The sequence below is a fragment of the Lygodium microphyllum genome, chromosome 27 (assembly GCF_053477565.2).
Source record: "Lygodium microphyllum isolate KBCC chromosome 27, Lygodium_microphyllum_v1.1.10, whole genome shotgun sequence".
Classification (NCBI taxonomy): Eukaryota; Viridiplantae; Streptophyta; class Polypodiopsida; order Schizaeales; family Lygodiaceae; genus Lygodium; species Lygodium microphyllum.
Window position 1 is genome coordinate 124,331,456 of NC_141161.1, and position 62,739 is coordinate 124,394,194.

Below are 62,739 nucleotides of genomic sequence, written 5' to 3' on the forward strand. Positions count from 1 at the left end.
TTAATAAGGCTTCTGGAAAGGCAGAAACAGGAGTTGTTGGAGGTTCTATCTAGAAACCATAGCTCTGGTCCTATGGGGTATTGATAACATCAAAACTTATGGGGAATCCCTTGCCCAAGTCATCTGGCTTAGAGTGGAGCCTAAACTTGATGTAGACATGTAGAAATAGCTAGATCAATAGCCTTGACTACCTAAAATAGGCACCAAAAGCTTGTCCTCTGACCATTGAAAGTATGCCTTGTTTACTTAGCCTCCCACCCTGTCCCTTCTACAGCCTAAGCTTCCATGAATAGTCTAACAAGTCTGGATAGGAGAGGTTGAACTTGCATAAAGAAAACCCATTTCACTTACAACCTTCAATCTCCAAGATAGCTGCAGATCGAGCTATCAAAACAAAAACCAGAACAGGAGCAATTTATGAAAGTTCAAGCAGAACCGCTAAGCAAGCTTTGGAAGAAAGGATAGAAGCATTGCAAGCCTTGATGGAAGGTATTCAAGAGCTATTGCTACCCTAAAAAATTTTCTAACTACCCAATCTAGGGTTTTTGAGGATGAAGAAAAGCCCAATGAAATTGAAGATAGAGCTCAAATCTCCATCACATAAATTAGAGTTTGTTAAACACTCCATAAAATGGTGCTTGATCTCCTCTAAATCATGAATGGAAGGTCCTCCAAAAACTCTCAGATGTTAATAGGTGAAGATGAAGGAGCAAAATGAAGTAGAAGATGTGGTCTGCCATGAAACTTGGAAGAGGTTTGGGAAAGTTGAAGAAGAAGAAGAAGACTCTTTGAAAAGTTATTGTGTCTAAGTCTTCCCTAACTTCAATGAAGTCTCTTTCTTCAAAATACTTGTCATCATTTACCTATAACTTAAGTAACGACTTGTTATTTTGACCATCCATCACCATATTTGTCCCTTCCGACTTCAAAGATATCAAATTTGTCTTCTTCCAACTGTAGGTGTCCTGCAAGTCACTACCAATCATTGTCCATGTCTTTATTGGCAGTACCTGTCTAAAATAGGTTTTTATGTTGAAAATTGAGATTGGATATGAAGAAAAAGAGGAGAAAATGGATCATAGACTATGCTCATGAAGGGATATAAGAGGAGAGAGAATACTACAAGAAAGAGACAAGAAGGGTGCAAGAGGAGAGAGAAATTTTAGATGAGGAGAGAGAAATACTAGAAATGCAGAGAGAATGACATGAAAGAAAGAGAGAGATGGTTGGAAGCCATGAAAGGATAGGAGGAGCTAGAGAGAGAAGAAGGACAAAATTGTATTATTGTGTAAAAATGATGTCATGTACATATGTCCTTTGACCTTTTATATGCCCCTAATCTAGCTCTTTACAATCACAGTACCACTTGAAAGAGAAAATCCCACTTACATGACTTATCCTAGGTAACACCAAGTTGACCACAACTTTGCAAGGCATCATAGTCACAATTTCCCTTTGATATATAATTTCAATGCAGAAAGGCCAAAAGATAGCCTAAGGCTTTGAGAGAAGGACTTGATCCCTTCCTTCAAAATATGGGTAGAAGATTTTTGTTCTTGCACCCAGACCATACTTTCATTACAACGCGCAATTATTTAATATTTCTTCTTCAACTACTCAGCTCTTATGGATCTCTTCTTTCTCTTGTGTCTATCTTATTGTGTGAGAGAGAGAAAGAGGGATTGAGAGAGGGAGAGTGTGAGTGAGAGTGAGGGACTAGCTTGGAGAAGTTCTTGCTTCTCTACTCTTTTTCTTCTTCTCTTCGCACGACGAGCATAGCAGGTGGAGCACGAGGATGGAGCTCGCTTGAGTGCGTTTCTTGGATTGTGGAGCTATTGGTAGATTTGTGCAACTAGACTACAATGAATGGATGAGCCGATAACCTCATTACATTCGATTAGAGAGTGCACATTGGCTATGTGAGAGGTAGCCATAGTTCAGTTTCTTGAAACGCTTGAATCAATAAGCGGTCCATAGGCCCGATGGTGTTGCTCACGAGAGCAACGACAAAGATCTTGTCAAAAATCAACCTAAGGTATACTATCAAATTAGGATCAAGGAGGAACACATCCCAAAGATTGCCTTCAACACAATGTATGGACATTATGAATTCACTATCATGTCTTTTTGGTTGACTAGTACCCCGACCACTTTTAACAAGTTGGTGTAAGATATTTGTAGACCCTAACTTGATGAGTTTATTTTAGTCTTCTTTGATGATATCTTAACTTCAAAGAATAAGAAGACCATGAGGCATATCTCTGAATTGTGTTAAAAACCTTAAAAATACACAAGATCTATGTGAAAAAGAGCACGTGCATGTTCTTTAAATGGCAGATAGAATATCTTAAATTAATAGTATTCAGGAAGGGGATTGCAATGGATCCATCCAAACTCGGCTAAGAAATTCAGAAGCTTCCTAGGCTTAACTGAATGGAATATGGTGTAAGAACTATGCCTTGATAGCCACACCTCTTACCAATCTACTTAAGAAGAAAGTTTATATTGTGTGGACTCTAATTGAGCAATCCAGTTTTGAGAAACTAAAGCAAAGCCTTATTACAGCTCCTATCTTGAAGCTTCCAAACTTACAATAAGAATTTGAGGTTGTGAGGGATGCAAACTCTCTCACACTAGGTTGTGTACTTATGCAAGAGGGGCATCTCATTGCCTATTCCTTATGGAAGTTGAAGAGTCATGAAAGAAACTATGCTACTCGTGACTTGGACTTGTTAGTCATCATCCATGCCCTCAAGCTATGGAGGCATTAGCTGCTTGGCAATAAATTTTCCTTAGTAACAAATCCAAAAAGTCTCAAATGGATCTTTATCCAAGCAAGATCTAAATATGAGACAATGAAGATGGATTCAAGTCTTATAGGAATATGGCTTTGAAATAAATATCGTCCAAACAAAGAGAATGTAGTTGTGGATGCTTTAAGCCACAAGGCGGCCCTTAATATTCTCATTATAAAAGAAACCTTAAGAGTAGAATTGTTAGATGCTATAGTATCAATGCTAAGTAATCCCATCATTCAAATGATAAAGGAAGAAGTTGCAAAGGACCCTAAGTATCAATATCTAAATAAGAAAGCGCAATTATAGGATCAAGATTCTAAATCACAACTGAAGTATTGAGACTTCTCTATTACAAAGAGCTTGTGTACTTTAAGAAAAGATTATGCATTCCTTTTAGCCATGATCTAAAGAAGAAAATACTCTAGGAAGCTCATGATTTTCCATTTTTCAAACAAGTCAACGATAACAAGTAGTAACTCCAGGAAGCTCATGAAATATATCATCAAGAATACTATTAAAAAGAGGAACCAAATGGATATTAATATCCTATTGCCAACTAAGTAAATCTCATACTTTTCAAGATAATACTGATAAATACTTCCAGAGAATAGATTTTTAATGGTCTTAGATAACTATTTGCTTTACCACAATTTGCTAGAAGAGACTCGCATAAATTCCTCTAAAGAAGAAGCATATTTTGATTTTGCTAACTTGATTAATTCAATATGCTCTTATATTAGTAATAAGGCATCATACAACCATTAAGAAGAATTTCTGATCCTGCAGGACTACTACAGATCAATACTTGAGGCAGTTCATAAAACTACCAACCACCAGTATCTACAACCCTATATTATAGTCAATCACAATACTTGTTATTAGATTATTATTTTATTTTTATTTCCCATGTTTAGGACAATTCAAATAAAAATAGTTTTATAGTGTATAATATTTGCTATTAGCATAGTTTTGAATTTGCCTTAAATATCCACATCACAAGCACTAATTATACCTAAGCATTTTAATCAAGGGAGCCTACATAACACCAATGATGGCTTATTCAATATCACATGTCATTGCTGCTACTAATCATTTTCTTTCCATTACAATTTCCTCATTCCATCAGTAACAACAATTATCCTTGTTTATTTCAAGATTGTTACTAAGATCAAGGTGAGAATGGTGCCAAGTTAAGTCAGTAACATTGTTAATCTTTAGAAAAACCAATCTCTTGTAATAAATTTTGATTTTTGACATACCATGGAGAAAGTAAAATTTCCAAGTATACATAACATATATTATTAACAACCTTACTATGTACCAACTCCATCAATAGGAGATTTAGCCATCATCACTGCACCCTAAGTATTATCAGAATCTGCAATACTAGTTTCATTATACAAAAATTCAATTACCGTCATCCAAATGTCTCTATCAGGAACCTCAATTTCAATTCATTATATCTTCTCACTCTTAAAAAGATAAGCTACTAGATTCATAAGTTATCTACTTCTGATATATCAAATGAGGTTCTTACTTGCATCAATAATAAAACCCAAACTAGTAGAAATACCTCTTATCATTACTTCATCAAGTTAACATTGAAACATTACCAACTTCCTTTCATGTACATTCATGGTAAGACTCAACAAAAACTAATGCAATAACCTTGTAAAGATTACTGTTGCTATTTAGGTCCCAATTAAACCAACTAATTGTTAACTACTGCTGAACACTAGAGATGGTTTAAACACATACTAATAATCATACACAGCCAGACTTGTATCTAGTAGAATTACCTATCAAGTTAATCTTATTACACACTACCCTTAAAATTCCTATTTACATTCATGGTACATAAGAACTAATTCCTTATCCTCCTAATGCATACTCCTACTATTTAGATCATCATTTTATGAATTTTTAATCCCTATGTTCTAGTAATTCATGGTAGATACATGCCTCAATGCTACTTCATGGCTTGATGAAGTACTACTCATAATATGGGAAAATGTACATAATGCTTTGGTTATAGTTGTAATCTCTTTGTGATTGAGTACATCAGAGAAAGATCTAAAGGTCACTTTTACCCCATAACTAATTCATTCCTACAACAGTTTTTCTTAAGCAAGTGCATGCATCAAAATTCAACACTATCAATCTTAAAACTGAAGCTGAGAACCCTACAAAGAGTGACTAGTATGCAAAAATATGTACTCTACTTCAAGAAAGTATTAATATTTTCAATAAACACTATATTAGGGAATTTGGGAATTTTCATATACTTTGGGAATTTATAGGATGGTCAATATTTGGTCACATGGTCAAATTGTTACCCCCTTCCTTGAAAGTGAAACTTTTTCTAGGTACTATATAGATGATAGTACCAAGTACATCTTCAAAAAAGGGATTAAGATTTAGCCACGTGGTCAAATCATTATTTCTAATTTGAGAGTGGAAATTGGGAGATTCCTAAATTCTCTAATATAGTGTTAATACCTACTATCCATATTTATTACACAGATTGATCCATGATAAGTTAATTGTACTCATGGGTTCATCCTAGAGGATTTGCCATAGCTTCTAGTACTAAAATACTCATTTCATGATGTCCCATAATAACTCAACCATATATTGCATCTATTCTAGTCATGCTAATTTCAAAAAACCATTTCATGGTAGTATAGAATTGAAATGGCTAGGTAGAGGCTTAGTACACCTAATTTTATCAATTATGGACAGTATACTATAGAATAACCAGTTTACCAATATTTTATCAATGTATTGTTATTACACCAGAGCCTTCACCTATTTGCCAATAGAAACTTGATAGATATGGAAACCATGTACAATTAAAGCAAACACTTTGTGCAGTAGCTAGGGAGTCAATAGGATAGGGCAAATTACATGTAGTAATATATCGGAGCTATTTAATAATTTCCAACATAAATTATCACTATAAATTTGTTGGGGGTAAAGGCGCCTCCGCCGTGCCGCCCCGTGTATTACTACACTGACAGTACCCGCCACTCCACACTGCAGGTGGCGGGCGCCCGTCACATCACTTTATTCTTTATTCTTTTAGTGACAGTTTAAATAAAGGAAGGCCCGGTCACACATTGTGACTGTTGGAGTTCCCATTTCTTGTCTCTCTCTTTCTTGCTCTTGCTCTCCAGCCATAGCTCGCGTGCAAGCTTCGATCCTTCTCACCTTTCAACTGGTATCAGAGCTTGGCATTCTCTTGCTCGATCTCGACTCGATGCTTCCCGACCTTCGCATCGACTCGCTTCACGCATTGGGTCTCCATCCCGGTAGCCATAGCCGACCTCTTGAGCTCCCGACTCTCCCCGGCTTCCCGAGCTCCATCCCGGCCTTCTTGAGCTTCATCAGGGCCTTGCCCTTGAGGTTTTGCTTCAGCATTTGCAGGCATTTGAGTGTATTCTCAGTTTGAAACAGGGCAGGAACAAAGGGCAGCCACTCTTCTTGAGCTCCATAGCTCATATCTTCCTCCCCTTTGCATTGGGCCTTCATGGCTTGGTATGTGCCTACCTTGGGCCATCATTGAGTCCCCCCACACTCAACATTCAGCCACGTGATTAAAGCAGCACTCCAGGCCTCAACACGCTGAATATGGCGCCCATTTTCAAACTTTGACCTCCACGTTTTACAGCTGAATGCTTTGTTGCTCATGGAGCACTCATCATTGGCCTATTTGGAGGGCATTTGAGCCATTTTTGGATGTCATTTTGATGCTTTGGCTTGACATTGAGGTTGGGAGCTGATCATTCTTAGTTTTGAAATTGTCATTTACTGCATAACAGTGCTAGAAATAGGGCAGCACCCCTGACACTGACATTTGTTGCTTATGCCTCATTCCATTGGAGCTATTTGATGCACGTATGCGGTCTACTTCCTACCCGGATGTATTGGGGATGTATGCATTTGGTTTGACCATGATTTTGGCTTAAATTCGGGGCTGAAATCTACTGTTTAGAACAGTAAATACATGCTGGAATAACAGTGGGCTGAAGGTACTTTACATGCTTTGGCACTTACCTACCGATACCGGATGTATGCTTTGAGCTTTGGCATGATGTCTCTGACATTTGGGGACGACTTGGAGCGATTTTGGCTTGAATACGGGGCTGAAATCTACTGTTTAGAACAGTAGATACATGCTGGAATAACAGTGGGCTAAAGGTACTTTACATGCTTTGGCACTTACCTACCGATACCGGATGTATGCTTTGAGCTTTGGCATGATGTCTCTGACATTTGGGGACGACTTGGAGCATATGTATGAGATTATGGGATGCTTTTGAGCTTCGCATTAGCTCCGTCTTCACTAGCATTTGGACCGACTTGGCATGCCCCTGGACCGCCTATGCCTCATGTCTCTGCTTGACAGTTAGGCTTTTGCATTACATGCTTTGGTTCGTGACATATGCCATTTGGTTCGTGTATGCCATACCGACATTTGGAGCTTGGATTTGGATGTATTTGAGCATTCCCGGCTTACTTGATCACTGAAGTTGGTTGCTATTTGGATGTCATTGAGTTGACCGAGAGCTTATTTGGGCTTATGTATTGCTTCATGGTTAATACGACCGGTGCTTCATGTATGTCATGCTCTCTTGGATGCGCTTGATGCATTGACAGGGTCACTTATCACTGGTGCTTTCTCTTGGGTTGTTTGAGCTTCTGAGCTTGCTTTGTACGCCTTTTGTGCCAGTGGGAGCATTTTACATGCTTGCTTGACCTTTGACAGTTGCATGCTATTGGAGCACTTACATGTATTTGGAGCAGTTTATGTCTTGAGCAGCTACATACGCATTGAGACTTTGGGATCATACTCCGATCTTTATGGATATGCATTGATGTACTCTTGGTTCACAGGATGCTTATGAGCTGAGTCTCATATTTGGATCTTTCTCTTTGAGCAGATACCTATTTGTGTCAGGTTTTGGCAATTACAGGAACACTTTGCCTAGAGTGTCTGGGGGTGTGCCTTTCACTGGCAGATGTTATTTTGACATGCTTCGATGTTGAGATCATGTTCTTTTCACTGTCATTGGCCTTGCTTATGTCCGTTTCATGCCGGCTTTGGACCTAGCATTGTTTGCTTGACATTGGATCCTATTTTGGGACAGTTTGCTCTCTAGACTGCATACCTGCAATTTATTACAGCAAGCAGTTATTGGTGGACTGAGGTGTACTTTTCATGCTGAAATATCCTGATTTGGTGTACCGCACCTAGTACTAAGTGGGCAGCAACTTTTGGCACACTTTGCTCGCCCTTTGGACCCCGTTTTGGTCATTTTTTGGGCAGTTTCTGCAGTAAAACAGCAAGCAGTTTTGGACTGTTTGGGCATTTCCAGCCTGCATAATGGCTTCATCTTCGCATGATAGTGCCATCTTTAACATTACAAAGTTGGATGGTACCAACTACTCTTACTGGAAGAGTCAAATATGGCAGGTTTTGGTGCAGAAATCTCAGATTAAGCCACTTCGGTTGAGTGGGGAGCAGCTTGAAACTATGGACAATGACGACTGGCTTGAACTTGATGAGCTATGCAAGTCTACGATTGTATTGTCTCTCACTGAACAGGTACATTATAATGAATTTGAGGAAGCACAGAGTGCATGGGATCTATGGAATAAGATCAAGAATCTTTATGATAAGAAAAGTCCGGCCAGTCAGATGTACTGGTTGAAGCAGCTTATGGATCTGCGCATGAAGGATAATGCGACTATGTCTGCTCACTTGAGCCAGTTCCATGCTATACTGAAGAGCCTGACTTCGCAGGATATCACCTTTGGAGAGGAAGTAACTCCTCTTTTCTTGCTTGGGACTCTGAATGAGTCATGGAATGTATTCCGACTGCTCTTTGTGCCTCTAGTGCTACTCTAAAATTGGCAGATGTTGAGAGTGCTCTTCTTCAGGAAGAGGTGAATCGCAAAAACTTGGATGCCTCTCGTGGTAGTCATGCTTTGACAGTTAGAGGCAGGAGTGACAGGTATGACCGTGGTAATGGCCGAGGCCGTGACTCGCAGAAGGGTCGGTCTAAATCTCGTGGCAAGTCACGTAGTAAGTCGCGTGGGTGCAATGCAAATGTCACTTGTCATCATTGTGGGAAAAAGGGCCATATTAGACCACAGTGTCATGAGTTGCGCAATGAGAAGCGCAAGGATAAGGGGAAAGATAAAGTGCAGGAGAAGTCCTCTAATCGCAGCATAGTACCTACGAAGTCCAGCGTCAAGATTGAGGAAATTAATGTCACGCAGACTGAGTCGTCCGATGGTGGTGATGAGTTTATACTTGCAGCTAGTTCTTCTGATGCTTCACACTTGACTGAGACATCTAGTATATATGCACATTGCTGGTTATTGGATTCAGGTGCGTCCTTCCATGTGACGCCTTACCGTGAGTGGTTTCACTCTTACCGTACTGTATCTGGATCAGTCAGACTTGGAGATGACAGGTCTCTTGATATTGTGGGCTGTGGAGATATTCAGTTGCAGTTTTCCACTAGCAGTTCCTTTTTGCTCAGGAATGTACGTCATGTACATGCGCTTACGCGCAGTCTTATGTCTGCAGGACAGTTGGATGATGCAGGGTTTCATGTCTGTTTTGGGGATTCTACCTGGAAAATTACCAAAGGCAGACTTGTGCTTGCTAGAGGCGCCAAGGCTGGCAGCCTCTATCCTCTTGTTGTATCTGGGTCTTCTGTAGACCATGTTTTGGCAGTAAGCTCTATCCCACATGTATCACTTTGGCATGCCCGTTTGGGGCATATGTCTTTGAAGGGAATGAAAATGTTATCTGGTTTGCAGTATCTTCCGCCTTTGGACTATGCAGGTTTTGACTCGTGTGATCATTGTCTTTATGGTAAGCAGAATAGGTCTACGCATAAGAAATCGGGTAGGCCACGCATGAGTGAGCCCTTGGCATTGGTGCATTCCGATGTTTGTGGGCCTATGCCTTGCATGTCTATGGGTGGCGCGAAGTACCTTGTTACCTTCATTGATGATTTTTCTAGGAAAGTGTGGGCTTATCCCATAAAGCAAAAGTCCGATGTCTTGGCAGTCTTTTAGCATTGGCTTGCTCTTGTTGAGAACCAGACTGGGTATAGGCTGAAATGCCTTAGGACTGACAATGGGGGAGAATATGTCTCACGTGCTTTTGAGCAGTTTTGTGATGACAGGGGTATTAAGCGTCAGTTGACCGCCCCTTACACCCCACCCCAGAATGGTTTGGCTGAGCGCATGAACAGGACTATTCACGAGCGTGTGTGCTCTATGCTTAGCCATGCACGCCTACCCCAGAGTTTTTGGGCTGAGGCAGTTAGTACGGCAGTGCATGTCATAAACCGATCATCTTCCAGTGGATTGGATTTCCAGGTTGCAGAGGAAGTTAGGGCTGGTAAGCCACCCTCTTATGCGCATCTCCGTGTCTTTGGATGTGAGGCATTCTGCCATGTGCCCAAGGACAAGAGGAGTAAATTGGATCCAAAGAGCATTAAATACATATTCCTTGGCTATGGTGAGTCAGGAGAGATGGGCTATCGCCTATGGGATCCGCAAGCGCGGAAAATGGTACGCAGCCATGATGTCGTCTTCCATGAAGACAAGATGCACAGGCAGCCTGAGAAGGTGGTTGAGATCCGCAGAGTGATCTTTCAGGAGGATCCTAGAGCTCCAGCACAGCCAGTAGTACAGCCTGCAGCAGTTCCTCCACAGGGCCAGGGTGTTGGACAGGCAGTTAGACAGGCAGCAGAGCCTGCGGTGAGACGGTCTGCTAGAGACAGACGTCCACCTGATAGATTTCAGCCCTCTATGCATTATGTTTTGGTTACAAATGCAGGAGAGCCTTTCACTTATGATGAGGCTATGAGCAGGGGTGATAGTCACTCCTGGGAGAGGGCTATGCAGTCTGAGATAGACTCCCTGCATAAGAATGAGACTTGGGATTTGGTTGCCTTGCCTAAGGGCAAGAAGGCTTTGCCATGCAAGTGGGTGTACAAGCTGAAAAGTACCCCTGGACACCCCAAGCCGGCATACAAGGCTAGATTGGTAGCAAAGGGTTTTAAGCAGGAACATGGTGTGGACTTTGATGAGGTCTTCTCTCCTGTGGTTAAGATGACCACCCTGCGCTTAGTCTTGGCTTTGGTTGCACAGCTTGACTTAGATCTATATCAGATGGATGTCAAGACGGCTTTTCTACATGGGGACTTGCATGATGAGATCTATATGGATCAGCCTAAGGGCTTTGCAGAACCTGGCAGGGAGCACCTAGTGTGCAAGTTGAAGAAGAGCTTGTATGGCTTGAAGCAGGCACCTAGGGAATGGTATCATAAGTTTGATGCCTTTATGCAGTCACAGGGCTACAGCAGGAGTGCTATGGATCCGTGTCTTTACATGAAGAAAGCCCGTGATGGCAGTTTGCTTATCTTGGTACTCTATGTTGATGATATGCTGATAGCAGGGAAAGCTCATGATGAGCTAGATGCTCTTAAATCTCAGCTGAAGAAGAGCTTTGAGATGAAGGATTTGGGACAGGCCTCACATATACTTGGGATGCGCATTAAGCGCGATAGGCATCAGGGGCTTTTGTATCTCTCACATCGAGAGTACATTCATAAAGTCCTTGAGCGCTTCCGCATGCAGGACGTAAAGCCTATTGGCTGTCCATTACCTTCTTATGTGAAGGTATCACAGGTGGATTGTCCGCAGACAGATGAACAGAGGGCCGAGATGGCCAAGATCCCTTATGCTTCAACCGTGGGCAGTTTGATGTATGCCATGATAGCCACTCGTCCAGATATTGCGCATGCAGTTGGTGTTGTGGCACGCTATATGGCTACACCTGGCACCAGACATTGGGATGCCGTGAAGGGTATCATGAGGTACCTGAAGGGCACAGCAGATATGTGTATTTGCTATGGCAGCCAGGATACAGGAGTCGTGGGGTACACTGACTCCGATTATGCAGGACATGCAGATAGTAGGAAGTCCACTTCTGGCTACGTATTCACCTATGCTGGAGGGGCTATCTCTTGGATGTCCAGGGTTCAGAAGTGTACGGCTTTGTCTACCACTGAGGCCTATGTTGCAGCCACTGAGGCTTGCAAGGAGGCCATATGGTTAGGTTGTCTAGTTGCTGACCTTGGAATTGATGCCACACCTACACTGCATTCGGATTCTATGAGTGCCATTCAGTTGGCTAAGAATCCGGTCTTCCATGCAAAGACGAAACACATTGAGGTGAGGTATCACTTCATACGTGGTGTCGTGGAGGACAGGTCTATTGACCTTGTCAAGATCTCCACTGACGAGAATCCTGCAGATCTGCTCACGAAGAGCCTCACTACTGAGCGCTTTGCCTTCCTCAGGAGGTTGATGGGCATTGGATGAGATGTCGCCTTTCCTCATCCCTTGTACCTATGTACATTTGTACTGTCTTTTCTTTTTCTTTTCTCTCTCACTAGGGCAGATTCGCCTTTAAGTGGGAGGTTGTTGGGGGTAAAGGCGCCTCCGTCGTGCCGCCCCATGTATTACTACACTGACAGTACCCGCCACTGCACACTGCAGGTGGCGGGCGCCCGTCACGTCACTTTATTCTTTATTCTTTTAGTGACAGCTTAAATAAAGGAAGGCCCGGTCACACATTGTGACTGTTGGAGTTCCCATTTCTTGTCTCTCTCTTTCTTGCTCTTGCTCTCCCGCCATAGCTCGTGTGCAAGCTTCGATCCTTCTCACCTTTCAAAATTCCAATCATTAAGCCTATTTTTTTGAAAAATTCTTTCCTAGCTCCTGAGCTATACCATTATGATATCTCGTTGATGCCCTCTAATTTTCAGCAAATCGAATTACATTCTTGGAAGCATTTCCAATAACATTATTTGGGCTATGTCCAATATTTACTAAACATTTAGGTTCAAGCCATGTGTCAATGTCATTCCAAATGATGATGCATTGTCCATGCATTATTGTAAGTAGATTACAGTATGCATGTTAATTTACCAACCATCCATGATAATTATCAAAGTACCAAACCTCAATAATTTCTATGCATTATGATATTTAACTTGTGAAAACAAACATTTAACCAAATCAAGAAGCATCATTCATTACCAGAGGTGCACGAAACCAAAGTTTTTGGATCAAACAAACCTGAGGGCTCGATGATGAGGGAATTAAAGCCATTGAAAATAATTGTCCAAGAAGGCTGATAAAGTCCACACCCAATCAATAGAAGACCAAGGAAGGCTTGAAGCAACTAATTGTATGAGAGTGGAGACCACTTCAATAAATAGCTAGACGTTCGGATCATGACATATTGAAAATTTTCACAGAGATTGAAAGCGGTAACCATAGGAAACCCCCCACTGCATAGCTCCATTACCAAAAAGAGAGAGAACCATCTAAATAAGAGGGTCACAATGCATTTGAGTGTAAACCTAAACTCTAAATATGAGTGTGTGCATATCTCGCGCATATGTGTGGACATATGTTTACTTGCATGCATGCCTCTGTGTGTGTGTGTGTGTGTGTGTGTGTGTGTGTGTGTGTGTGTGTGTGTGTGTGTGTGTGTGTGTGTGTGTGTGTGTGTGTGTGTGTGTGTGTGTGTGTGTGTGTGTGTGTGTGTGTGTGTGTGTGTGTGTGTGTGTGTGTGTGTGTGTGTGTGTGTGTGTGTGTGTGTGTGTGTGTGTGTGTGTGTGTGTGTGTGTGTGTGTGTGTGTGTGTGTGTGTGTGTGTGTGTGTGTGTGTGTCAATTCTACTTTTAGAATCAATTCTTATCATAGTAATCAACATGGGATAGAGCGAAGATTCTTTATTCTTTCCTACAAAACAACTTATTGGGTGATATTTCCCTCTTATGTATTGTCAAGATTCATATAATTGATTAGACATGTTTGTTTATGAGGAGATTGATTTTTTCTTATATCTACTATTTTCAATAGGCTTTGATAATCATAATTGCATGATCAAGTGTTCTTGCAATGATCAACATAGGGCAGATTAGAGATTCCATATTGTCTTCTACAAATTACTTTATAGGTAGCTTTTCCCCTATATTCATGTTACCATAAGTCATGTGATCGAGTAGTTATTTTTCATTTTGATTGAGATAATATGTATCTACCAATATGCAAGTGCAATGCAAGGTTTAGGTGAAGCACGTAACTCTTGATCCACATTATTGTGGTGAGCTATCGTTTTTGTGCTAGACAGAGTGGGTGTTTTGGAGGTCAAGGTTCAAGAATTCCTAGAAAATTATGTCTTTGAGTATTTTTGTACTATTCATTTCATTATGTTTCATGTAAACATGATAATCAATGTGATGTTCTCAAATTCGATCTATGTTTGTGTCGATGTATATAAGTGTTTTTGTTTCCATGTGTGGGTCATTACAAAATGGTTCAATATCTCTTGATGCTATGGTTGATTTTTGTGGCATAATTATTATTTTTTATCTATATTAAAATGTTTATCGTTTAGGTTTTAACATATAATTCAAAGATATGAATTGCCTACGTCATAATGCTTGAGAGAAGAGGAAATATTCTCTCAATAGAAGTGTGCAATAGGAAAGATGAGAAGAGAACTAGATCATTGACACATATAATTGTTCCTCTTGGGTGTATGTGCATCCAAACATGAAGGGAGCTTTCAAGGTGAGAACATCTACAATAGGAGATGTATCAAAGCACTTTGTTTCTTAGCTAACTTTCCTTTCCAAATACAAGTACTTTGTCGCTCACCAAACTTTATGCTTGTAATTCAAGTATTGCAAATGGAGGATGCTGAAAGGTGAATGGTTGTGCCTTAACCAAGAGGCATGTGATATTGTAGCTATGAATATTACTATTATTTGAGAGACTTGTGAACCTCAAATGTTGTAGATGGAGGATGATTGGTCCTTGAGTGTAATGCATTAAAGAATCATGACATTAACGAAGAATCCACCTGCTTACTTCTATTTCAAATTAGATATGATTGCAATAAAATACAAGTACTTTGCAATGTCCTGCGCTTACAAAAGAATACAAGTACTTGTTTTTTTGGCTAATAGAATACAAGTACTTTGTAGTACCCAACCCTTCCAATCTTCTAAGTATCTATTATTTTCCAACTTGTCATATACCCATGTACATTGTAGTATTCAAAATTATTTGAGCATGTTTATGCATAATCTTTTTTTTTTTAATGCATGGATCCGAATTTCCATCAAGAAAGAAGAGATACCTCCACTAATTTTGTATTTTTCAAATGTGTACACATGGATTTCTAAATTGAGAGAAGAAGCATATGCATCACCACCCATTAATGGGGAGGGGAAGAATGCACCTCACCTCCAAAATTAGTTGATAAATTGCGTGTGTATTTTTGCACTTTTTTTAAGACATGTATACACTTTTTTTTGAAATATGATGCATACATACACACACACCCATGTGTTGGGGAGAGGGGAGAGAGAAGGGGGACACCCAGCTGAGATTAGCTAATATAGTGGGCATGTCACTTGGCACATTGATACACACATATTAAATTTTTAAAGATGTTAGTTGAAAACGTGTGTGAACAAACCCTTTTTGTTCTAAAAGTTAGGGTTATTAAGATAATCCTAATTCAAATTTTGGTTTCATTGTTTCGTTTCACAAAATCTCTTCATCTCCTCTTATCTAGCACATCTCTCCCACCTCTTGCAATGGATTCTCATGTGTATTTCAACGAGTGGATCCATGACACAAAGTTCACTACCCTACATGATGAGATCTTTGAGGTCTTCTTGAAGGTCTTCAACGTGGAGCATATTCTCTAAGTGTTAGATCTTAATCTCTAGGTCACGGAAGAGTTTGTGAGTGCCTTTGCCACTCACTCATACTCTATCAAGGGATCAGACCTTTCATGGGTGCCTTTAGACTGGTGCCTTTTTAGACTGCTAGCTAATGTTGGACATGCAACATGGAAAGAATGAGCAAAAAGTAGTTAACAAGTGCTTGGCCCACATGGATCCATGGCATAGAGCATGCATTGTACCTATGGGAAATGCTCGAAGTACATCTCCTTTTGAGCTTGTGGAGACAACGTTGCCTGAGACAACGTTGCCTTGGCCATCTACTTGCTTTCCTTAGACCTACCCATAGAGGAGGGGAGTGATGATGAAGATACGGTTCATGCTATTGCATGCAAGGAAGAAGGGCCTATAGAAGAGCCCAGGTCTTTGGTGGAGAGAGCTTCCTTCGGAAGGATCTAGCTCTCTCAACTTGGAGTTGGCGTGAGGATGTGTGGAGCTAGCCAATTGCACAATGAATCCCATAAGATATATGCACATTCATGTATCCGACTGTTCAATCCTAGTAGAAGTCCCTTTTAACCCCCTTGAGTCTCTATTTGCTATTTGTTGGTACAAGCACTCAAAGGCTAGCCTAGGGCATATGTTCTTATGGGGTTTCCTAGAGCCAATGTGTACAAGACATTGTCTCAAAGAAGGTCTTCATCAAAATAGGTCTAGTTTCCAACTCTGTGTATAATGGCATGAGGGATTGGGTCTTACTATGTAGATAATATGGGAGACCATCATCACTAGAGGTCACTTCCATGGTTGCTACCATCATAGTACTCATCATTCCTTATGTATGCTTTACCTCTATACTAGCTTCCATTGTGCCATTGTCTTCCCCTTCATGTTGTACATTTGGTGTGTCATTCTCCTCTTATGCTCCATCTACTTGCCTCCTTAATTTGAAAATCAAGTTAAGACCCCATTTAGGAGCACCATAAGTAAGTAAAATGGTCACCAAAGTATCAAAAATAGTCGCAACTTTATTCTTAGCTCTTGGATTTATGTACAAGCACATCTAGACTCCAAGGTACTCAAGGCTGAATACCCTCTTGTCAACCCATCCTACTACGGCCCAACAAAAGTAATCACTAAATATATGTAAGAGGTCACAATCTCCACTATCTCCATGTATGCTTGGTGATCTAATGTGGGGTTGTATTAAAAACCATTATCTTGGTCTTCACTAGGAGTTCCCAATTTTCACACAATGCCAATAATTCACCGAGTTAACAGTGTAGGCCTTAGTGCATTTGATATAAGCACTATATCATCAACGTATAAGAGGATTAAGATTAATATACCATGTAGGGGTGCACCACTCCCACCCTTATGGCCGATATACTCCCCCTCATCATAATTCAAAGAGCATGGGTGAAAGTAGACATTGCCCCTTGACTATGATATTACTAGCAATCACCTCTAAATATCCATATGGGACATGAACCTTCCTAGTAACCTCATTTGTAGATGGATATGATGGCCCCTAGCATCTCACTAGCGGGTGCTCTGAAGCCCTATAGTTTCCCCATAAGTTTGGCCATTGGTATCATGTCAAAAGCTTTATATAAATGCAACAACAATAATAGATCATCCTCCCATGTTATTTTCCCTCGTTAATGATGCTCCAAAGGGTGGTAAAGATGTGATCAAGAGCAGAGAAGCCTTGCCGAAAACCTGCTCGCCTTCTAGCTCACTCCCTATATCTCAGCCAATATGTTGAGCCCATCCTTCAATGTAGAACCATAAAGCTTGACATGAACATGTCTAACTATAATGGTCATGTAATTCCTCATTACATGAGATCCTTGACCTTTGCACAATGGTGTTGCTTGACCCAATGAGCAAGATATCCCTCGCATACATTGTAGTTGAACATGTACACCAAGAGTGGTGCCAATGTATCTCATGCTTGGAAGAAGTGCTTAGCCAGTGAATCATCATGATCCTATGATCTCCCATCCTAAAGACTTCCAACCTTCTCACAAACCCTATTAGGTAGTTGAAGAAAGAGTAGTGTGTGGGGTGAGGCTTTGGCGGTGTATGTTTAGGGGGTTGGTCTAGTTGTAGGTACCATTGTGATGGTTAAAGAAAGAGAAGTGTGTGGGTCATGCCCTAGTGGTGAAGGTTTAGGGGATTGGTCTAGTGGTAGGTATCATTGTTGTGCATAAGAATGCCATGTAAAAGGAGAGGTAATGAATGTGGGGGGAGGGGGTCATGCAACATCTTGTAAGCCTTGTTTTACAATCTCAACCTAAGAGAAATTGGTATATATCTTGCTTCAAGCATATGAGATATACCCTTTTTCTAGTGTGGGAGTTACCAAAAACATGTTTGGAGAGCATAGGTTATTTCTTGAGTGATTGTGCCTTAGGTTATATTAGGAAAAAATATGAACTCACAAATGGGCCTTTTAGCCAACCTGCACCCCCTTAAAACAAGGAAAAGTGGAGAGAAGAATAGTAAAATAATCACCTTCTCTCTCCACTTTTGCAATATTTTTTTACCTTTTTCATATTCTCCACAAAGGATTTGCTCACATTTCTTCTATCTCATCACTTAATAATCATTTTAAACCAAATTTTATATTGTCAATCTCTGTGTGTCTATCCGTGCCTTTTAAGTTTACCTCCATTAACATCCATCCAATTGAAACCTCCCATACTTTTAAAAATCGAAAAAGTTGGTGAAATATGTGTTTGAGGGTGAAAATTGATAGCTTGGTTGCACTAGTTGGCACAATGATCAAGCGAAAGCATGTGTCCATAACCAAGCAAGCAATTGCAAAAAGTTGTCATGATGTCATCATGACACATCATCTATCTACAAAATACAATGGCTAATAGGAGAAGTGAAGCAAATTGAATGAATATTGGGGTTCCACTCTCTATGTTATTCATTGAGTTTCCAATCTCTTGCTATGTAGTAAAGATGGCTAGGAAAAAGGTAGCGCCTAAGAAGTTTCCTCTCAGAGCCTCCTATTGTGTTCAACTCAATGGGGCATCTATTGGCTTAGATGCCATCTTTGACAACAATACTTCACAGCTTTGCCAATGGACCATCCCCTTCTCAACCTAACCTAGCTTCCTCAAGCCACCTTGAGAGGGTTTCTCCTCAATATCCCCATAAGAAGTGCAAGTGGAGGCCAAGTACAATGGCTTTCAAAGAAATTAGGAAGTACCAATAATCTTTTGATCTCATCATTCTAAATACTAGTTTCTCAAAACTTATTCATGAGATTGTGCAAGACATGTACCAAATAGAAAGCAGGAGGTGGTTTCTATCACAAGGTTAATATAGGCCCGATTGCTTTGCCAAAGAATTTGTTCATGCTTTGCAAGGGGTTGTAGAGGCTTTTTTGGTAGACTCGATTACTGATGCTCAACCTTGTGCAATACATGATAAACACATTACTATAATCCACAAAGACTTTCAACTTGTAAGGAATATCTAGGGAGTGAAGGATGTATTCATTCCAATGGAATGAATATTGTTTGTAATATTATCTTTTTGGACAAGTGTCCTCCATGTGCATAGGACACATGACTTTGACTAAAAACTATTGTACTAGCTTAGAAATATGAACAAAGTTTTTGTTTTCAATCTTCACTCTCAATTTAAATGTGTCTTCGCATTGTACTTTATCTATAAAATTATAGTATTTATTATTATTGTCAACATTTATATGAAAGCCACATCCAAAATTGCAATGTCTTGTTGCACACTTTCCTCCTCTCGAGGCCTTTTATTAGAGCATACATAGATAAGTAGTTGCAACATTAATTCCTCGATTATCGATCCATCCATCATTTTGAATAGGATAGTTCTAAAAATACCTAACCATATCAGAATGTGATGAAACTTAACATGCAAACCTATTAGTGCCAAAGAGCATATTTAAAAAAATTGGTTCCAAAGAAATCCTAGAAAGGCCTTGGTTCGAAACCCTAGCATCTAAGGCCACTTTCCTGCCATGGCATTTTTTGGCACTTTTTTTTTGTCTGTGCTCTTAGACACGTAACAAGTGTGCACATTAAGTTTCATTGCATTCTGATAAAGGTGATGACTTCACTATAATACTATGAACCATGCGTGCAATACTATTTATAGTTGGTTTTAGGTTTTCAAAGGGCTTCAAGTTCAATCTTCTTCTCATTTCCATATACCACTTTGAGTCCTTCCTCCTCAACTTCCTCCTCTTCTCCATTCTTCTCTCATTGGGCTTGCATGGCGTGCACCAACAAATCACTTGCCATAACCCCAAGATAGTGTGCACTATAACCCATGGTGCATTAGCTATAGCAAGTGTAGCATCCTCCGATACTCACCGTAGAAGAAGAGAAGATGGAGACAATCTACTACAACTCTACGAGAAATTAGGCAAACACAACATGGGTATGAGCTTCTAATACCCAAGGCACTGTTCCATAAGGTTATTCAAGAGATCCTATAGGATTTGCGAGCAAACAAGCCTAGGAAAGTTCATGGACCGAGTACAAATGGTCCAACACCACAGAAGTGGATCGCTACATTAATGTAGGCCTTGCAGATAATGGTGGTAGAGGAGTATCTTATCAACCTCTTCAATGACACACAGTTTGGCCATCCATGCAAAACAAGTCACTGTGAATGACAAGGATGTGAACTTCATTATTTGCCTTCATCATCAGGGCAAGAGACCCCAACCGCATGGTACTTAGACATGAGGTTTCGTTATGTGTTACCATGTTGAAAAATCTCTCAGTCACTACTTTGTATAGTAAGTTTTATGTCGAAATATATATTTACATTTATGTCTCCCGTATTGTATACTTGTTGCCTTTATTTTGGGTACTTTCAATTGTCAAGTTTATTTAATTGCCATGTGTGGCCATTAACAAGTGTGCTTTAACACATGCATCCACCACAAGTTTTCATACTAACATGAAATACATATAATCACATTTGATGTAACCACATGTTGTACGAACACGTATTATATATTATGGAATTACATACAATTGCATTGGGTGTAACCACACGTTGTCCTACTAATGCAAGTTACATACCTAATTGGTTCCTAATCATGATAACTAAATATAGAATGCACATATATAATGGACTTGCATTGCACTATCACTACAAAAAAATGTATTGTGTGTTATCACATGTAAATACATATAAGTATGTCACATTATTATCATATGCATGTGCACCACATATTTTTAAAAGTAATTTTAAAATTATTCAAATAAAGAACAAGAGTTTGTATTGACCAAATAAGATACAAGATCAACTGACAGTGACTGATGCAAAATATGTTTAAGCAAACCCTAAGCAATGAAACTCAATGTTTCTTTGATTTCTTTGATGGCGGAGACAAGGGACCTTCACATGCAAACAACAATGGTTTCTTTGACTCAAATACAATGTGCTTTCCCCTCAAATCTTCATGTAGGAGAATGGGGTCGGACACCTTGCCATGCTCACCCAAAGTAGCAACTGTTTAGAGTGCTCCACCACCTGCTTCATCAAACAAGTGTAGAAGCTTCTTGCGTTGCACGAGAATCACCTTCTCCATGCTTGAGATGTTAGGCACAGTACAAAATGGTGCAAACTTTGCCAACACTCAAATCTTCATTATTGTCTCATCCCCTCTAGGTGAGCACTTCTTATGAAAGATGATGGCATCATCAATAAGGTGGCTAATGTACTCCTTTAGTGAAAAGTCCTTGCACCAATCCACATACCTTGATCCTCCTTGACGCAGTGTAAACTCATCAATGTTACAATATGTAATGGATCACATTTTCCAAATAAAAATATGATTACTAACTAACTTAGAGTTCAAGAAAGTGGGCCTAGATACTAGACTTTGGAATAGGGCCATATAGGTCACATTGTTTGGCAAAACTTTATCAATGGCATCCTCCAAACTCGATGCACACCTTGATCAAGTTTTGTCACAATAGAATATATCAAACTTGGAAAAGTTGCTTTCTCCTACTCATCTTATACCTTTAGCTCCTCGTGCACTAATGATGCATCCTTTTGAGCAGAGAGATCAAGAAATTCCCTTGTTGAAAACTTGGGCCTTGGTCCAAAGAGGTCATTGTTGCAAAGCTTCAAAATCGACATTAAAAATGTTATAATTTGCCTCAACTGCAACAATGTCCTCTTGGATAAATATGATCGCATTCACTATGTCTACATTGGTGCCATCATACCTTCCAACCTTTGCCATTGCCAGATTCACATCCATGTAATCATAATGATGATGTCATCCATCAAATCTCTAATGAGATTCAAAAAGGGCTTACTCCATCTCAAAATACTCCAGCACATTAGGCAATACCAAGTACTATATGCCCTCTATCTCCATAGGTATCAAGGAGGCAAGAATGGGTTTCTTTGAGATTGGCTCTTTTGAAAATGATGGCATTGTGAGAGCCAAGCCTTGTTCTATCACCATAGGATACTCCTCCTCAAAGTTACTATGTCAAACTTTACTAGGAGCTACAGTCAAAGGATCATTGGATGTGCCACTACCTAATATACCAGAGCATGAAGATAGCTACAATAGGCTCTTCACCAAAGGGGCTTCTTTTTCACACTTGATGGTAATGATGGACCAATACTAGCTCAACCTTTCCCTGTTTGAGCTTTGCAACATAGTGATTGTGAGCTACTATAGGTGTAGTTGAGCCAACACAAGCCAACAAAGAGCCCTCATAAGTTCCGTTGTCACATGGGACTGCCATCTAATATCAGTTGCACTCCATACCATCAAGTATAGCCCCTCCTCGCGGAGGCACTTGAGTCAGTTTCTACTTGCAAGTCATGTTCGTGCTCAGTATCTTTGTGCTCTCATGAGAGATGTATATTATACATGTCCCTATTATTCTTATCATGATTGTAAGTAGTTTGGCATGCTTTTATCGGTTTCGACATTTTAGCATTAGTATTGTCAATTTTTCCTTTCTTTTGTCCAAGTGATACATGTATTGGAATCATGACATTGTCTTTATTGGGTCTCATAGGCTACTTTATACACATTAATCTAGTCTAGTATATTTATCTATCTCAACAAGCACTACTCTAATGCTAGAAACCTCATGCACACTTATTCATATATATCACTAGAGAACACTTATTCATGTATATCACTAAAGACTTCATGCATACTTTGGGTGCACACACAAACAATGTACACACATATACACTACTTCTATATGCACCTGCATCCATTTTCACAAGATATAACTTGTGGATACCTTTGTTTACTTCCATATAGTAGATGCAAGCTAATGACAAAGCGTGAATTTGTTAAGATGAACAATATAGCTCAACTCAAAATAAAGCATTGATATAGTACATGCTACAAGCTCAGCCCGTTTCATGGGATCTTGCAAAGAGAGTTCACTCAAGCAAATCATGATGCATAATACAAAGATGAAAGCTTTTACAAATATTTAGCATATTGTCTTAATTGCATTAACACTTCAATCCTCCCAACCTTGTATATCTAACCCAACAACTTCCAAGACAACTCATTTCTAATGAAAACATTGGTAAGTTACAAAAGTAACATGGAGGTGAAGTATACAATGATGAGAAAGGGAGTTGACAAGAGCTTGCTCGAGGTGTATTCATTCAACATCATTGCCATCTTCCACGACTTTAGTGTGCATCATAGATTGTGCAATAAGGGCATGATTGACTTACAATGCTGACAGTACACAACTTCCAAAAATGCATGCAACGAGGATATTAAAGGTGGTTAAAGCTAAATCAAAGCTTTGAGTGCTATCGACCATATTAATAAGAAAAAAATGGTAAGATTACCAATCTTCCCATTCATGTCGTGGCAATCTAAGCAAGCCCTTTCCTCTTTCCTCAAAAGAATTGTATCAAATATAATCTTAAAGCATTGGCAGTTCCTTCTTGAAGCCACTGAAATAATATTAAAGAGCTATAGCAAGAATGGAAGGTCCAAGCTTTGAGAAGTGAGAAAGTAGTCACCGAGCAATACAATTCGACACACTTAAAATCCACTCAGCTCAATAATTGGCTTTAAAATATCTTTGTCCCACTTTAACACTAAAAACTTTCCTCAAATATGCTTAACAAGCAATAAATTCTTTTAATTGACATAATATCCTGAAGCTTCATAGATGCAGCACAATTGTCTACATACAAGTTTTGTCCATGGGAAAAAAATCATCAAAAAACAGTTTTTCCCATATCATTCACCAACCAAATCCCAACATGATTTTCAATTATGTATCATTGTACGAGTAACAAGGCACCAACATAAGACAAGTCATTTTGATTCCAATCACCAAAACTCCAAGCTTGCAACTTATTTAACTCTGAACTTGAAGTATAACAAGACATTGATGCTCTATGGATAATAAGATATACTTGATGTTTCAAAATTTAGGTTTGGACATCAAAAGATGATGCCTCAAAGTCTCACGAACAAAAAATGGCATTTACTGTGGCTTTCATTACTTACATTAAGATATTAAGTTTACAAAATGGGACTTTTTTCACATGTAATACAATCGCATGAATATCCCAATTCCCCAATGGTCCATAATCAAGGGGTTGCTTCAAACTAGTGTCCCATCACCACCAAGGTCAATGTACAAGTCAAATCTTCATTATAAAGTTTCCATTAGCGATCCATTAAGTTCAACATGTCTAAAAAAGTTAAACTGTTGGGCACATCTGAAACCACCGCTGAGACTCTCTACTGACCACTGACCTGTTTACACTTGAACTCTTACAGGTAAGCATAGGCAATCCCGATGGATCATAGAAGAGGTTTCGTGCTTTTCCCAACAAAAAAAAGAATTCTGTGTTGCCTTTTTCAAACAGTACAACCTACATAAGCTTTTCAGCTTCAGCCTGCACTATAGCTTTTACCTTCCCTTCAATACGCTTGAGACAGTTTTCCACTCGTTGAACACCCCAATACAAAGCAACAGGCTCAACTGCAATTACCTTCGCACAAGCACAAAGCAGAATGAAGTAGTCAGCATGTAAAACCCTTTGTACTTTTTTGCCCTGGGACTTCTTCCGTACATATCTGAGATATTTTCCGGGAGGAACAGGAAATCTGCGAGGTGGCAAATACATGAAACCCAACTCCTCCATATCTTGGACAATCTCCTCCAAGCTCCTGGACTTTCCATAGGCGCTTCCTTTATCTGCATCTTCCACTTCCATTGACACATTCTCTTCAGCTTCCGCAGATCTGCTACTCTTTGGAAAACTTGAAACCTCACTGTTTGGACCAAGGGTCGGATCTTTCTGAGCCATACTGAAGTGGCTACCTCCACTGAGACTAGAAAAAGCTGGTGCATCCAACCTTTGGGGTGCCTTTGGCTCATCCTTCACAACAAATGTCTCCTACAAAAATAAATAGCCCATAGCAAAAATCTCTTAGAAAACATTAGAAGCTTTAGACACCTCACGTGACCGTTGACAGAAAATTTACGACAATATGGCTTTAGACACCTCACGCAACAGTTGACAGACAACATCATACAAAGGCTATAGCTAAATCTCCAACACACAGAATTAGTACCTGAATAGGTATAAACTATTTGACATAACACACAATCAATTCATCAATCTCTAAATTTCTTGTGAACTTTTAAGGAAGATGTATATAACTAGTTAATCATATTAAGATTTGCCTACCATTTCCTCCTGTAAAACTGTACAAGTAATGTGCTGTTCAATAAGACTTCAAGCATCAAACTCCCCTCCTTCAGTCCATGCAGCTGACATAGGCATCCAACCAGTAGAACCTCCAATCTCCCTCTCCAAGTAATGAGACCCGATACATATGAGAGTGGAGGAATGCAAAATATAGAGAGCATGGAGAACCACACAAGACAAACAGATCAGCCACCATACAGGTGCCCTACAGCGGGCAGATTGGCCAATGATTGAAGCCCTCCAGGATCAAAAGATGCTGCCCTAGCTGCCCTAAGTGGTGCCAAGCCCAAACCCTAATAAAGGTGCCCAGCACCCATGGAATCTACACTGCTAACACCCTCTCTCAGATCATAGGTGATCAGAACAATAAAAACATAGAATGATGGTTATATACAAGCCCCTAGGAACTACCAACATGTCCCATGCAACGGTGAGTCTACCAAAATCTTGTAACATTAAAACACATACAAGTTACAACGATGGCATAGAATGCACTATCCAGTGCTGGATGCACCTCAGAGAAAGCACCTAAGTCGATGACAATTGTACTCGAACCTTCATCACAAAAAAGTTGAAATAGCACAACTTTATTGCCTATCATGAACAGCCCTGCAGAAGCACATTCCCCTTCCTCAACCATCCTATCGAAAGGGTCCCCACATGTAGGCACAGACTACAAGTAATATCTTGCTCACTATCGAACCCTCCCATCATGGACCTGAAAGTCATTGGACTTTAGGCTCAATAGCGAACACATCCGTATACTGGGGCATTGAGGGCTAGAGATATGGATACCTCAGCTGTGGAGGTGTGTTCATGGCACAGCTGAGGTGTGTTCATGGCCCAATACATTGTTGGCCTTAGGCTTGGGAGTGAGCCTGATTAGCTCTGCAACTAGGAGGTGAGTCTAATGTCCATCCCCTGTACGTCGTGGATTCGGCTTGTCATGTCTCCTGAGCAGGCTGGATCATCATAAATAGATGTTTCAGCCATAAATACACGTAGAAAACCGCCCTCAAGATCCACATCAATGAGACATTGGTGAGGCCAGCAAGCCCCACCACCACCGTGTCACAATTCTTCTCAGGCTGGAAGCTCGTGAGAGGAGCACCACTCTGCTGCTATAGGACAAGGGCATCCTCATTCAATGCCAAGGCATGCACAGGAAGATGTAGGTTTTTCCACATGTTTCCATACGACAAACACATACAGGTACCCCTTGGGCCTAAATCATACATGGACCTAATCTTACAAGAAAATATAAATCACACACACTTACTTTTACAATAAAAATGCATCATACATTAAAGCTTCAAACTGATAGTAATTGAAAACTTCAAGTAGAAAATTCATAAACCATAAAAGCATATAAGTAAGGTCCAAAGACATCAAGACTTTTCTAAAAAGTCTAACTAAAAAGAAAGTACTAGGCAGACTCAAAAAAGGGGATACGTACACCATCAAGAGGGGCTGAGGGTGATTTTGGGATTAGTGTTGGGCCTTTAAGCGACTTATCATCTACATGATTGGGTTTTTGGTAAAAAAGTACAAAACCTATTCTTCTTACGCAAATAATGCTAGAGGAATCTTTGTGGTGTTTTGATTATCACTCCCTTTTCCCTTCAATGAAGGAGACTAAGCATCAGCACCATATCATGGGCCAAGTTTGGAACCAATCAAAGAGGGTAGGACGAGGTCTATTGGAGGGGAATTCCCCCCACAACCAAACTAAAGGATAGTGTAACTCACTTGCAAGTTTGTGAAAGGTACATAGTGCGCAACTAGCATTCCCAGCAAAACAGCACCAAGGTGCAAAGTGCTACACATGTATATAATGATGGCCTAAAGTCTAAATGTGGTTCAAAAACAACATGTGCATTGTGTTAAGACTAGATACCCTATAGTTGGTCCCAAGTAGGATCCTAAAATTAAAATAGACAAATCCAAAAATGGTCCTAACATGGAAGGGAAAGGCAGGAAATGTGAGTGTGAAACACTAAACTCATACTCAAATAAAACAGAAGATATAGGATTACATTCTGGAGCATTTCTAATCATAAGAGTTTTCTTCAAATCCACACTAGTACTAATATGGATCTCTTGGGTGATTTATAATTGATTCCTACATAACTGAAGGGGCAATATAGACATGATCAAGGTCATGTTAGCCTGCCTATTAAAGTCATGTCAATCTATCATCTCTTGATTGTGAGCTCCTATCTAAGTCTGACAGAGACATGGGAGCTTTGGCATTTTAGTATGCATTTCTTGTGTTTTAGTCCCTTTTCCTATGTTTGTCAATCGATTTACACCTCTTGCCAATGCCTACTCGCTTCGAAGTTGTCCAAGATGCCACCCCATGATTTGTCGGATTTTCCTATGCAATCAAAGTGCATTTATAGCAGCCCCCGGGTTATTTGCAGCAGGTCGGCCAGATTTAGGGCCCTTTTTGCAAGTCGGTCAGATTTGGTGGTCCTCAACTATTTATAGCTAGCCACTCTTCACTTTGGCCATCATCTTTCACAAGTTGCTCCTCCGATTTTGGCATCCTCCTCTCTCTCCAATGCTGCTGCCGCTGCTGTCATCATTTCCAGCCTGATCTGGTGCCCTCATTAATGCCTCGGGCTGCGTGCAGGGGCTCATCAGTCCTCCCTATGTATTCAGCATGCATTTTCAGTCAATGTAGATTTCTTCCCTCTGATTCCTGCTCTCTCTCTTCCCTTCTCACTATGTTTGTATTCCATCTTCCATTGCACACTCAGATGGTATCATCGCTTAAGAGAGGACATTGTGTAGTCTATCTAATGAGGAGACCACCCTGCCCCAAAACACAAGTATAAAACCCTATGTTTGCTGCAAACGCAACCTTCCTTGGTGCACTAACAAACACAAAGTTTGCTGCTTCTAGTCAACGATTCTTGCCAGGCAACTATCTTTGGTTGTAGGTGACATCATCTAGGTGCAAGTGGCAGCATTTATTGTGCAAGTGGCACATCTACACCTCAACTGTAGCTAAACCCAGTGTTTTGTGCTTGCATGAAGTCCATCAAGGTTCAATACCACTATGTTGGAGAGCGGATCATGGATTCCGAGTTAGTGGTGGCCTACTGTCCTACTAAGGACAATGCAGCAAATCTCTTCATGAAGCCTTTGCCCAAGGCTTCTATGCTTCATCACATGAAATTGTTGGGTCTTAAGACACTCCCAAGATCTAAGAGGGAGTGTTAGCCTGCCAACTTTAGTCATGTGAGTCTGTCATCTCTTGTTTGTGACCGCTTGTCAAAGTCTAATGGAGACATGCTCTAGCATTTTAGTATGCATTTCTCCTATTTTAAGGCATTTTCTTATGTTTGTCAATTGATTTACACCTCTTGCCAATGCCTACCTACTTCCACACTCTCCAAGATCCCACTTGATTATTTGTCAGATTTTCCTATGCAATCGGACTGCATTTATTGCAGCCCCCGAGTTATTTGCAGCAGTCTGCCAAATTTAGGACCCTTTTTGCAAGTCGGTCAAATTTGGAGGTCCTCAACTATTTTTAACTCGCCACTCTTCACTTTGGCCATCATCTTTTGCAAGTTGCTCCTCCAACTTTGGCATCCTCCTCTGTCTCAAGTGCTGCTGCCGCTGCCATCATCATTTCCAGCCTAATTTGGTGTCCTCACCGAGGCCTCAGGCTGTGTGCAGGGACTCATCATTCCTCCCTCTATATTCAGCATTCATTTTCAATCAATGCAAATTTCTTCCCTTTGATTCCTGCTCTCTCTTTCTTTCCTTCTCACTATGTTCATGTTCCTTCTTCCACACTCTCACAAATCACACAAAAATGGATTGCAAGAACCTGTTAGCAATCATATGTGTCTTGTGTGGTCATCTCCTACCTGTGTGCCTCAGTCTAAGATAGACAAGGATATTAGGAGCTCTCACATTGTCTTCGTCTGTCATTTTATGTATTTTCAATACTTTAGATGAAAGGCACCTTAGTGCTTTTTTTTGTGCACTTTTGGCTATTTTTAAGGAGTTTGATAACATTTAGGGTTTTCCCTCTTTTTCGCCTATATATAGGCAGCCTGCTCTCTCACTTTCATTATCCATTATCCATCATGATCCTTCGCGATCTGCCAACCCTCCTCATTCTCTCATCCCGTTCTACCATCTAGCACCCACACTGACACGTAGAGCTACGTGTTGGGACTGACCGCTGCAGCCTTGTCCCCTCAGCCATTGCCCCTCACATTGTTCCTTCTCTCTCTTGCATTCTCTTTGTCTCCTCCTCTCCATGTTCGCTTTCCTCTTTCCGTTACTCACTCTCCCATGGTATCAAAGCCACCCATGGGAGCCAGAGATCTTGAAGAGGAGCACCCTATTCGTAGTTCTAGTCATCTTCCTTGCCAGTTTTGGTGGCAACAATCTGTGTTTTGCCTCATACCTTGCTAGGCGGACTATTCTCTAGTCTGCAAATCTGCATTGTGCAAGCAGCCCAAGTGTCTAGCACGTGCTTCAGGCAAGACGCAGCTCCTACCAGCTGGCCGGTTCATTTCAAGTGCAAACGGCCCGTTCCGGGTGCATGCTGCTCATTCTCAAGTAGACAAACATGTGTCAACATCTGCATTTTGCAATTAGGCATCTCCTCTGTCCTGGGCGGCATTCCAAGCCCCAATAGCCTGGGCAGCTTGTTTTCAAGCATCTACACTGCAGCGAGATCTGCATTTGATAGCTAGCAGTTCACCTCATACCTGGGCAGCACATTTATTGCAGGACTTGGTCTTCTCCTACCTGCATTTCGATTCAGCAATGTAAACAGACCCTTGTTGTGCTGCGTTTTGATCAGGAGAGGTTGCATATCAGTTGGGTGGCTTGTTTTTTGTGCTAGACAACCATTATTTGGACTTGAACGGCATGTTACAGACCTAGGTGGCCTATTTCAAGCCTATGCAGCATCTTCTTAGCTGAAAAAGTGGGGCAGTTTTGCTATGCTTCACACTGGTCAGGTTCTTTTGACTTGGGTGACATCATATTTCGTCTCGATGGCTTCCATTGCAGGCCAACATAAGGGCAGATTTGCATTTACTGCAGGGACTCGCTTTTCGGGTCCCCCTGGTCCTGGACTAGCCCCTGGATTGGCTGTGTTTACACATTGAAGACATGTTTTCCTCTGCATTTACTGCTCCCTCTCTCTACCCGGCATTGTGTGTTCCCATTGCATCAGATATTCCTTGTCTACCTTGCCCTAGTTAGTCTTCTTTTGTATCGTGACCCGCCTGACCCCAATTATCCCGAGGACACTTCCTATTGGTTGCCTTTATTCCAGTGGCAACATCTTCTTTTGTTTTCTTGTAGGTATTTTATTGAAGGATGGGGGATCATGTGGTTCGGGATCATTCAAGCCCACCAACTAATTATTGTTTCCCATTATATTCTTTCGGGCTTCTAGTCCCCAATTGGCATTCCTAGCATCTCTGATACCAACCTTCCTCCTCAGATAGGGTGGTAAATAATCAACAAATTCACAAAACTGAAATGCACACTTTAACATATAATCTTGGACATTGGACACCTTGTTGGCCTGAAAACTAACGCCCCTAGTCTCTCCACTTGAATTTGACTAAAAACAGCTTCAGCCCTGTTGAATCCAAGTCTTGGAGCTTCCAATTTCTTGCACACTTCTTGAGGTCGCTGGTAAACCCTAATTTCTACTGCAAATTAGGGTTAACGGCAAAGAAATCTAAAATTTCTCAGCCTCTGGTGATCTCAATGCTGTAATCTTTGGAGCAAGGCTATAGAAAGACTCAGAGATGAGAGAGAATGCTAAGGAGAGAGAAGATTCAAACTTTCTTCACGAAGAACTAAAGAAAATTTGTCACTTACTGTTGTTGCACTGTCCCAATAGCTTGTAGATGCAAAGAACTGAAGAAAATCAGTCATTTACTACTGCTGCCTTGTCTCAACAGCCTGTAGATACTGTCACTTGCTATTGATTGGTCTTCTCCTTGCCCCTGGCTGCCTCAGAAGATCCTCCAATGGCTGCAAATCAGACCAATAGCATCTCCTCTCTCTCTCTTGCAAGTTGAATCCACTCAAATGCCTCTCAAGCCTCTAAAGACGTTTTTCAGTATTGCATTGGCATTTTTGACAAGTGACAATCTTTCCAAATGGTTTTTCCAACATTATCCATAATTAAATATTAATTTTCAGCCTTTGAATACTGAAAGTTAATCTAATAATTATTTCAATGCCTTGAAAAATAATCTAACTCGCCAATAATTAAATTAGCTAGGCAACTTCCATTCCCGAGTGTCTGCATCATCTTTGACCATCAGATTGGCCTTATGTACCATTAAACGTCACTTCTCTAGTCTCACCAACTGATACTTATGGCCAAATGAATGGCCTAGGCCAACAACTAGCACCAAATATCACCAAGTACCAGTGCGGCATGACTTACAATGACTTTTTTCTTTAACATCTGTGATTTCCTGGAGTCCTAGGCTCGTAAATTTACTCTAACCCTAGTTACACCTCACATATGTAACATTTACTTAACCATGTGGTTAAAAATTAATCCACATGTTAAGTGAGGTTTCAAAAATATATGTCCTCATGACAATCTCCTTAGCAGGTGTCAGTCCTAACCTCTCTCTCCGTATTCAACAAGCTTGGATGGAACAAACTACCCTCTATAGTCGTGATGCATGGAGTGTCTCCTCGACAATTGTAACCTTTGGGATTTTGTTACAACCCCTATATCCCAACCTATCTTGGATCTTCATGATGGTGTGACCATGGATTTAGTAGCTTTATGAGAACGGTTGAATGCCAGAGTCCGCTCTTCTCTCCTTTTGAGTTGTACAGATTTTGTGCTCATGCATGTTCAACATCTCCACACCGCTGCAAAGATTTGGAGAAGATTGGCATCCCTCTTCTAGATCCAGACATTTGGGCATCAATTATCTCAAGTTGAAGCTGCAACAGCCTTCTATTGCAGATTCCCTGCAATGAGGGATCACATCCATAAGATGAAGGATATTTGGGATCAGCTTTCATTCCTCGGTACGAACATTTCTTCGAAGGACCTAGTTGTGACACTTCTCTCATATCTTCCATCACCGACATATAATATGCTCTACACTAATCTTTTCACTTCTCATGGCCGAGAGACTCTCACTTTGAAGGAACTAGTCCCATTCATGCTTAAGCAAGATGTGCATCACAATGAGATAGTTTCTTGTGGAGCTCGTACACATAGTTGTACTTATGCAGCTTTATCTACAAGTATAGGATAAGCCAAGTAGAAAAAAGAGAAGAGAAAGAAGTCGAAGTCATCTTTCGACTCTTAAACAGCTTTTGTAGAGAATTGTAGAGAATATCCCACATGTCCTCATTGTGGGAAGACCTCACACCCGGAGAACAAGTGTTGGAGGATATACCCTCACCTTTGTCCAAGAACGAAGGGTGAATCTATTAGCAGTCTAGTAAGCTCATGTGTGAGCTTGTGTCACCAAGTGGTGATACTTTTTACAATTGCTTTTTTTATTTACTTATATAAATGTTTTATTTTTCTTTTCTTTTGTTGCTATTGCTTTTTACCCCCAGAGTTCTCTTGGAATAAGTGGGATCATTGCATGGCCAGAAGAAGTAGCCATTGGGACAAATTAGACAAATGGTTTGTCTGAGCCTTAGGACCATTTCCATATTGAATGGGCACTGAAGAATAGAATGCCAGTGGTTTGGGACTGTGTGCTTAGCCGCTGGAGATGGTGTAGGACAATAAGCCTGGCCAAGATAAAAGATGCGCATGTAGGAATGATCATGGAATAAAAGTCACTGTAACTGACCCACATTACACTTTTTGATGTGGTCGCAATGATAAAAGTTGCTCAGAACAACTTGAGAAATGCAAGGGTCACCATCCCTAAAATTTAGGGAGTCACTATTTTTGGACCCCAGAATCTGTTCGTGTCATTGTCTTCATTTTTACACGAGGATTAATTCTTTGGTCTGTGCCGAGGTCAAATTTTGCACCCATCTTGGAGAATTTTAGACCAGAAGGTTTAAACAGGAAAATTGTTACATGTATGCCATGTGGCACAAATTCCCAAAAGAGAGAGAGAGAGCATTAAAAAAAACGTAATAGGCATAAGGAACAGATGGGAGAATGAAGTTTGGAGGAGCTGAGGGCAGATTGCTGCAAGAAAACTAGTCATGGAGAGTACTTCTACGTCTCTGACTCAAGCACGGAGGTAGAGCTTGCTCCCTCTGATCACCTCTCTCTCTATTCTCAAAAGAAATGCTTTGCATGATGGATTGATTCCATCGAAGGTAGAATTCTATGTTTACTCTGCACATGCTGAATAAGAACAATGAGCTCTGCACATGATACATGCTGAACAGTAAGAACAGTGTGCTGGACAGAAAGAATAGTGAATTCTGCATATGCTGGACAGTAAGGGATGTTGATCTGGATATGCTGTATTGTTCCTATGCAGCTGGGATTCACTTAGAAGAGATGAAAACCAACTGTTCACAGGTTATGTATTTTGGAACATTACCATTTTTATAATTTACTATCTTTTAATTGATAAAAAAATACCGAGAGGGGCGCCAGTCTTCGGGGCCAATCTGGTGCTGAGCGAGGGAGAGAGGTCTCTGTTTATGTGTGTGTATGTAAAGTCCAGGTGTTAATTGAAGGAACTACAGCTTTATGTGAGTCATAGACCAGTTGCAGCTTGGGCTATGCCTGATATTACTAGGTAATTTAGGCATTTTGTAGTATTAGTGATTATTTAGGCATTTATTGCTGGCCGACCAGCTAACATGTTTGGCATATTTTGGACCTATTTATTCAATGGCTCCTCCTCTTATTCAATCATCATCATTCTTCAGGTGGTCTTCCTGTTGAAGAGAGGAGCCAGTGACTCACTATTGTATGTATCATTCTCGTGTTTGGTATATGGATTCCATTTCCGGAGCATATCTTTAAGTTCTCTTCCTTTGCAATGTTCTTTTGTTCTTTTGTTTCCTTTCTCTCTTGTCTTGTGTTCAGCAGTTTATTTCAGCACTTGTCTATGCTTCCATTGCTACACCACTTCTAACATGGTATCAAATTGCGGGATCTCAGTTCCTATTGCAAATTTTTTGCTGATTACAAGTATTTCTTCCCCCTACTGATCACACCTACGTTTTTCAAACCAGCAACCTCCGTTTTCAGCCTGCAATCGTCACTTTGCTGCATTTCATACTCCACCAACCTGCGCTTTTGGTTTTCTGCCGTTAACCGTAGCTGAATGATTGTTTGTGTTTCTAAAGAAGTTCTTTGGACAGTTACCTCCTGTAAGATATCCCCAGAGATCTCATCGAAGCTTCAGATGTTGTATGAGGCACCTTCCCCTATGCATAATATGACCCTTTATGGACAACTTCAGCAAATGAAGCTCAAGTCCAAGGACACCATTCAGCCACTTTTACTTTGTGTTACATACGTACACAACCACCTTCGACACATGCAGTCTGCCCTTTCAAAAGGCACATCTAGTGGGTACGGTACTCTACAAGCTCCCTTCGAAGTTTGATAGAGTGGCGAATGCTTTGAGGGCGCAAACATCCTCTATAACTATGAGCTTTACACACGTCCTCGATGCTACTTGAGCATGAGACATCTTTGTGTTTGCAAGGGAAGCTCTCATCTCATTATGGCGGTTCCAATGAGGCCTTTAAAACTTCAAAGAGAGGTGACATGAAGAAGAAGTCGACGGCCCAATGTTATCACTATGGTAAGAAGAGTCACTTGCGGAAGGACTGCAAGGAGTTAGCAACCTCAAGAAGAAGCAAAGGAAGAGGCATGCGGACTCCTTTGACATGTCATCCTCTTTCTCAGACTCCAACTTCGATTCTCCAACCAAGATGAAGTTTGCAGCACAAAAGAAATCCACTTCTTCAGACAGCGGGAAGAGCTTGATTGCCCCTACCTTTGTTGCTTTCTAGTCCAAGTGATGTGGCCATCCCTCACAACTCTTTGATGCCAGAGGGAGTGTGAGAGGGTGGTGAGAAGGGGCAGCCGCGCCTCATCTATACCAGTGCACAAGTTCTCAAGAGGGACATTCTTGATGCATCGACCAAAGTCTGGCATGTTCAAATCCTGGAGCTAGGATTGATATCTAGGTTCATGATGAGTTGTTTCCTTGACAGCGAGCGGGATTTGCTTCTAGTCTTGACCTCACATGCCCGCACACTTTGGCGGTCTTGGCCAAAGGCGGGGAATCCATGGTCACATATGTTCAGAGGCATTTTTGATAGGATAGTCTCGTATGCTACTACACAACATTGTTGACAGACACTGAGATCTATTATGACTCTTCTCTATTTTCAAGAGTTGGTACAATCGACATTGACCTCAAGGTCTCTCCGAGGCACCTTGGTGGTGACTTGATCACCCACTACTTGGATATCCATGGTTCTACTCTAGTGGTTCTTTGTTGTACATGATTATCATTGTATCATTGTATCATTGTATTGTGTCAAATCACCCATGATCTGAGAGAGGGTGTTAGCAATCTAGTCAGCTCATGTGTGAGTCTGGGCTATGCCTGATATTATTGGGTAATTTAGGCATTTTATAGTGGTCATTTTAGTGATTATTTAGACATTCATTGCTAGCCAACCAGATGCCATATTTGGCATATTTTAAGTCTATTTATTCAATGGTTCCTCCTCTCATTCAATCATCATCATCATTCTTCAGATGGTCTTCCTATTGGAGAGAGGACCCAATGTCGTTGTCCACAGAGCCAGTGACTCACTATTGTATGTGTCATTCTTGTGTTTGGTATATGGATTCAATTTCCCGAGCATATCTCTGAGTTCTCTTCCTTTGCAATGTTCTTTTGTTATTTTGCTTCCTTTCTCTTCTGTCTTTTCAACAGTTTATTTCAGCACTCGCCTATGCTTCCATTGTTGCACCACTTCTAACAATATCTACATCGAAGCCTTTATCTACCTCTACTTCGTCACCTACCATTACCATTGAGTCTATGTTTCTAAACATTTGTCAAGTGGAGGAGCCTTCTTTGCCGGTCTTGTCTTTTGAGCAAACTTGGCTCTTTGACAGTGGTGCATGGAGTCCTATGACTCCTTGAGGTGATTTGTTAAAGGTTCTCCATCTATCAGAGGGTATCATCAGCACTAGTGACATTTCTTCGATACCTATTAGTGGTGTTGGCACCTTGCCTCTATTGTCTGGCTGTCCATGAGCTCCATTTTTTAGGCCCTACATCTTCCTAACTTGGGCTTCCCTCGTCTCTTAGTTCATGGCCTTCTTAGACCCGAGACACGTGTTGTCTTCACCAAGCCAGTCGTCTTTGTTGAGGATTCTCCTATAAGAGCCACTTTTGTGACAAGTTGGTAGGAGATGGGGCTATCTATGCTCCATTACTTCCATTGTGCAAGGCCCTCTGAGTAGTTTTCTATTACGGTGCCCGTTCCTGATTGTGCACTATCTATTCCACGTGTTTCACCCCATCCCCCACCATCTCCTCTGATGGTTTCCTTGTATCTCCCATCCCTTTCAAAGAGGGACGATATCGATGATGTGGCTATGGAGTTCTAGTTCTTTATGTTTCAAAGGGAGCTTCCCAGGATCGTGAAGAGTTGCTTCAAGGTTTCTACTCTACTTTGAGCCTTTCTTTTATGCAGCTACCCCTTTTCTTTGTCATCGAACCACCATTCCTTACTGCTTGGTCCTTGGTCCCTCTTGTTTCTATGCAACTTATGGTGCCTTCGATTAGTTCCTCGCTATCGTCTCTTAGTTGGGTTAGAGACTTGGCTCACCCATCCTTGATTGGAGTTTTTTGGAGCGATCCGTTCAAGGCCTCTCTGTCTCTTTTGCCCTTTGGTGGCTTTCTGTTTGATACAATTTTTATCTAACGAGGAGATTTTGCTTCTTGGCTAGCTTTCTTTATTGATGAACTACATTGACATTTGCACTCTTCCTCCCATCCTTGGATCCACATCTCCTTTGGCCTTCCGCCACATCCAAGATCAGAGAGGAGATGATAGCAATCGTGTGTCATGTGGTCATATCTCCTACCTATGGGCCTTAGTCGGAGTCAAACAAGGACACTAGGAGCTCTAACATTGTCTTTGTCATTTTATGTGTTTTCAACACTTTAGATGGAGGAAAAATTAGTGCACTTCTTTTTGTGTACTTTTGGCTATTTTTTAGCAGTTTGATCACATTTAGGGTTTTCCCTCTTTTGCCTATATATAGGCGGCCTGCCCTTCCACTTTCATTATCCATTATCGATCATGATCCTTTGTGATCAGCCAACCCTCCTCATTCTCTCATCCCCCTGCTACCATCTCACGCCCACACTGACGAGTAGAGCTACATGTTGGGGCTAACTGTTGCAACCTTGTACCTTCAACCATTTCAATCGCTTTGTTCCTTCTTCTTCTTCTTTTTTTCGTAAACGCTTTGTTCCTTCTCTCTCTTGCATCTCTTTGTCTCCTCCTCTCCGTGTTTACTTTCCTCTTTGTGTTGCACTCTCACAAAACCTGCCACTGGGCTTGAGTATAAAGACTTTGGACTTTCAATTGTGTCCTGAGTGGATAATCTTTCCTCAACTAAGAGGTAACTAGTCTCATTAGTAGAGTGCTTCAACTCAAATGCATCTTGGAAGGAATATGAGAGGAAGAAGAACAAGGCTTCAAGGAAAATGATCCCTAAAAGAAAGATTAGTAGATGAAGATCATAAAACCTTGAACTCCAAATCAAGATATCATATTGTATTAACAAGGCCTCCATTGAACACATGACCTAAGAGAACATAAATGAATCCCAAAATGGAGCAATTTAAGCCTTTGTGAGTCACTACATAAGTACAATGAAGTCAAGAACAAACCAAGCACTCCACAATAGCCTCAAATAAATCTTTAAACAAGCATCAACTCTGCTCTGATACTATGTGTAACAATACTAGGGTTTGCAAAAAGAAAACACAGTATGTACAACAACTCAAACACTAACATAAACACAAAACACATGAATCGAGATAACTAAATGAATAAAAAGTATTGGACAATGAACGAATAAATGAAGGAATGTGTATAAAATGCCCAAAGTGCAAAGATGTCCAACAATAGATGGCTCTCGTGGGAGCAAGGTCCGTGCTAAGCCTCTAAGGGAGGTGTCAAAGTGTACCATCCACCAAAGACGGATCCGGAGTACAATAACCACAAGTTAGAGTTGTATCTAGTGCAGAAGTGGACATGCAGCAAAAATGCAGCCTGTAGAGGTGTGAATAAGAAAGATGATCCACCAAGAGCAAGGCAACAGAAATGGAGCCTGATCCAGTGCAAAACACAGCCTGACAGATACAATGTGTGACGAACAATCAGGCACCTGTTGTAGACAATAAAACACACAAATCAGATCATGCTGACACAAATAACAATAATGTCAACAAGCTGAGGCAAAACACATCCAATAGAAGCCTCCCGTAGGGCTAGCAACAGTTGAGGATAACCACAGCAGCAGGCTGAAAACAGGCCACAACTAGCTGCAAACAAATGCAGTCCACCACACAGATGGAAAGGCAATTGAAGTACATCCGTGGTAGCAATTGGAGAAGAGCGTTCAGTATCAAGCAATGGGCTAGTTGCCACATGAGAATGAAGACTGGGTAAGAGCTGACAAGGGATACAAGTGATCTAGAACACTCTGTTTAAAGAGAGGGAACTAACCAAAAGTAAGGAGTTTGCTTATGGGGCATTGAAACTGTGAGAGTGCGCAACCAAAAGAGGAAAGTAAACACGGAGAGGAGGAGACAAAGAGAGAACACAGGAGAGAAAACAAACCGTGTGACTGCAATGGCTGAAGGTACAAGGTTGCGACAATTAGCCCCAATACGCAGCTCTACGTGTCAATGTGGACACTAGTCAATGTGGACACTAGGCAGTAGCAAGGGGATGAGAGAGTTGATTGATCACGAAGGATCAATGATGGATAGTGAGTGTGGAAGGGCAGGCCGCATATATATAGGCAAAAAGTGGCCAAACCCTAAACATGGTCAAAACCCTAAAAAATGGCCAAATTTGCCTAAAAAGAGATGCCCTAATGTGCCCTCCATCTAAAGTGTCTAAAACACATAAAATGATAGACAAATACAATGTCAAAGCTCACAAGCAGGAGATGACCACACGACACACTTGACTGCTAACACCCCCTCTTAGATCCTGGATGTAGCAAAAGACCAAAGGAGATACGGATCCAAGGGTGCCAAGAAGAGTACCAATGCCGATGAAATCTGCTGATGAAGAAAACCAGCCAAGGAGCAAGACTCCCTCTCCATATAAAAATATGGTCCAATGGAAGGACACCAAAAGCCAATAGAAACGAAGAGGCCTCGAACAGATCGCTCTTGAAAACTCTGGTAGAAAATGGGTGAGCCAAGTCTCTAACCCAACCACAAGTTGATAGTGAGGAACTATCAAAGGCGCCATAAGCTGCATAGAAACAACAAGGGCCAATGGTCAAGCAACAGGGGATGGTGGCTTGATGACAAATAAAAGAGGTCGCCACATAAAGGAATGGCCCAAAGTAGACTGGAAACCCTAAAGAAACTCCTCGCGGTCCTAGGAAGCCCCCATTGAAACACAAGGGGCCAAGAAATCCATAGCCGCATCACCAATATTGTCCCCCTCTAAAAGGGATCGGAGATACGAGGGAACCACCAGAGGATGATGGGGGATGGGAGCTCACGTGTGGGATAAATAGTGCACAAGTGGAAACGAATGCAACAAGAGAAAGCCGCCTCAAAGGCCCTATATAATGGAAGGGAAACGGAGCATAGATAGTCCCCCTCTCCTACCAACTTGTCTCAAAAGTGGCTCTTGTAGAAGAATCCTCAACAAAGACAGACGACTCAGTGAAGACAATGCGCATCCAGAGTCTAGAAAGGCCATGAACTGAGAGAAGATGGAAGTCCAAGTCCAAGAAGCTCGATGGACGATCATACAATAGAGGCAAGGTGCCAACACCACTAATAGGCACCAAAGAAATGTCACCAACAATGACACTACCCTCATGATGGACGGAGATCCTACAACAAATCGCCTCATGGAGTCGTAGGACTTGATGCACCACTATCAATGAGCCAAGGCTACTTAGAAGATGAGACAATTGAAAAAGGCTCCTCCACCTAATAAAAGTGTAGAAACTCTGACTTGGTGGTAATAGCATGTGACGAAGTAGAGGTGGACGAAGGCTCTGATGTAGATTCAACATTCACTTCCAGACGAAGTTAAGGGTATTTCCTCTAGCACTTCTCCTCGTGGTGCGAGGTCTTCCCACAATGAGGATACATGGGATATTCTCTACACTTCCCCACAAAATCTATATTCGAGTCGAAAGATTACTCCAACTTCTTTTTCTTTCCTTTCTTTTTTTTGGTTTGTCCTATACTTCAAGATAAAGCCACATAAGTACAGCCATGTGCACGATCTCTGCAAGAATCTATCTCACTATGACGTACATTTTGCTGGAGCACCAATGGGACTAGCTCCTCCCAAGCGAGTCTCTCCGGGCTACAAGAACTGAGAATGCTGGTGTAGAACACATCATATATTGGTGATGCGCATCCTATTCGAGCACCAATGGTACTAGCTCCTCCCAAGTGTGAGTCTCCCAACTATAAGAAGTGAGAATACTAGTGTAGAACACATCATATGTTAGTGACGAAAGATGTGAGAAAAGTAGCATAGCTAGATCCTCCGAAGAAATATCCGTACCAAGGAATGCAAGCTCATCCCAAAGCTCCTCCATCCTTTGGATGTGATCCCTCATCATAGAGGAATCTACAACAGAAAGTTGTCCAGCTTCAACTCAAGAGATAATCAATGCCCAAATATCTGGATCAAGAAGAGAGATGCCAATCTCCTCCAAACCTCTGTGACAGTGTGGATATGTCTAATATGCATGAGCATAGAATCTGTACAACTCAAAAAGAGAGAAGAGCGAGCTCTGGCATTCAACTGATACCATAAAACTACCGAATCCGTAGTCATACCAACATGAGGATCCATGGTAGGTCAGAATATAATGACAACAACAAAATCCCAAAGGTCATAGTCATCGAGGAGACACTCCATGCAACACAACCATAGAAGGTAGTTCGTCCATTCCAAGTTGTCGAATGTGGGAAGAGAGGGTACGCCTAGCCCCTACTCGAGATGCCATCAATGCGAATCAAGGACTAAAAGCCCCGAAAGAACATAACGGGAAAGAGTGATAGAACGGTAGTCAATCTGAAGCATCCCCAACCACACAATCCCCCATAGCATAAACATTGGCCATAGATGTGCTTCAATAAAGTTCCTGCAAGAAAACAAAGACGATGCTGCTACTGGGATGTGCTCCACCTGTACAAGGTCCATCAACCTACAATTCAACAAAAGATATATCAGCAACACAATAGACAGGGAGTATCCGAGGTGAGAGAGACGACTTGATGCTGAGCAAAGAGGGGGCAGCAGTAGACGCACAAGAATACAAGTCTACAACCTATAGACATAGCCTATTCAAGGGTTGGTATCATGCCAGGAGTGCCCGAAAGTGCAATGCCTGCAATACACACAGATCTTCCCTATGTAAGGCCTAACAAAGAGGCCACCCAACACCAAGAAGTTGCCCTCGTCAAAAAAGACCAGCCAATCTGAAACACAATAGAGAAATAATCATGTCCACCTGTAAACAAGTCATCCAACCAGCAAAGGTATCGCCCAACCTAGATAAGGCCGTCCAAGTGTCAAAAATAACAAGTATGCTATGATACCATGTCAAAATAAGCAACAGTGCAAAGAGACAGTAGGGTTTGCACAGAGTAACACAATGTGTATGCCAAACACTAAGAGAGAAGAGAGACTCAGAAACACAAGAACACAGTGATGATGCACTGAATCATGCTATGAGAATAAAAGTTGATACAGCAGAGCCAAAGCTCAAAAGATACCTGCATTGTCATGTCTAAATTAGGCAGCAATAACTATGGGAAATCTACACAGTAAAGGGAGTGGACCGCAATCCTCTGGGCAATGGGCTATCGAAGTAATCACTAGAAGGTGAAAGACAGCTATGAAGGGAGCGAATCGCAGTCCTCTGATGCCATCGAAAATGTGACAGATGATCCCAACTCTTGAGGGAGCGAATTGCAATCCTCTAATACCAGGGTGTGACCTGGGCAACAAAACGCAAATCCCAAAGTGTCGGAGCTATCAAACACAAGGAGAGCAGTCTAGATGTTGACATCAAGTAGATAATGATGATCCCAAATGATGGAGGAAGAGCTAAGCTGTAAAAATGCAGGTCCCAGCAGCCTCTGTGGAGGCAGACGAATGACACCAAGTGATGGAGGAGAAGCCAACCTACAAAACGCGGGTAGCAGCCCCTGTGATAGACAAGTGATGAAATCACTGACACTCGATGATGGAGACCGTCGCCAGAGGCTAGGATGCTGACATCAAGCTAGAGATGATGACACCAGGCAACGAGAAGGCCTCTAGATGAAAAACGCACGTAAAGGTGGGCCTGATAGAAAAGGTGGGCCTGATAGAAAAGGGTACTAACGCCAAGTGGAAGATGCTCCAAACGCAAGGCTCGATGATGGAATAGGGCACCTAAAGCAAAAGAGGAAGGGTGAAGGCAGCCACAAGCCACGAACCGCAATGTTCTCCTTAAGGGGTGTCAAGGTAGTGGAAGGGGCTGGTGAGAGAAGGGAAGTGGTGGTAATACCGAAGAAGGTGGTGAAGAATGATTGAAGAGTAGTAGGAAGGAATGAAGTGACTGCCAATTTTTAGGCATAAGCTATCTAGGGTGGTATACCAATGTGTGGGCGCCCACTGAAAAAGTGGCCAAAATGTGGACACCAACCCTTTTTTAGGTTGTCAATGTGAAACCCTAAATAAAGTGTGTGAACTGAAGAAGTGGTTTCTCAACACCAAGTGCAAAAAATAGTGCCACCTAGTGTCAGAGTGCAGCGATGCGGAAGCTAGGACAAATACTGAGAGAGTGAACATAGAGAGAAGAGAGAGAGAGAGAAGGAGGCTGTGTAAACGCAGAAAATCTGCGATGTAATATGCTGTATAAGAGTGCAGAAATACACAAGGGGGCAGAGGAAATATCTGCGTATGTCTCCAACTTGATGACCTCGATCTCCATCAGCCCGAGCACAGTCTATCTCAGCCAACAGATCTCAAGATCAGAATCTGAATAATGAATACTAAAGTGTGTCACAAAACCAGCTATAAATAGCCAAAAAATAGGAAATAATTGCAGCAGGTCGGCTGCATTTAAGTCGGCTGCATTAATTGCAGCCGACTGCAGTAAATACTGTCCGAATGCAGCAACCTGTCCGACTGCAGGTGCTGACGTGGCACCTGCTGACGTGGCACTGATGTCCACTCTGTCCAGGAAATGACTGGCTAACACCCCCTCTCAGATAAAACAGTAGCCTGTAGTAGACTGTCGGTGGTCCACATCGCCAGCCCAATCCGAGTCACTCCAACCTGCAAGAACCAGATCTAAAGCATCTATACTTGCGGGATAAGAAATCCCTAAGTCAAAGGTTCCCCTCAAATACCAAAGAATCCTCAAGGCAGCCTGCCAATGCACCTATTTGGGTTCCGTCATGAACCCTGCCAAAAGACCCACAGCAAAATAAAGATCAACATGAGTGTTGAGAAGCCAAATCAAGGATCCAATCAACTGACAGTAGCGTGAAGCATCCATCACAAGATAATCTGAGTGTGAAGTGGCCTTCCAATTCGGATCCATAGAGTAGTAATGGGCCGACAAGCCTCCATCTCAAAAGTCACCAAGAGCTCCTGAATATACCTCTGTTGAGAGATGAAAATCCCCATTTGAGACTGATAAATCTCGTGACCCAAGAAGAAATAAAGAAGCCCCAAATCCGTCATCTCGAACGCCTGATATAAAGCTGTCTTGGTCTCTCGAACCTTCTGTGCATGATCCCCTGTCAAAATTAAATCATCAACATACAACACAAACAATACACGACCAACCGCGGAAGTGTGCACATAAAGCTGCAGATCCGCCTTGGAGCGCCGATATAAAAACTTTAACTAAAGAAACGAATCAATCTTCTCGTTCCATGCACGCGGAGTCTGCTTGAGGCCATACAAGGCCTTCTTCAACGTGTAAACTGTCCCATCCGAGGATCCAAAGCCAGGAGGCTGCTCAACATAGATCTCCTCCTGCAAGTCACCATTTAGAAAGGCCGACTTCACATCCAACTGATAAACAGGCCATCTCCTATGGCCAGCCAAGGCAAGAACAGCTTGAATAGTCGCCATACGAGCAGTGGGGGCGAAAGTATCATGGAAATCAATGCCAGGGCGCTGAGGCATCTACGATCAACATGAAGTACAAGCTTCCCTTCAGGGACTCGGTCCTCATCGGGCCACAAAGATCCGTAGATACAAGCTCCATGGGTAAAGTAGACCACCTAGAAGCTTTGTTGGAAATCGCATCCTGATGCAGTTTCCCACGAATGCAAGAGACACATGGCTAATGGCTCACCACTATGTCCAGCAAGCCTCGGACAAATGACCCTTGCGACGCCTTCCGAAGGTACTCGTAGTTCAGGTGGCCAAACCGAGCATACCATAGCTCGGACTGTGTCTGAGAAGTAAGAAGAAGAGAAGTAAGAGCTAAAGAAGACTTCAATTTGTAGACTCCATTCTCCTCATACCCTGCAGAGAGAACCTTCCTCAATCCACGATCAAGGACTCGAACAATATCACTGTCAAACTCCACCGAGAGGCCAAGAGCTCAAATCTTATGAACCGAAAGTAAATGATACCCTAATCCTAGCACATGCAACACCTCAAAGATGGGGTACCACACATCCATCTGGAATAAGCTGCATCTCACCTCGCGCAGCAATAGACATAGAAGAGCTGTCTCCAATGAGAATCTGCCCATGCAAAGGTCGCAAATGGACAACACCAACGGAAGGAGTCATGTGCCATGAGGCACCACTCTCCACAATCCACTCTCGAGCCTGTAGAGCTGTCATCGTAGCATCAGAAGTTGTCGGTGTAGAGTCCTCAATGACTGCTAAGTGTAGAAAAGCAATTGACGAGGGTGCAACCACCACTCCAAAGTCCTTCGTGTCCTTCTTGATATCCTTCTTGTCTTTGTCAGGGCAATCCTTCTTCCAATGACCGGTCTTTTCACAAATATGGCAAGTTGATTCCTTCTCCTTGTCCTTCTTGGATTTGTTGTCCTCCTTCTTCTTCTTTTGATCCTTCCCCTTCTTCTAGGAGGCTTGACCAACCAATGCCTCCGATTTGGAAGCATTTTGTCCCTTCAATTGTTCCTCCTGGTCCAAGACTATAGGAATTAACTCTTCCCACCGAAGAGTCGACTCCCGCCTTGAAGCAATAAGAGCGGAATAAAAAATACCGAATCATGGCGGCAACTGAGATAGTAAAGTGATCGCCACATCTTCAGAGGAAATAGGCTTTCCCGCATTTTGAACCTGCATCTGAAGCTGCCGAAGCTTGTTGATGTGTTCCCGAAGCGAAGAAGACTTATTCACGGACAAAGTCCGCATCTACACCTCCAAAGAAACCCTCTTCATCAGGGTCATCCGGTTGTACATCTGGTCGAGCTCCAGCCATATCTCACGAGCCACCGTCAAGTACTCGATGTGGGCTATCACGGCTGTGGTGGAAGACAGAAACAAAAAAGATCGAATCCTGGCATTCAATTTGTCCCAATGAGATTGGGCCTTGGTCAACTCCGCACGAGCATTGGAAAAGAGTTTGGACTCATCCCTCACCGAAGGCATGTTAATCTCCTCCATCATCAGTTCCGCCAAATCATAAGACTCTGAAATGGCCAACATCATCACCTGCCAGATGTGGTAATTGTCACCATCAAGCTTTTGATCCGTTGGAAGAGCCAGTAGGACATCCATGATCGCCTGGAACTCCAAATCAGTCTCTGTAGACATGTTAACCTGCAATACCTACACAAACACAAAAGCAGCCCCCTCTGACTGTGAAAACGCAGCCTTCTAGGACTGATTCCTCCGCTGCCCAAACCTTCTTTACCCACCGGAGGCGATGAAAAGATAAAATCTGCAATGGAAGGCCTCAAACGCAGCCTTCCTCACCTTCGAACAGCAATAACCTGCAGCAAATTCACCGATTAGACTCCTTTCCCACACGCCCACGCTCGCTTCAGCCTTGATCCGATGTGCAGCCCTCTCGTTCCCCCTCGAAATCTGGAAACGCAGCCTTGTGTCGCGATGAAATCTCTTCAGATAGATTCAGCCCTCAGTCAATCCATCTTCACCGCTCTGATACCATGTCAGAGTGCAGCAAAGACTGAGAGAGAGTGAACACAGAGAGGAGAGAGAGAGAGAGAGAGAGAGAGAGAGAGAAAAGGAGACAGTATAAACGCAGAAAATCTGCAATGTAATATGCTGTATAAGAGTGCAAAAATACACAGGGGGACAGAGGAAATATCTACGTATGTCTCCAACTTGATGACCTCGATCTCCATCGGCCCGAGCACAGTCTGTCTCAGCCAACAAATCTCAAGATCAGAATCTGAATAATGAATACTGAAGTGTGCCACAAAACCGGCTATAAATAGCCGAAAAATAGGAAATAATTGCAGCAGTTCAGCTGCATTAAATGCAGCCGACTGCAGTAAATACTACCTGACTACATGTGCTGATGTGGCACGTGCTCACGTGGCACTGATGTCCACTCTGTCCAGGAAATGACTGGCTAACACCTAGGTCTAATAGAAACCATCCAACACTGAAGAAATGCTACTCAAGAAAACGCAGATGCAAGGAGGGGCTGCCTGTAAAAAAACGCAATCTTGTACCTACAGAGAGTGTACCACCCAAGCTGTTTAGTGGCCGCCCAGCCTATCAGGTACTGCCCGAGTGCAGATAGAACACCATCCAGCCTATTAGAAGTTGCCTAACATCAAAACCCAAATCTGCCTTGGTAAACACAAAGGGATGGAAACAAGCCACCCTACCCAGTTTGATGACAAATGCAAGGATCTACAACACGTGAGGATGACACCCAGCTAGTTTCATCATGGATAGTGCGCTCCTCTTCAAGATCTTCGGCTTCCACACGTGCCTCTGATACCATGTGAAAGTGCACAACAAAAAGAGGAAAGTAAACACGAAGAGACAAAGAGACAATGCAAGAGAGACAAGGAACAATGTATCTGCAATGGCTAAAGGTACAAGGCTGCAATAGTTAGCCCCAACACACAGCTCTACACATCAATGTGGGCGCCAAACGGTAGCGACGCAATAAGAGAATGAGGAGGGCTGACTAATCACAAAGAATCAATGATGGATAACAAGAGTGGGAGGACAAGCCACCTGTATATAGGCAAAAAGTGGCAACACTCTAAATATGGTCGAAACCCTAAAAATGGCCAAAAGTGCCCAAAAAGAAATGCATTAATGTGCCCTCCATCTTGTTAGCAGATATGTCAGTTCATATGTGAGTCTGTGCATGCAAAGTCTAGGCACATTATTTAGGATATGTTAGGCATTTTTAAGGTCTTCATTTTGGTCATATTTAGCATTTATTGCTGGTCAACCTGATCATATTGAGGACATATTTTTGTCCTATATATTCAAGCTCCTTCTCCTCACTCAATCACTCATCTGCCATCACACGTGTGGAGACTCCATGGACAGAGGAGCCAGTGTTGGTGCCCATGCAACCAATGGCTCACTGTTGTATGCAACTGTCTCGTGTTGGAAATATGAATTCCATTTCCCAAGCATACATCTGAGTTCTCATCTGTATTGTGTTCTTCAGTGTTCTTTCTTTTCCTTTCTCTTTTGTCTTGTGCTTCAGCAGTTTATTACAACAAATGTTTACGCTTCCATTGCTGCTCAACTTTTGACAAGGTATCAGATTTCAAGTTCTATCCTCCTACTGTGTTTTCTTTGCTGATTTCAAGACTATTTTGACCAATACTGATCATGCAACTGCTGCTCCAACTAGGCAACCTGTTTTTCTTTCGTTTTTGCTGACGTCAGGATTTGTACCACCTGCTTCAGCCCCTCTCCTGCTTGCGTGTCAGTTCCAACCTGAGTTTTGGTGTGTCTACATCTCCTCCTAGCTGGGTGACTGCATTATGAGGCCGTTTCTGCTGTTTTAGGCAGTTTCTCACTGATTTTTTTATTTTTCGTAGTACATTTCTTCTTGTTTTGGTCAGATTTTGGTGAATACTGCACGTGGACTCTCATTTTCTACAGTCTATACTTGTGGTTTGGCTGTGTTCCCTCTCCAAATACCTTCTTTTCTCTACTTCTCTTCTAAATCCTCTAGAGGTAGCTCCTCTGTGCACGTCCATTGATGATAAGTTACATGGACCTGATTATCTTACATGGAGTGTTGTGATGAAGGCTTGGTTTATACAGAAGCAATTATGGTACATGGTTCGCGGAGCTATTGAACATCCTCAGTGGCCTTCTCCTATTCTAGCTAATTTTTATGAAGACGACCATGAGAAAGCAGTGCTTACATGGGATTCGGATGATGCCCATGCTTACTCGGCCTTACTTCAATGTACTTCCAAAGAAGTCCTACCAGTGGTTACTTCCTGTAGGACATATTTTGAAGTATGGATGAAGTTGCATCTGATGTATGCAGCACCTTCCACCATGAGGGCAATTACTCTTTATGGACAGCTCCAACAAATTCCATTCGAGGCCAAAGATACAATCCAATCTTTTCTACTTCGCGTGACCCAAATCCAAGACCAACTTCGGCAAATGCAGTCTTCCCTTCTAGAAGCTCCTCTTATTGGCCTCCTACTCTCCAAACTCCCTCTGGCGTTTGATGGAGTGGTGAATGCTTTGAGGGCGCAGACATCATCCACTCCTGCCAGTTGTACATATATCACCTTGATGCTACTTGAGCATGAGGCATCTTTGCAGTTACAGGGGTAGCTTTCATCAATTCTAGTGAGGCTCTTGTAGCTTCATGGAGGGGTTTGAAGAAAAAGCTTCGAAGACCTAGTGTTACCACTATGGGAAGAAAGGTCATTTATAGAAGGACTGCAAAGAGCTAGCAGCTTCCAGGAAGAAAAAGGAGAAGAAGATAAAGCAAGATGTGGACTTCTCAAACGAGTCATCATTTGCCTCAGACTCAGACTTCAATCCTCCAACCAAGGAGAAGTTGGATGCGTGGAAAGGATCAGCTTCTTCAGCTCACAGGAAGGGTTTAAGAACCCCTTTCTTAGTTGCTTTCTAGTGGTGGTGATGACAGTGTCCCTCAAGACTCTCCAGTGTGCCAGAGAGAGGGTGTGTAAGAGAGTGGTAATGGGGCCCAAGCCTCATCTATCCACCTATACAGATGCACAGGATCCAGAGAGAGACTTCCCTGACGCATTGATTGAAGTCTGGTAGGTTCAAACCCTAGAGCTAGGATTGCCATCCAAGTTCATGATGGGTTGTTTATTTGACAAAGAACGGGCTTTGCTCCTAATCGTGAGCTCACATGAGAGGCACTTTGGCGCTCTAACCAAAGGGGGGGAATCCATGGTCACGTATGTTCCAAAGGTATTTTTGACAGGATTGTCATATATACTACTGAGAGACATTGAGACAAACACAGAGATATACTATGATCTTTTCTATTTTCAGAAGCTAGTACGTTTGACATCAACATCGGGTTCTCTCCGAGGCACCTTGGTGGTGGCTTGATCACCCATTACTCGAGTATCCATGGTTCTACTTGGTGGTTCTATATTGTATGTTCATGATTCATTCTCAATGTACCATTGTATTGTATCAGATCACCCATGATCTGAGAGAGGGTGTTAGCAGATATGTTAGTTCATGTGTAAGTCTGTGCATACAGGGGCTGGGCACATTATTTAGGATATTTTAGGCGTTTTTTATGGTCTTCATTTTGGTCATATTTAGCATTTATTGTTGGCCGATGAGCATTAAATACTAGCCAACCTAATCATATTGAGGGCATATTTTTGTCCTATATATTCAAGCTCCTCCTCCTCACTCGATCACTCATCTGCGGTCACACATGGTAACTCTGTGGAGAGAGGAGCCAATGCCGGTGCCCACATAGCTCGTGACTCACTATTGTATGCAACTATCTCGTATTGGACATATGAATTCCATTTCCCGAGCATACATCTGAGTTCTCATCTGTATTGTATTCTTTAGTATTCTTTCTTTCCCTTTCTCTTTTGTCTTGTGTTTCAACAATTTATTACAGCAGATGTTTACGCTTCCATTGCTCCTCCACTTCTGATACATCTAAGGTGTTTAAAATACATAAAATGACAAGCAAATACAATGTCAAAGCTCTTAATGTCCTTGTTTGACTTAGACTGAGGCTCACATGCAAGATATGACCCCACAAGACACACGACTGCTAATAGAAACAAACTGAGTGCATTCGAGTTTTGAGGATGTTACTAAGCTAATGAAGGTATAACGTGTAATGCACCTTTTTTAGCTTAACAACTTGAGCAAGTGAACAAATCCCCTCTAAAAGCACTTGCCCATGTGGCACCACTACATAAGTATTTTGTTTGTGCATGACACTTAGCATTACCCCTTGTATAAAATTTGCATTGGCATATTTTGTGATATTGGAGCCAACCATCCCTTTTTTGATGTGGATAGAGATTGGTGTTGTGGGGGGGGGAAGGGGGGGGAAAGAGAATTAAAAAAAGAAAAAGCAAAAAAAAAAACCAAAGAATAACCGTTCAAAGCAATTTTACATCCCCTTTGTACATCCAAGTAGGCTATTCGACACAACTGACAAGCACCCTTTGTCTGATACCTTGGCCCTACCTAGGGTAGTCTTCTAGGCTTCTGAACTCCTAAGAGAAGATAACAATCACCTCTATAGTCTTGGTCAATTGTCGTGCAATCACCATGCATCAATTGATCAACACCCTAGCTACTTTGGAGTAGAACCTCTGGAGGTAATTTGAGGTGTTTCAATTTCTTTTGGTTCCAAATTTGGGCCTAAGAGGAGATACTAAGCCAAAAAGATACATTAATATTAATAGTCTTAATTAGCTCATTTTAAACAACCACAACTCAAAATGCTACAAAGTTTCTACATCCCACAAGCAAATCACAAACTTTGGTCAATTCCTCATCTATAAATAGATGGGCTGCCTACTCACCTATATCCCTCCAATTATCATCAGCCATCAACTAACACCTACATCCCACTATTGTCCATACCCCTCCTTGCAAATATCTCAGTACTACGTGGAGTGTTGTCCAACCATCTAGAGTTGAGGTGCCTGTTAAGCTAAAAATTGCATAAAAAACTAATTAGCTCTTTAAAACAGCCCCAAAACATGTAAATTGCCCAAAGCTTCATTAAACGATGCGCAATCCTAGAGTGCCTTGTCTTGAAAGTGAGCCCCTCGCACCCTACCCACAGCTGCCATCTATTGACTCCAACTATTGGTGACCTATTTCTGCCTCTCCTAATAATTACATTTATAGTTTGAGCAAGCTGCCCTGCTGTCCAGCCACTTCTAGTGCATGCTACAACTTGTGTTTACTACAATGCAAGGCCAGTCAGCATCATCTTCACCTTCCTCTGTTGCTGCCAACTTCCTATAGGCTCCGATGATCAGCTGCCATCATCTTCAAGCGGTTACATTGCCGCATTTACCAGTTCCAAACCCAGAGACTGGTGCATTTGGTTTCCAGCCTGTTGTCCTTCCACTTTTAGCATCAACTCAACTCCGGTTGGCCGTTACAATACTCCAGATCTTTCTCCAGTGGACATTATGTTAGCTTCATTTATCCTCGTGTGTAAGTACACGTTATTGCGTGTAAGAGTGTGTGTTTGTGTTTAAATGTGAACACCTTTTACACCACTTAGTATTAAATAAGGGTCAAAGGTGTAGGAGATACCTCGACCTACATATTCAAGCTATCACTTGTACTTTCATACCACATATTTCACCTATCATTATCAATCTATCTTTCAGTTTGAGTATACTTGCAAGAGCTCTCTCTCTCTCTCTCTCCATGAAGTTCCATCTGCCATAGCTTGCTGGTCACACACAAGCTCCATATGCAACAATGGTATCAAAGCGGGTTCGACTATGTCTCAACCAATCACTACCATAGCTCCCTTGAAATGGAAGGGCTACCTCATTGAAGCTCACACCTCCAACCCAAGCCAAGAAGAAGAAGAAGAAAGAGAAAAAGTTAAAGAATTGCACCAACATAGTGGTTTGCTCCGCCCTGACACAACCTATACTTTCCATCTCCTCATCTTAGATGTTGGCTAGTCAACCTATCCATATCTACCTACATAGTGCCATCATCATTGACCCTTGTTGTGTCACCCTCTTGCACGCTAGTTTCATACAAAAGAAGAAGAATAAGTCGAAGCCAAAGCCCAACCTATTGATTGCTTCAATCCTTATGTGCCCCTCTCTTACAACCCTACCTGTGTCACCACATCACCTTGAACGCTAAAGTCCTCATGCTCAGCACACCCAAAGTCGTCCAATCACTTCCCAACATGGTGCGCAAAACAAAACGCCTCAACACCTATCATCTTCTAGCCTTGCCACATGCCATACTGCATGTTGACCTGCCAAACTAACCTCACACGTACACCACACCTACGATAGCCTACCACGTAGGTCTCCATCTCCAACAAACACACAAGCTGTCATCTCAATCAGCCCATCTCAACCACGTCATCACAACCTTCTCACCTGTCTCGACATCATTCATCTTCCAAGATGAGGTTCATTAAACCTTATGAATGAAAGTTTAATTTTATCCTTAGAAGCTATTCATATTATCAATGCAATTTAGGGATTTTCAAATTTGAGTCCAATACCTCTAAATTTATTCACCAAAATTTAGGGCTTTTTATCTTGGAGCCCTTCGTTACTTAATTATGGCTTCAAACAACATGTTGTAGACTACTCATCCGCTTGCCTTTGGCATTGAGCAGAAAATGACTTGCCAAGCATCTAGTGCTTAGCAAAGTTGTCGCATCCTCAATATCAACTGCATCATCCTTGAGACCAACATTAGAGGACAATTTTTATCTTATCAAATTTTTTTTAAGTAAGTTTTAAAATTTTAAAAATTTAAAAATGTAGTTGAAATTAGACACAAGCCACGCTCACACATGCACTAAGACCTTTCCATCACTTACAAAATAATTATGTGGGGTTCTCTACTCGGATTTTAATCCAAAATCAATTGTATTTCTTTCTATTTTCTTTCATTCTAATTCATAAAAAGTTATGTTTCAAGGGGGATTCTAACCACTTTGCGCATGACCTCTAAGTTGATCCCGAAACCTATACCCGTGTGTTTGGCCTCTAGTCATGTGCCCAATCCCTTTGAGCCACACTGGCTTTTGATCAACCTCTGAGCCATACCTCCCTTTAAGCCAAACTGGCTTTCAATCGACCCCTGAGCCACACACCTCCCTTTAAACAATGTCTTACATTGGGTCCTTGAGCTTGTTGGTAGACCATGTTATGACCTACCTAATGTTGTATCTTTCTTGCTTATGTATCTTCTTTTCCAAAATCATTGTACAAGATTAGACACTACCTCTTCGAGGTAAGACCTTCCCCTTTCCTTCTTCGTATGTTTCGTATCACGCATTTAATCACTCATAAACCGAAGCGGGTTTTGTTAGCTTTATTCATCCTCATGTGTGAACACATTATTGTGTGTAAAAGTGCATATTTAGGTGTGAACAACTTTTACACTACTTAGAATTAAATAAGATCAAAGATGTAGACCCTCAACCTATATATTCAAGCCCTATCACTTGGACTTTCATACCACATATCTCACCTATCATTATCAATCTATCTTTCAATTTGAGTATACTCTCTCTCTTTTTTTTCGTAAAAGGACTCTCTCTCTCTCTCTCTCTCTCTCTCTCTCTCTCTCTCTCCCATGGGATTAGATGTACTATTGGCCAATTGCGCACCTCCTCACATCAGCTAGAGATTGAGAATGGCAAATATAGATCCATCCCACCAGAGGAGAGCATATGCCAGATATGTCAATTAAAGCCAGAGACAGAGGAGCATTATATCTGCCGCTGCCCAACATATTATGAGGTCTGCGGTCGTTTCCACTATCTCTTTAGAGGCGGATTTGGACCACTATCCAGAGTCATGGATTTTACCGATCAACGATGCCTTGGCCTCTTTCTTCTAGAGATACAATGGCTTCGTGACATGCACCTCAGGAGTACAGCTACTCCAAGACACCGAGGCCCTTCACAAAGGTAGCTCACAGACTTCTCTGCAAAGGAGACCCAGAAGACTTCAATACAGTTACAACCACAATCCACACGAGAGCCTCTCTCACCGCCACAGTCCACCCACAGACAAGGAGTACTGATTGATTGAGCCGTTCAGCTTAGCTGATCCAGATGTCCTAGGCCTCGACACAAACACTGACGACACTTCCATAGGCAGATACAGGGGATTATTGCTCGGGCTAGAGCTATAGGCCCTCCATATCCACATGAGATTGTACCATTTGAAGCTCATTGTTACTAGACAGAGCTCTATGTTTTACACATAGCCATAGTTAGTTTCCTTTCTTATTTTGCTTTGTGCTACATATTTTGCCCAGACAATTGTACCATTATACACATGATTGTAACTCATGGTCTCATAGGTCATTTTGGCCTTTTGTAGACGTTAATATATCATTTCATCTCTCTCTCTCTCTCTCTCTCTCTCTCTCTCTCTCTCTCTCTCTCTCTCTCTCTCTCTCTCTCTCTCGTGCGCGCACGTGCCTCCATGGAGTTCCATCTGCCATAGCCTACTGGTCACACACACAAGCTCCATACCCAACACATTACACTTGGACTATTGTCTTAGCCCACTCCCACAAGAGCCATCAGCTATTGGACAACTCTTCCCTTGAGCATCTACACTCTTTTCATCATTTACAGCATTCATTCACTACATTTGTGTTTTGAATTCTCTATATTTTATACACTCGATGTTTTCTTTTACAAACCGTGGCATATATCCATAGCGCCCCATTTGTAGCAATCACCATCATCTTGGCTGTATATCAAAGCTATTGATCATCATTGACACATGTTTCAGCCTTGTGCAGCTGCCGCCCAACCTATCCAGAGTGCTCAGCCTACAGGCATATCAACCAGGTGCTACGCAGCCTACAGGTGCCATCCAGCCCATCTGACACCTCCAGTGGTGATTGCCAGCCTAGGACAGCTGCGTTTTGCAGAGCTGACCTGCATTTTCACCAGCCAGCGAGGCACAAAAATCCACCTGGTCCGGACAGAATATGCATTTATTGCCACTAATCAATTTCCAAGGCTGCCTGCTGCGTTTTAGGATCCGTTCAAAATACAACACACTCTCAAAGCTGCCAAAGAGTCCTCTTCCAGCTCATCTCTTCCTCAGTCCCCCCAAGGCATGGAGGTTTGAATTTCATCGTATTCATATCAGCACTAACTACTTATTCATTCATTTCCATTCACTTTGAGTTCTCTTCACCTTTGAGTTCATCATGTTACTGTCACACACTTTTGAGTTTATCTCCTCTGTTCTAGGATTTCTTTACAAGGGCAGCATGCTACAACAGTGTATATATAAAGGTGGAAGCATTAGAATATAAACATGATAGTTGATGTATGAAAGCAATGAATAGGGTAAGGAGTCCATTAGCAATGATCAAAACGATACAATCAATGCATGACAAGATGTCAAGGGAATGACCTGAAGTCTTCTCTGCCTCATCCCTCTATGTATAGGCACACACTATCAAAACACATGAATAAGCCTAAAAGGGGACAAGAGTAATGTAACACGCCCAAATAATGTCAACTCACAGAGAGAGAGAGAGAGAGAGTGTGTGTGTGTGTGTGTGTATGTGTGTGTTGGGGGGGGGGGGGCCGCGGGGGGGCACATGCATACATACATACTCCCATAAGTATTCCACTTATAGGACTATACCTGTCTCATGAGTCACAACCAATCCGTTCCAATTATGTGAGGAACAGCTTGATGATATAAATAAATAATTCCTGATCTTTGCTATTATATGTAGCCTAAGGATAGAACAGGAAGAGGAGGAGGAAGTAGAACAAAAGTAAGGAGAGTAGAATACTTTCATCCTTACAACTCTATACAGACTCCCATGCACCAAAACAATTGCTGTCATCTGTGCAATAGAAGTTGTACGAAACCTCTCTTAAACTGGAACATTTTTGTGTCAGTGCTCCCATCATTTCCTCGTTCCATGTGGCTGCATTTTGAACAGAGATGAAACAGATGCTTGGACAGACTGTAACCTCGCCAGCTTTGAGTGTGGCAGACAGTTAATCAGAGATAAAGCAACGATGCCATCTTATGAGTAATGACAAGTAAATCTCTATACTCTTGCCTAATCAGGGTCCCTGTTTGCTTTATGCAGCTATAGTCTGTTGAGTTGGGCACACATTCACACATCTCAAATTGCAATCATATCTATCTAAAGGGAGAGTAGCTGTAAACACATACCTTTTCCTGTGGCCTTTCAAATAGTCTCCACATTTTCTCACAGATATTCTCCTCGTCACCTTCCAATTTCAAGCCCGAAAAAACTACATCTTTGCAATACTTGAGATAAGGACCCAATTCCTTGTCAGTATCTGCAAAAGGCAGTTCTGTTAGCGACTCCTATAAACTGAATGAAAAGCCTCCAAGGCAGTGCCTGAATTCCAACTATCTGCCTCAAACTTTTTCCTTTTTAAACCATGTTTTCAAAGACTCACCAATCTGGACATCCTTATTATCTTGCCATCCTCTCTCTAGGTCATCCAACAATAGCTCCAGGTTCCAAGTTTCATCCTTTGAAGGCACCATGTCAAGAGTATCTAGGCTTGAATCATCAACTCCTTGAGAAGCCATATCTCCTTTAGGACTCTCACCTCCATTAAGTCGCATTGACTGACTTTTCTTGTTGGCTCCATGTGATTTACATCTTCCCAACCGCCATGTCTTGCATTTGCTTCTTTGACCGTCAGTGCCAACCGTGGCAGTCCTTCTCGGGCAATGCCATTGGCCATCAATCCTGTACAAAACTTTTAGGACTATCACTAGCATTGCCATGACATATATACGTGATGGAAGTGCATGTACTTCATCAGAGAGCCAGAATCCAGATGGAGTATACCAATCAAACATTCGGCAGACATACACTGACAATTTCTCTACAGGAAGTTTCAACTGTTTTAGAAAACGATGAGCAATGGCGTGGGAATTTACGGGAGGAAGCAGAAGACCTGTCCGTCTTGCAATTGAAGCTGCCATGAATTCAAGTTTCCGAGCTCCTAGCACACTTGTTGGCTTGAACATGAGCCTGGCTTCAATAGGCCAAGAAAGGCCAACCCTTTTGCTCTCGATTTTGCAAAATGCAGCTAGGTAGGGTAAGTTTCCTCTCAAAGCCCAGTTGACAACATCTGTGGGGAGAATAGGCTCTCGTGCAATGTGACATCCCAAGTAGAGAAGAGCTAATGTGATCGACAGTGGCACCCGCTCCTTCAAAGCACGCAACCAAATAAATTGAAGCGCCATCCTCATTTCCAACTCTTCATCTTTGGGACCTATACAGGATAAATCAAGACAATCAATCGCTGAGTAAGGTGAAATACGTGGAGCCTTGTGGAGCCTGAAAATCTTCTAGCCAATAATTCAAAACTTATGTCGACCAAATCAGACATTAAACAAGAGACGACAATGATGTTAAAAGGGAAATGTGTCAATGAAGCGGGCATCATGATAGGGAGGTAGTAGTAAGGAATTCCCACTGAAACATGATTGGAAGGAAGCTGTATGACTAAGAGAGCAATGGCCTTCTGCTGACCTTTTTCCTGAGCTTCTGTGTTGTCTTCGAGTTCTTCCTTTTTACGCTGCTTCTTTTTTCTCCTTTCATCCTGCCGGGCCTCTTCCACTTGGAGGGCCTCTTTGGCCCATTCCTTCTCAAAGACACGGGTATGTGCAAGAAAACGCAACCAGACAGGAGCCACGAGTCCACAGATCAACGGGCTAACGCCGAGTTCCTGCACGGCCGTCTCGCACTGCATTTGAAGTATGTCCTGCAAGCCCTCGATGTACAGTTTCCGGATGGCAGCACCGTCATCGTCCACGGTGTCGATGGGATTGACAGAATTCGTCTGCGCGAGGTCATGCTGCTGCGACAGGCGACCTGTTTCCCAGGGCTTGAGATCCTCGGTGTAACCGAACTGAGAGTCGAAGAAGGCAGCAGGCTCAGGCTCGCCCGCATGCAAGGAGACGCTAGGGTCAAGAACCCCTGCTGCTGCTCCTGCTGCTGCTGGTGCCTCGGCCTTGTGGTAGGACCGCCGTTGGTAACCAGCGAACTGCTGGGGATCCATGTAGTCCAGTGCCTGCTCCTGGTATTGCTGAGACTGAGAGCCGCAAACCGTGCAGTAGAAGAAGCCATCACCCCCCTCGTGGAGGTCGTTGCCACCGCATATGACACACAGCGCAACCAGAGGACCTGCCATTGAACCAAAAACTGCTTTTGCTAACGAATAAATATATATAAAAAGCCTAGCTCCATAAGCCACCTAGGCTAATCAAGACTAATCTCGAAGCTTATCTTCCAAAGCATTATATCTAAGGTAAAGGGACCAATAGATTGTCATCTAACAATCTTACATTACAAAATTTTTTTCCAAGTGAATTGCATAATGTTTTTTAATGGTCAAACTATTTATATTATATAGAGCTCAAAGAAAAAATATTGAGATATTTTGATATTTTTATCAAGTAGCTTTAGTTACAAATGAAGGGTTCATAAAAGAGGGACAACGAGGGGCCAATAGAGTGACATTCTAGGATGCATTGCTTTAGGGTTGTATCAAATCTAAAATATATAAAATTTTACATGGCTCAATTATTTGACTTAAGTTAAGCTCATTTACAATTTTTAAAAATTCATATTATACGATTAAGTTACTAAAAAAGCCACATATTTCTTGTAAATTTGTCACTCGGGGTGAGGTGTGTTTTCCTTTTGGAGGGCGCTACTTTATTGGTCCCTTTACCTTGTATCTATCTTACTTCTTACTTCTTACTACTATATTATTTTGGTTATAAGTTCATAAAACCGAACTTCCAAAGGCTTTCCCGAATCTATAACTATTTTTAAACCTCTTTTTTTTAAAATTAAAACCCCCTTCTCTACCCTTTCTCTCACGTATAATCTCATATTTTCTCTTCCCCTGCTTTTTTTAATTAAAAGCCCCTCCCTCCCCCCTTCTCTCTCTTATTGTAAGGCCTAGGCTCTCTCTCTCTCTCTCTCTCTCTCTCTCTCTCTCTCTCTCTCTCTCTCTTTAAATTCCTTCCCCCTCCCCCCTCTCTCTCTCATGTGTAGGGCTTAGGTTCTCTCTCTCTCTCTCTCTTTCTCTCTCTCTCTCTCTCTCTCTCTCTCTCTCTCTCTCTCTCTCTCTCTCTCTCTCTCTCTCTCACATAATTAAATTAAATTTTTTTCTTTTAATTAAACACTTTTTGGACATAGTTTTTCATACACTTTGAGAGGGAGATAAAAGAAGAAGAAGAAGAAAGAGAAAAGACGGAGAGAGGGAGGGAAAGAGAAAAGAGAATAGTCTTTTTTAAATTAAACCTTTTTTTATATACTTTTTGACTTAGAGAGAGACAAAGAGAAAATATATAATTTGAAAGAGAGAAAATAGGGGGGAGAAAGGGAAAGAGAGGAAAGATAAAAATAGAGAGAGAAAAGAGAGCGAGAGAAAAAAACTTAAAAGAGAGAGAGAGAAAGGAAAAAAATGAGAGAGAGAGAGAGAAAGAAAGACAAAAGGATAAGAGGGGGGAGAAGAAAAGAAGAGAAAAGAAGAAGAAGAGAGAGAACTATAGAGAGAGGAAATATAAAATTTAAGAGAAAAAGAAACGAAAAAAAAATAAAGAGGGAAGAAGAGAAAAAAGAAAAAAAGAGGAGAGGGAGTGAGAAGGAAAAGAGGAGAGAGAGCGAAGAGAGAGAAGAAAAGCGGGGAGAGAGAGAGAGAAGAAGAAGAAAGAGGAAAAGAGGAAAGAGAAAAGTCTTTTTTAATTTAAATATTTTTTTAGAGAGAGGAAAAGAGAGAAAGGAGAGAGGGGGAAGAGAGAGAGAGAATATATAAAATTTAAAAGAAAGAGAAGGAGAGAAGAAAAAAAAGATAATTAGGAGAAAGGCTGGGAGGAGAAGAAAAGGGGGCAAAGAGTGAGAGAGGAGAAGAAGAGAGAGAATTATATATAGGGAAAATATAAAATCTACATACTTTAAGAGAGACTAAGGGGGGGAAAGAAATTGAGAAGAAGAAGAAGGGGAGAGAGAGAGGGAACATGGAGAGAGAATTATAGAGATAGAAAATATAAAATTTAAAGAGAGAGAGAGAAGGAAAAGACAAGAGAGAGAGAGAGAAGAAGAGAGAATAATATGGAGAAAATATAAAATTTAAAAGAGAGCAAGAGAGAGAGAGAATTAAAATTAAAAAGAAAATGAAGAGAGAGAAAAAGAAGAAAAAATAAAAAATAGGAGAGGGAGAGAAGGAAAAGAGAGGAGAGAGGAGGGAGAATAAAAAAGGGAGAGAGAGAGAGAGAGAACCAGGAGAAGAGAAAAAATAAACTAAAATAGAAGGCAGAGAGAGAGAGAGAGAGAGAGAGAAAGAGAGGGTGAAGAAAAAAATTAGAAATAGAGAGGGGAAAGAGGAGAGAGAAATATGAGGATTGTTGGAGTGAAGTTGCCGTGTAATAGCAAGGCAACTTCACTTGCCGCTTCGGGGCAGTGAAGCTGCCGTGAAGCAACCTAGCGGAATGCGCTACCTATTATTTTCGAATCTCCCAAGCTTCGACTACTTAAAAACCCTAACCTACGTGGCAACATTCTAGGAGGTCCAATGCAACATATAAAAAATAAAAAAATGAGCGGACTCAAGTTTACCAAAGAAAAGAAAAGAGAGGTGGATATATATTAATTATATATCAATTACAAAAAAAGAGCTTTTTGACCAAAAATGGAAGAAGTCCACGACCCAGTCCAAGTTGCTTTGGATTACAAGTGGGTGTATTAAAAACTAATTACATATGGGTAAGAGCCACGAGCACTTGATTGAGCATGAAGAGGAGAATTACATTGGGCCAATTATAGAGAAGAGCATGCGTGATTTTCGGGCCATTATAACGATCCATGTACCTTAGAGTGCACAACATCCATAAAACTTCCTCATCCCCCTATCAAAGTTACTTTCGCAAGGTCATCTGGAGGTCATTGTGGTTTTGTTTGGCATGTCTTTTTCTATTTTGCATGTTAATGTGGTTTTCTACTTCGCATGAGAAATGTTGATAGATAATGGATTCTGGCTTCTTCTTTTTTTTCTAAGCAAAGTAGCTTGGAGACTCCTACATGTGCACATCCAAAAGCTGTTGGGAGTAGGCTTCATTGAGAGAAGGCTTCATGTACATAGAGAGCAACTTTGATATTTCTATGTTATTCTCCATGTGAATGTAGAGCCAGAAGCACCTGCAAATACTCAAATGAATCCCTATCAGTCCATGCACCTACAAAATAGGTGTTGATGTAGATAGCATTTTGAAAACCTGAGAAAGGAAGCACCAAATCAAAGTTGTGATGGCTTTTCTTTTAGGCAAAAAAAATACCTTAAGCTCATAAGCATTAATGGTATAAGACGAGCAAACGAGCAACACACACACACACACGCGCGCGCACGCACGCACGCACATAGAGGATGTACTATGTATGAAATGTGTAAGCTATCTATTATTGGAGCCATCAATTGAGGCTAGGATGAACTCGCTATTGGGAAAGGCAACAAAGTGATGCATGATGGTGGAGTAGCTTAGGAGCAACGAACACAGTAGTGGGATGAGCACTTCACTAGACTCTACCAAGTCAAGAGAACTCACTATTGAAAAAGCTAATATAGAGACTCGAGAGGCCCCAATTGGAGACAATGGTCAAGAGGTGGACAACCACCCTTTCTTACCCATGCAAGTGGCGAGGTGGAGGATGGAGTGAAGCCTAGGAATATGGTGGGGAGGAGTTCTCACCATGTGATGATAAAACCTTGGTAGATGACCATGCAGGTGTTCATGATGGTTGAGGCCATAGATTTATTTGATAGAAAGGCACGCCCAGTTGCTCTGCTGCTCAACTTCACTCTCTCAAGCTTGGCATGGGTGCTTCATGCCCTTCTATCCTTTTCCATTGTGTTTGCAAACAACAAAATATACCTTTCGATATATACATCATA

The 62,739-nt window shown here is 41.7% G+C and overlaps 1 protein-coding gene across 1 annotated transcript; it reads right to left on the reverse strand.

Moving 5' to 3' along the window:
• Positions 1 to 24,066: 24,066 nt before the first annotated feature.
• Positions 24,067 to 58,974, reverse strand: MEE12 (maternal effect embryo arrest 12). Its single transcript, XM_087668781.1, has 4 exons — positions 58,314 to 58,974; positions 57,223 to 58,053; positions 56,969 to 57,099; positions 24,067 to 25,041 (listed from the first exon to the last, which is right to left on the reverse strand). The coding sequence occupies exons 1-4, from the start codon at positions 58,972 to 58,974 to the stop codon at positions 24,514 to 24,516; spliced, it is 2,151 nt and encodes a 716-aa protein (XP_087524907.1). The 3' UTR covers positions 24,067 to 24,513.
• Positions 58,975 to 62,739: the final 3,765 nt, after the last annotated feature.

Excerpts from the sequence above, each read along its gene's own strand:
- MEE12 (XM_087668781.1), bottom strand. The coding sequence starts at position 58,974 with ATGGCAGGTCCTCTGGTTGCGCTGTGTGTCATATGCGGTGGCAACGAC. Across the intron at positions 58,054-58,313 it reads CACAGAAGCTCAGGAAAAAG|GTCCCAAAGATGAAGAGTTG; the intron begins GTCAGCAGAAGG and ends TATCCTGTATAG. Across the intron at positions 25,042-56,968 it reads TTGAAAGGCCACAGGAAAAG|GAGACATTTGTTGTGAAGGA; the intron begins GTATGTGTTTAC and ends TTATTTTTGTAG.